Below are 71307 nucleotides of genomic sequence, written 5' to 3'. Positions count from 1 at the left end.
TCCGTCTATCCACCATGCTGACCTCCCACCCACCCCCGTCTGTTTTCCTTGCCATTGTTGTTTTGTTAGTTGCCTGTGGTTCTTGCTTTACTGCACCTGGAACCTATTGCCAGGGCTTTGTACCTGCTAGGCACCTGCCCTCCACTGAGCTACGCCCCCAGCCTCACTCCCATGCTGATTTCAGTTCTTCAAATCAGGTAATTCCTCGATGGCATGATGGTCAAAACCAATTATAGTGCAAGAGAAGGCACGCTGTTGATTTATGCTCATTTTTTCAGCAACTATTACTAAATTCCTCTGCATGTGATATGTTGTCTGATGCAAGACTATAGTTTCAGAGCGTGTCGGAGGGAGTTTCTGTGAAGAAAAAAAATATTAAAAAAAAAAACTCCTCAGGACATAATAGCAAATGAGAGTGAACATGGCCATGGAGCAGAGACTCAAGCCTCTTCCCCAAAAACTTAGGTGGAAAGAAGTGAAACTTGGCAGCTCCTTTATTCCATGTCATGCTACACAAGCAGCTTTTAGGGAGGAAGCCCGGTTACCACCATAACAAAAACAAAAACAAAACAAAACAAAAGCCCTGAGATATTTCCAACCTGCAAAGGGAGAGAAGGTCCTGGACTATGCTGAGTTTTAGGACACGGTGATCTGGCAGAAAGCACGTGCCAAGGACTGCAGAGATGAATGAATGTAAGGTCCGTAGCAATGCGCTCTCTGCTACTCTGTGTTGTTGGTCTCTCTGTCGGTGAGCTTGCAGCCAGAGGACCCTGAGATGCCTGTCTGCATCTCTCACACTATGCTGCATTGCTCACAAAGGCAAGAGTTCAGGGGAATAGAATCAGGGTGCTGGTCTATACCGTCTCCCGGTCAAGCTAGGCTGAGCCATCCTGGGAATGAATGTTGCGGCAGGGGAATCTCCAGCAGCCATGCAGATCCCCAGTGGTCTGAGTTACAGGGACAGGATTCCCCTGAAAACCATGAAAATGATGGCTTGGAGATAGCCCTGGAATACAGTGTCCAGCAAGGGGCCACCAGCCTCATTGGCAGTAAATGGCAAGTGCCAGACTCAGATGACCTAGATCTGACTGACTGAAGGAACAGGCAGGAAGATCATCTGAAGGCAACGGCATAAAGAGATGGGGCTTCCAAAGAGGAAGTAGAGAGTGTGTCTGTGGACCCTGGTGGGGGCTCTGAGGGAGGAGCATTCACCATCCAGAATGCAAAGGGCTGAGACTTGTCATCTGAAACAGCTGTGTGCCTTTCTGCTGACCATGACAAGAACCCAGGGAAGAGGAGAGATGCCTGGTGGTGGATGAAATATCTAGAGACAGTGTGGAAGCAGTAGAGAGGTGCAGTGGCTGGTTTACTTTTGACCTAGAATGCAAGAGGAAAAAAGCCTGGGAGTGTTAATAGAGATCCATGACAGATAGCAATCATACTTTTAGTTAGTAATTATAGCGATCATTACTGGTTATTAAATTCTTCCTCAGCACAATCTCTTCTCTTGCCAAGTCTTCACTATATAGTTTCTCTAAAGAAACTACAACATGCCTACTCGGTACTCACAGTCACAAAATAACTTAACTCAAGCTGTATCGAGTCTCCTTGATGGAACAGGGAGAAAAGCCTGTCACCAGCTCTGTGTACCTGATAGCTGATCTCCTCTCACTGTGTTCCAGTTCATGCAGCATGCAGTTTCCAGAAGTGAAGGGAGTGGCCTTGTGCTGGGCTGCACCTGGACTCTCCTGCATGCAGCTATGTACAGCTTTATTCTTACAAGGTAGAAACTGAGACGCCAAGAGAAAGGAAATGGATTATGGCCAAAATCACATAGATAGAAGATGGCCACGTAGCCACAAGTCTGAACGATTTTTCTAAACTGTCCTTTCCTCCTGCCTGGCCTGTTTCTACCTCCAGCTGGGAATGAGCTTTTTTTTTTTTTTTTTTTTTTTTTGAGACCTGAAGAGAGGGGGTCTGAGCTTGAGTACAATAAGCATGAAGGACACAGCATCCCCCTTCCCCTTTTATAGCAAAATTAACTATGGAGTATCATATTTATCCAGAGGGTGACCCATGCACTGTTTCCACTACTTCCTGGAGACAGTGGAAGAGCAAAGCTAAGGTCAGCCAGCATGCAGAGGAGAGAGAAAGCAAACTTCTAACCAACCTCATGCCACTGTTACCATGAAGACATTATAGTCAAATACCGGTTGCTTAATATATCGGCAAACATTTGGAGCATTATGGAGGCAGAGCCCCAAGGTTAGAGTCAGGTGTGTTAGGGATATCTTGGCCCCTCACATCACCAGACTTATTTTTCCCCACCTCTAAAATACCACATTGTAAAGCATGTGTGTGAAGAGCAGGGCAGCTTATTCACAAGATCTATCTCTTGATATTGTTAAATCATCATAGTGGCTACAGTGCCCAGAATATCCAGAATAAAGGGTGCTGTTCTTTTTTTCTTCATCTGTGCCATGAGTCCTTCAGTATTTCTCAGCCACACCCACTGCAGGCACTAAGAATCTTGAGGGTTTTCCATTCGAGAAGTTTTAGCTCCCCCTTTCTGAATCACTGTCTAAAATCAACCACTACTGGATAACTAGAGAGTTTCCCATCAGCCCAGTGATCACATGTACAGACTCAGAATGAAGACTTTAAAACAACCTACATTGAACCCAAAAATCTACAAGGGAAAAAAAAAATATGACTATTAAGTATCTTTTCTGATGTTGTCCTGATTGTCTCTTCTTGCCCTTGGCTGCGTGTTTTCTCATGAGAGCTAATGCTCATGGCCCTGTGAAACCAGCTGGTCTGTTTCCAGTCGCTAATAGAAAAACCTGGATCTAGGTGGTGGATGGTTCCATTAGTCACAAAGTTGAGCTGGGGTCTGTCAGTGCCTTGTGGTTTTTTTTAAACAAGCTGTTTTCCCTCCCTTTGGACAAACAAACAGAAACAAAACACAGCAGGTCTTTTACTGTAAGAACAAACATTCCAAGGTTTAGACATTATCGTACTTGTGAAGGAGATACCTCAGGGAGCTGAGCCCATGTACAAAGCTCCTGAGGACCTGTAATGTGGGTTAAAATGAGGCCACTTGCCCCCAAAGCTGAGGCTCAAGAACCAGAATGCTTGCTCAGCCTGCAGCTGGAGTGGTCCCGGTCTCAATGGCAGAGCTCGCTACCATAAAATGTCATGCCTGGGGCTGGCCTTGTCAGAGTACAATGTAGTTTCTTGAGGGGGAAGTACATCATTAGAGTTTTATAGCTGGGTCTCACCTGAAAGGCTGACAAAATACTGTAACAAAAGTACCTAAGACTGGGAAACTCATGAACAACAGCCCACTGCTTATTTCTCACAGCTCTGGAAGCCAGAAAGTCCAGGGTCAAGTGACAGCAGATCTGCTTCTCTTGAAAGATATTACCTTTTGCTCTGTTTTCACATAGTGAAAGGGAGGGAAGGGCAAAAAGGCACAACCAGACCTCCATGACCCCTTTGAAAAGACCTCCTGTCATTCATAACGATTGAGCCCTCCTTTCAAGACTCCACCTCTTTATACTAGCTATACTATTGTATCAGGGATTGAATTCATTTGGCTCCTTCTATTCATTGCTGCCCAGATCCTGTGTCCCCACCCACACTTCTCTGTCTGTGCTTTCAACCCTCCTTGGCATCACTAGATCCAGCCTCCCTCTTCTCAGCCATCTTCTTCTTTTGCTCATCACAGTCACACACACTCTTGGCAGTTTTATCACATGCTCATGTACAGTTTGTACAAGGCAAGGCCATATGGAGTTGCCAGGGAAATGGTTCTTGTAGAGAAACAGAAGAAACTGATATTCATCAAGCCTGAATTAATTGCATGCAGACACCAAGTGGTGCCTGCCCTTCATGACATCTCTCTGCAAAGAGATATCTTTATTTCAAAGTCCAGAGTTGAGGGAACTGCATCCATGAGGTCAAATGACATGCCCAGAGAGGGTCAGCTGGCATCACAGTGTAGCAAAACTTTAGAGACATGAGGCCCCTCCTATTGGTTCTCTGAGCTCTCTGGAGAACCCAGGTTTGCTTTGTTTTGAAACTTCCCCTCTGAGGTCAGCCATGGACTTTCCTATGTGGACTCCCCCTCCAGCCCTTTCTGCCTCCAGTCAGAGGTCCAGCTGCCTGAAACTGCTCCTCCAAGCCCCTGCCCATAGGCCCTAGGTTCTCAGTGAACTGTCTTCCCAGGGGTACTCTGATGCCAGCTCAGTGCTCACAGCTCCGGGTGCCCTTTCCTCCCTGAGCCATCCTTCAGGACCATCTTCACACTTTACCCTGAAAGTTTTAACATTACCCAAACACTAAATGAAAGGCTCAGAATAAGGCCATGCCATTGGTATCTCTCTAAAGGTTCTTGGGCATGCTCAGGTGCAACCTGGATTGAGACCCACACCTTGGTGCCCCTCACCCATCAGTCCGCAGCTGCTTTGCTGAGTGAGATATTTTGCAACAGGGAGGGAACGCAGAGTTCCAACCTTTCTGTTTGCTTTTATCAGCCTGGAGTCTTGCTGGCCCTCCTGGCTGATAAGGCTAAGTATTCACAGGGAAGAATGTGGTCGTCACGCCTTTGGTGCAGTGAGTCAGAGGCTTCTGACTCACGAGTTAGCATTTGATAAGCCCGTGCTGCTCCATCAAAATTATCAAACAAGAGGCTAGGTGGCGAAAAGAGAAACCTGCGGTGACTTTTCCGTTTACCTGTCTGCGGAGAAGAGTTTGGGTTCCAGACGGGAGGCTCTTCAGGCTGAGAGGGAAGCTCAGATCGCATTCTTGTCCCTCCATGATCCTTACGGATGGTGCAGCGCTTGTCCGCCCAGGTCCTGGCCCCTGTCTCCATCACAGTTCCCCTTCCCAAAAGAATTTCAAGGGGTTCCCAGGCAGAGAAGACCTTGGTCCATCTGTTCAAGCCCAGGTTCCTAAACCCCAAGTTGGAGATCAATGTTGCATCCTTGCTAACTCCGCCGTAGAAAGAAGGGGGTGGAAGTCAGTGAGAGGTTCTGAAAAATGGGGCTCAGAGACATGCTGGAACCCCTATTCAAAGCAAGCCCTGCCCTCATCAGAGATCGGCAGGTCAAGAAAAAACAAGCAAGAAGGAGGCCTCTGAAAATGTAGGACAAAAGCTGATGTGGCAGACCCCTCAAGGCTCCAACCCCCCAGGGTTCCTAGGCACACCAACAGCCTCTCCTCTCTGCACTTTTGCCTTCTGCCTGCCAGCTTCCCACAAGGCTTCTCATCCCATAATGTCGGAAAAAGCCCCCCTGACACAGTGTGTGGGGGGATATATTCAGGAACATATTATTGAAGTCACCCAATGGAGTCAGGGGCTTCATCCTTGCTGAGGATGGAAAAAAATGTAACTTGTGTAGGATGAGGAAAGATCTCCTTCATCCTATATGGTTGTTTGATCAGTTTGTTGGTGCTCATTTGATTTTGGTTGTTTGATTTTAACCAGATGCCTTGCTAAGTAGTTCTCAAAATGGATAAATTATATATATTTTTTAATCACTTAGGATTTGAAAGAGCAAAACAAGAGTGGTTTTTAAAACCTTTAATAGGTTCCTCGGTAGACTGAAAACTTTAAGAGGTCCATGGGAACAAGATGGCAGAGTGGAGGGTAGGGGGGCTTCTTTTTCTGAAACTTTCAGTTTTCTAACAGTAACATCAAAAAAACAGATCAGCCCCAAAGATATTTATTTACGGAGGGTTCGGGCTATCTCACAATGTCCTCTGAGTCACAGTTCTGAGCCACAAAATTGCTGTGTCATTTAACCATGTGTCTGTGTGTGTGTGTGTGTGTGTGTGTGTGTGTGTGTGTGTAACCACAGACTCACCAGACTCACACCAGTGGGCTACTCTCAGTCAGTTTCTTGGGCATTTAGTCAGCTAGAGCATTCCCAAAGTAAGAAGAAACATAAGGCTCAGGACTATGTAAATATGTAATCTCAGAATGCAAAAACCTAAAGACAGATAATTTCTCTTGAGCGTTTATTCCTCTCAGTGTCTGGGGGGAAGTTTTGCAGAGGATTTGAACTCTAAATACATGATGAAAAGCCAGGCCCCGGTGATGAGCACCTCTAATCTCTTGGCAGGCTGAGGCAGAAGAATTGCCAACCTGGGCTACATATTAGGTACAGGGTATCCTCAGGTACACATTGAAACAAAATAACAACAAAAGAAAAATCTCTAAAGCATGATTGAATGAACAAATTCCTGGCTGAGTATATAGAGGCATTATTCATTCATGTCTACAATAACTCAGAGAATGCCACCTCTAACTACACAAAGACAGAAATGAATATACAAGTAACATGACATACATTTTCATTCGTTAATAAGGAAATGAACAATGTTTGTTTCTGGCACCCTGCAGGGCCAGCAAAGCCACTGGACGTGGCTCTGGATATAAGTATATAGAGCAGCAGAGCCTCCACGTTTTAGGAGTAGACAGGTTTTAGTGCCCCTCCAACCCTTACGGATTCTCTGGGTCTCCCTGGCATCACCAACTCAACTGTGATCTCAAGATGCCCAAATTATTAGTTCTCCCAAGAATGAACAGATTGACAGCTCACACAATGCACCTGCTGGTGAGACCAAGGCTAGTGACACTCCTCTCAGCAGAGAGGCCCAGCTAAAGATCAAACCACAAGCTCCTGAGGGAGATGAGACTCAGGGTAAAGCAGATGGAGATCTGGAGTGCTGACCTAGAGTCTGTGAGATCTCTCCTCAGCCAGTGAAGAGCCGTGGTAAGAAGACAACCAGAAAGCATTTCTGCTGTTCCTTTTCTACTCCCAAATTTGAATTTCACCTGGCCGTTATTCACCGATCTCACGGATGCTAGCCTCCTTCAGGTGACCCTCTCTTCATGAGAATGTTGTAGAGCCTATATACAAGTCTCCGTTTCTAGCTTTCTTCCAAGTTGGTGCCTTCGGTCTAAACATTAGTGTGACCCTCTGTGGGCTTTACTTCCCAGAAAAACTACTCACCAAGATGCTACAGATAGGTATCCCTAAGGAGTGAGGCAAAGACCTTTTGGGAGATTTCTACAAGCTCAGAAAAGTTTATAGTGAGCATTTACCGATTATATAATTAGGAACTAATTTCTGTGGTTTCAAACGGGGGAAAAATTATCTTTTTTATTTTAATAAGATGGGGTTTCTCTGTGTAGCCTTGGCTATCCTGGACTCAATGGACCAAGCTGGCCTCAAACTCACAGAGATCCGCCTGCCTCTATCTCCCTGAGGGCTAGGATTACAGGCCTGTGCCACCATGCCTGGGTGAAAAAATGATCTTTTAATCTGTCCTATGATGCTCCAGTGTGGGATGGGTTGCTGTGGCTGTACCCTCATATAAGAAGCCACTCCCATCAGCAAGGACCATCAGTAATGCTTTGGTCATGCTCTGGAAAATGTCCTTCAACAATTAGGCTTTAAGGAATAACACTGATGAAAATATCTTGCATAGTTTAGTATCACCTGGTTTCAATTAACAGTGTCTCAACATGAATTAGTTTCAAAATTTGTTTTTTTCAATGATGTCAGAATTACTCTTTGATCCCAAGAAAAGAATGTATGTAGCCCCCCCACCCCAAGTAGCTGGAATCCACAGTTCAAACTTCGTCACAACTCTGTCCCTCCCTCGTGACTTTCACTTGTCATTATGTGGCAGATTTTCCACCTGATGAAAGGCTTGGAGTCCCTGGACCACTGATTGATTGCACCCCTTGAGGGAGACTGAGTTGTGTCTAGAGTACAAACATCCCACCTAAGGCTCTCCTCTGCCAGGTTCCAGTCACATGCTGATGCTGGATTTAGTAATTGTGATCAAGAGACAAGTCATTAGCCTGAAAGATCAGGGTTGGCAGATAACTCAACATGGGCCTGTGGATCACTCTGTCCCACAAGCTGTTTGATTTCCATCTCAGCTGAGGAGAGGGGAAAAAAACAATTCGATGCTTTTATAGCAATTTGACAGTTCTCTGACACTCAAACAAGCGATTGATTATTTTGCCAGGACATCAATCTTTAGCCTTTAAAAAAGATTTTTTTTTTTAAAGCACTGATTGATAGGAGACAAGGCAGATCCATCAGGCTTTGTGTGCTGGAGAGAGCAGGGGCTACCCTAGAAGGGTAAAACAATTGGTGGCTGGTGTCTTCTATGTACCAAACATATGGTGCACGTATACATATGATACATAGCTTGGCAGCTGAAGTCCTCCACTGACCCACACTAAGGGACTTGCCCACTAAAAAGCACCAGGTCATCTGTCTTTATAGCTTTCCTTACACTTGCAATGGGCAAACCTGGCTGCATGTCCCCCAACATTTCATGAAGTGTTCACTACTGACATCCCATATCCAGTATGGGGGGGGGGGGGTCTCAGTAAATGACTGTTAAGATGATTCACCAAACTGAAAACTGTGTTGGACATATCTGCAGGTGAGGTCACTATATCAGCAATAGATTCCTAGAAGGGAGACGATATTGATAAACTGTGGTCATGTTGAAAGGCTTAATATTAACATACTGATCATTTAAATCAGAAACCTACAGCGCACTGTAGGTGCGCACGCCTGTAGTCCCAGCTACTCGGGAGGCTGAGACAGGAGGATCGCTTGAGTCCAGGAGTTCTGGGCTGTAGTGCGCTATGCCGATCGGGTGTCCGCACTAAGTTCGGCATCAATATGGTGACCTCCCGGGAGCGGGGGACCACCAGGTTGCCTAAGGAGGGGTGAACCGGCCCAGGTCGGAAACGGAGCAGGTCAAAACTCCCGTGCTGATCAGTAGTGGGATCGCGCCTGTGAATAGCCACTGCACTCCAGCCTGGGCAACATAGCGAGACTCCGAGTGGCAAAGACCCCTCCCTTATATAGGAAACTGTCCTTCGCCTAGGATGTGTCAGTCCCTGATTGGTGGTTGCTCATGACGCCACGGGAGAGGCGGAGCACACAGAGTGGAAAGTCCCTTTGCACATGCGCAGATTACTTGCTTGTAAGTTTAGAACACAGCGCCATCTTGTAACGGCTAAAGTGAGTGCGGCTCCTCACAATCATTTAAATCAGAAACCTACAGCGCACTGTAACCAGACTTCTTGGCTACTCTTCATTGGGTTCCTTAATCTCTTCCTCCCTTCTTTACCCTTCTTTACCACCCTTCCAAGCCCCCAACACTAAGTAGGAGAAAAAGAAGGATAGAGAGGAAAGAGGACATCGTATTGTTTACTACTTCCTGCTGGTTACAAGTGTTGAGTTCCTTGGAGCAAATTTGATCTTTGCCAGTAGGATATTCAACTTCTTCTCGTTTCTTTGTGGACCACCACTTGACAAACCACAACCAAGAACAGAAACCAGCAACAGCAGCAGAAGCAGAAGGAACAGCAGGAGGAGGAGGAGCAACTGCAGCCTCTCTCAGGGCTCTTGAATTTATATGCTCTCTCAAGAGTCCCCAGAATTCCAAATGTCATACATACACTTGCAGAAACTATCTGCAGGTGTAAAGCCCATACCCCTCCCAGCGCACAAGACAAATTATAGTTAGCAGCTGTGGACAATCTGAAGCCGCCCCATATCCCACACCTGGGGATAAAACAAAACAAAAACATATTACATATTTCCATCGCAATTCTGTGTTTTTAAAGAAACCAAAAAATTCTCACTACAGCTTACCGATGACCTTAGCAATTGCTCTTGAAAAAGGACAAAACCAGAGTACTGCTGGTATAGCCTCCATGCCTTGATTTCTTCAGGCCAGACTTAGTGCTGAGTCTCCCTACCTGCTCCATGAAGCTTTCAATCCTGATGATAAGACAAGCAGTTTGATGTTTGGGTTATTTGAGTTTCCTGTCAATGATCACTTTAGACAGACGTTTTGCCTTTCTGGGCCCAGATTATCAAGTTTTGAAAAAAATAATAAATACCCAGAGCTCTCTCAACTGCACCCCTCCATAATCCCTCATTCTATGGACATCTGTGAGCACATTTCTTCATCATTCGGAGGAGTGCAAGTGATGCCTTTTTGCATTTCCCACAATCCCACATTTTTGCACAGCGTCAAAGAAAACAGTTCACGGTCCTGCTAGCCCTCCAAGGCTCGGCTGCTGTGTTTTCCCAACATAAAACTTAATCAATGGTGTTATCTGCTCCCCTTCTCCTACAGCCATGCTGCAAGCAGTCCGAGCCCTCATGATCGTGGGCATTGTCCTGGGGGTCTTTGGCATCCTAGTGTCCATCTTCGCCCTGAAGTGCATCCGCATTGGCAGCATGGATGATTCTGCAAAGGCCAAGATGACGCTGACCTCTGGGATCTTGTTCATAATCTCAGGTAAACACAGGTTCCCACTCCCATGCACCTGCAAATGTTAGAACAAATTATCCTGATAGAAAAAAAGTGATCCCTCTCCCCTACTGAACATAGCCCAGCGTGCTTCACACTTGAATTCAAGATTTGAGTGTGTAGAAGCCAAATTCCACTCCATAGAACTGTAACCAGTTCTAAGGCCCCTCTTAGCTCCTGACACTGCAATGTAAGAGCGTCAGCCCTAAGGCCAGCATGGAACTGGGCCCTTGAAAAGCATTTTCTGGGTGAAAGTCTAGAAAGTAGTTTTAAGGGGAAAGCTCTTGCCAGTAACCAAAGATCACCCCCCCCCAATACTTGGGTTATTTATCCTTGGTCCCAAGGTGTGTGGAAACATCTCTTTCTGTGCACACACACATTAATCCTTCCAGAATTAAATAGAAGAGTACCCTGCCTACTGTCTAGCACACAGCCGGGTTGGTTGGTTGGCCGTTCCATTACAGGAATGGAATAGCCTACAGTTTTATTTTTTTTAATCTGTGCTCATTTCCGCCTCGGAAATGTTGTGGTCCCTAAAACTGGTTCTTGTTCTTTGCTCCCCCAGGAGTCTGTGCGATCATTGGCGTGTCGGTGTTTGCCAACATGCTGGTTACCAACTTCTGGATGTCCACAGCCAACATGTACAGCGGCATGGGCGGGATGGTGCAGACTGTCCAGACCAGGTAACCTCCCGGGTTGCTTCCTGGGGGACCCTGTAAGAGGACGATCAAGCCAGGTGCCTAAGGTGACTGTCGGCGCCCGGAATAACAAGCACTTATCAGAGGCAACCGGGCCGGATCCTAACTCAACGAGGATCTGTAAATTCATAAACTTCATTTCCACGAAATACCCTTGCTGATATGACTAGAGGCGGACCTGGCATTGGCCCTGAAATACAGTGACAGTTCACAATACTTATCTAGCATTCTTACACAGGCCCCATTATGGTGGCAATGTGACAGGCATGGTAACTCAAGCTGTAAATGAGCATCAGCTTAAACCCACAGTCCATAATGGGAAGGTTGGCGTGATCAGGAAAAAAAAAAAAACTTCAATAGAAAGGAACGAGGAGCAGTACAGGTAGGGAAAGTGATTTTTTCCTCCTGGTACTGCTGCCTTTTTCTCTCACTCTTCATTCATTCATGCATTTGGCAAATGTATTGAACACCTGCTGGGGCCCAGGCAGAGATCAGAAAGCAAAAGAATGTCAAACTTCCCCGCTCTTGTAGAGGTCTAGGAGATTGAAAATGAAACCTCACTATAATTTGATACCTGAAGGGGAGCAGGAAAATTTTTTTTCTAATTTTTGAGATTTTATTTCTTTTTATTCTCTATGTATGAGTGTTTGCCTATGTGTATGTTTAAATAGCACATTGTGCAGGACCTGAGGAGGCCAGAAGAAGGTGATATCCCCTGAGACCAGAGTTATAGTTGGTTCTGAATTGCCATGTGGGTGCTGGGAATTGAACTTAGCCCTTAACCACTGAGCCATCTCTCCAGCCCCAGGAAAGAAAAATGTTTAATGGAAAAGCATTATCAATACCTATATTTGTTCAGGATTGTTGTGCAAATCCTCTCTACATAGAAGTACCTGGTATTTCTCAAGCCACCCAATAATAAGAGGCTCAAACAGGATACAAAGATGATACAGCCATCATGATCTGACTCTCTGGAACTCCAGAGAACTCCGGGCCCCATTCATGTTTTCTGCTTTGTTTCAAGACTGAGGAGGAAAGTGATCCCATAAGCTGCCATTGTTATTCTCCACTTCTCTCCCACAGTCTCTTGCTTATAAGGAACAGCCTGGAAGTAGCTAATAAGTCATTCCTGCTTGCCTGAGACTTTCTCAGTTTTAACACTCACGTTCTTTGAAAGCACATCCTCAATGACCTAAAGCTTCCCACAGGTCCCAACTCCTAAAGGTCCAAAGGTACTACCTTTGGACATCAAGCCTTTAATATCTGGGCCCTTAGAGAAGAGTCACCATTGGATGCCACCTGAGAGAAGGTCCACCATGAAAACTCAAACCACCAAAACTCCTTCAGAAACAACTTGAGGCCTCTGGCCAAATGTTGCAGGCTCTCTCTCTTGAAAGAGCAATAAGACAAGGGGGGGACTGAACGGGAAGAACCTGGAGGGCTTAGTCGTCTGTATTCATGACCTCTCCCCTGCCCAGGTACACCTTTGGTGCGGCTCTGTTCGTGGGGTGGGTCGCTGGAGGCCTCACACTAATTGGGGGAGTGATGATGTGCATCGCCTGCCGTGGCCTGACACCGGATGACAGCAAGTGAGTCCTTCCTCCCACCGCAGCTAGCCGTGTACACTTGATGTGTACGTTATAGCCGGAGTAATTGGTCCTCATAATGGAAGAATGAGACTGGCTAAGTGGTCACTGAACTTCCTCTTTCATGGGGAAACCTAAAAAAAAAAAAAAAAAAAAAAATCGAACAGGATTTCACTGGGAGTGTTTGATATAAATACTCTTTAAAAGTGGGGACGGAAGGGTAATCCCTCTAAATTCCTTCTAGCTCCAGTGCTTCCTAACTCTGCAATCCTTCCCTGGAAGAGATTTTATTTTATTTTTTTCGAAACAGGGTTTTTCTGCTGTCCTGGACTCGCTTTGTAGACCAGGTTGGCCTCAACCTCACAGCGATCCGCCTGCCTCTGTCTCTCCGAGTGCTGGGGTTACAGGCATGCTCCACCATGGCCAGCTCCTGGAAGAGAATTTTGCATCACTGTCACTTGCAGAGATTATTTGGCAACATGTGAAAATATGTGATTGCTTGGGTTATGGTAGGAGAAAATAAATCTGGTTTCTAGTGGATATATGCCCAGGGTGGACCTCCGGAAATGCACAGGACCAACCCTCACCACAAAGGACCTGCTGCAAAACACCAGAAGCCCTGCTATCAAAAAACTCTGCCCTTAACTTTGGCAGACGTCCTGGGGTTGGGAGAGCTGGATCGTGCGGTGGTTCTACTGCCTGTAACCACAGCAGGTCATCTCTGCTCTCCCAGCCTCTAACTCTGCGTTAGGGCTCTCATAGCACAGCACCCTACAATGGCTAATTTACAAGCAATAAAAATGTATTTATCATGGCTCTAGCGCTGGGAAGTCCAAGATGAAGACACTGGGATCAGTGTCTGGGAGAGCCCAGTCTCTGCTGCCAAGATGGGACCTTCCTGCCTTCTCTGCAGGGGAGGAGGGCTATTGACAGGGAGAGGCGTGGGAGGGAGGACAAGGGAGAGAGCCTTCAACCTGGAACATTTTACAAAACACAAATCTTTCATGGCTTGATCATGTTTCCAAAGGCTCATTTCTCTTTTTTTGTTTGTTTGTTTTTTTGTTTGTTTGTTTTTGAGACAGGGGTTTTTGTTTTGTTTTGTTTTGTTTTTGTTTTTGTTTGTAGCCCTGGCTTTTTCTGGAACTCAATCTGTAGACCAGGCTGGCCTCGAACTCAGAGAGATGCCTGCCTCTGCAGTGATTAAAGATGTGTGACACCATCACCCCAAAGGCCCCATCCCTTAACACTGTCACACTGGGGGGTTAAATTTTCCTATGACTTTTGGAGGGCACATAGTCACACCAAGTAGCCTCTGATACCTTGTCCATAAAACAAGAAATTAGAAGTTACACATACATACTTTCCAACTGACAGAGTCTGTGATTCTCTGTCAAAACAAAGTCCCACTGGACATTGTCACTTTCATTTCAATTAACAGAAAGAGCTCAGTAGTCAATAACAACCATCTCCTTACAGCTCTAACATGTACATGTATTAGACAGACAGATGGACAAATTTTTTTAGGTTAGAACAAAGAAACAAAAGCCATAGAGGTACACATCTTGTAATGCCAGCACGGATCAACTGGAGGCAGGGGATATCAGGGGTTCAAGGTCATCTTTACCTACATAGCAAGTTAGAGGCCCAACCTGAGTTAAGTGGGATACTGCCTCAAAAGAGAAAGAATGAAAAGGAGAAAGAAAGAAAGAAAGAAAGAAAGAAAGAAAGAAAGAAGAAAGAAAAGAAGGAGGGAGGGAGGAAGGCGGGAAAGGAAAGGAAAAAAGAAAGAAAGAAGCAAATAATCACTTAAGTTTGCATGAAACATAACAGGTTTCATACATGTGTCCGATACTGTCGTTTATTTCATATTTCATATGTTCCCCACCTCCCCTCCCTTCTTGCTGATCCCCTCTTTCCCTCCAATAGTCCCCCCTTCTGCTTTCATGTCACCTGTACTTCACCACCCTCTCTTGGACACTCTTCTCTTTCTTTAAATTTCTCCCTCTCCTCACCAAGTCTCCTCCCTTCGCCGAAGGCCTGATGTAAAAGCAAGAAATTCTGCTCCACCACACACAGCTTACATGTCTAAGAAGATGGAAACTAGGTGTCTTGGTCTGTTCGAGACTGTCATACCTGTTCAAAGCCTGAACTGCTCAGGGCTCAAACGGAGACAATCAAGAGTAAATGGGGAAGCAGGTCTTCCTTCCCCACACACGTGTTCATGGGCTGCTTCTTTCGCTTTCAGCTTCAAAGCTGTGTCCTACCACGCCTCTGGCCAAAATGTTGCCTACAAGCATGGAGGCTTCAAGGCCAGCACTGGCTTCGGGTCCAACACCAGAAACAAGAAGATATACGAGGGGGGCGCCCGCACAGAGGACGATGAACAACCCCATCCTACCAAGTACGACTATGTGTAGTACTCTAAGACCCCGAGCATCCATGTGCAGAAGAAACCCTTCCCCAAGAAGAGCTCACCCCCAAAACAAGGAGGTTCTGCCTTGTTCCCTTATTTGTTTTTGACTGGCAGTTGGAAGGTGGTAAGGCCTTCATTTCATCCATGGTGAGGCCAAAAGTCTTGGCCACATGTCTCTGTCTCTAAATATTCCATCACGAAACAGCTGAGTTATCGTTTATGAGTTAGAGGCCGTAACCCTCTCTCATCCCAAACCTCTGCTCTTTTACCATGGACTTTTTAATCTGGTGATGGGATGCAGTTTGACTCACTGAGTAATACTTTGATGGTTTGGAGAAGCTTTCCTTCCTCGTATTTAATAGAACCTGTTGATGATCTGTTCCCCAACCTGACCTCCAAGAAAAATTTTAAAATGGAAAAAAAAAAAAAAAATAGACTACAAGGCATTATTTCCTGCTCAATTCTGCCTCAACCACCCCCAAGTTGACTAATACTAATAATGAACACTGGTTAAAGAGAAAAAAAAAATGATAGAGGAAAGATAGTTTTCATCTCCCAAGCCTATTAACTGAGTTCCCATACATGGTGATCTAAAACATTATCAGCCCCAGTGATTTTCAGTAGAGGCAAACAAGCCTGTCGGCTTCTCTTGGCATCTGCTAATTCCAACAAGACCATTCCAGAGCTTTCTAATGGAGGCCCTTTTCCTGCCAGAAGTCAGAAATTCTCTCTAGAAAAGTAAGAAGTGGATTTTTTGTAACCTGAGTTCTATGTACAGTTATAATAAATAGCATATTAGCAAAATGGTATCATTTCTCTATGAATTAGCCTAACCCTTACATATAGAAAAATGTGGGGGGGGGGTCATTTCTTGGGTCATTGTCTCTAGTGTACTCTGTAAAGTCCTACGTAAATCCAGACTTCATGAAAAGCTCACTGATCCTAATTGTTTTCTTTTGAGGTCTCCACAGACTAAGTGCGGCCCTTGTTTAAAAAAAAAAAAAAAAAATCAAATCCCGTGTCCTAGAAAGTACGTTAAACCTGTTTTGTTTTGTTTTGTTTTTTAAAAAAAAAAAAAAAGACTGGTGTCTACAGTCACTGCCAGTTGACAGTGGCACTTCCTTGGTCTTGTGGTCAGTTTTGTGGTCCTGACAGCTGTGCCAGTCATTAAATATATATGCAAGCCACACCCTCCTCTGTGCTTGTAGGACTGCCCTTTTGAGATGAAAATGTGAACCCCATCCCAGGGTGCAGCGTGAATAGGCTCCCGAGAGATGGAGATGAGAGCGATCGCTAAAGCCCACCAGAGCCTGGAACAGCAGCAGTGCTTGCTGTACGAGCCTGGGAATGAGGTTGCCATGAAGGAACGGGCAGTCCTTACATTAACAGCGCATATATAAGTACCCTCCAGGAGGTCAGTAAATACTAACTAAGGGGTGGCTCCAGTCTGCACAGAATATCTGTGCCTGGGATAAGGACCAGGTCCTGACCCACCAAACAGTGAGGAACTGTGTTCACCAAGAGCCAACGTAGTTCACAGAGTCCTTCCCACTGGGACACCGGTTGTTTTAGGCTCTCTTGAAGAAGGCCCTTCTGAAACTCATTATCTGAAATGGTATAAAGGATGAATGGATCAAACAATTCAAGAGCAGGAGGGAGAGAAGGAGGTGGAAGTGAGCAATCTAGGGCATGAAGATTATTAAAATTATTTGGGTCTAAATGAAAGGTCATCCCTTTGAGACCATGGACACAATGACACACACACACACACACACACACTGAAACCCCATCTCACCTGCCTACCCACCCACCAAAACTCCCTGGTCAGGTTCCGGGCAGTGAGAGCCAGCTGTGTTTTTGGTTAATAGTTCTCTGTCTAACACATGATTGTTTAAAAGCTCCCCTATAGACGGTGCTTTGTCCGTTTCCTTTTGTTATTGCTCTGTCTAATTATATGCATTAAGTATTAACCTCCGTGTTTTGTTACTTTAAATATTAAAAACACTGTTAACTTCCATCTGAATAGTTCTGCTCTTTTTTCTTTTTTTCTAAGCTTTGAAAAGCAGATATAAGAAGTTTCAATACTCCAAAGCTGCATGCATCTTTCCAGAATTGCTCCTGCTGGCAGAATCTGTGTCTGCCAAGAGCAGAAGCCTGGATGCCAGGAGGCCAGTTAGTTCTGGGCACAGCCTGGTAAATGGTTTCTGAGAATTCAGAAATGTTAATGAAGCAAGGTTCTCAGAACAAGCAGGAGTGAATGGTGGGATCTGAGTACCAGCTTAGCCTGGATGCACCAGCCTAAAGGATCTAACATCACTGGCCTGTCCATAGCCGTGTGACACGAGAGAGCCAGAGCCTGCCCTCTTGACCCAGGGCTGGGATGCAAGCACAATGAGCTGAAGCCACTGAATCTCCCCGGTGATAGAAATGGAATGAGTTGCGAGGTCAGAACAGCCCACCCTTCACATCAGGTCATTCCACTTTCCAGCTGTTAGTCTAAGCAAAGTATCTCACCGTTCTGGGTCTCAGTTCCCTTATCAATAAAGTGAGAATAATAAGGACGCTGGAATAATAAGCATGAGGCTCCCGTAAAGGACCAATACACACCTACATAACTCTAAGGCAAACAGGGTATGAGCTTATATAATTAGGCTAGCTGAAGCCAAGGTTGGCCAGGCATGCTGGGGAACATGAGCAAGAGTCTATCCTGCTCGGTCCTACATATCAATTCTTTTCTTCTCTGCTGCTTTGTTTCCCGAAAAGATCATCTAATGGAGTAGGGAGCACTGATCATATGGCAGGCGGAAAGCCTTTGCCAACACGCACAGGAGATGAAAGCCTGACAAAATCCGTTGGACTAGGAATCATTCCCCATCCCAGAACCACCTCTTAGCTGGAACATTAGCACCTACTTTGGCCAAGTCTGGGATGCCCAGACAAAATGCAGGCTTGCCACGAAGACTGTGTCCTGAGGAGGCGGTTTGCTTCATTTCTTTAAATTTATTTTTATAATTAACATGTGTAATAATAATGGAAAGGTTGTTCTTCAATAGTCCCATACACATATGTGATACATTCTGGCCACACTCATCCCCCACCCTCTCTTGGTCCCCTCCCACCTTCCCTAGTCCCCCTCCTGCCAAGTCCCCATCTCACATTCACATCTTGTTGTTTTTTGACTCACTAGTGTCAACCATAACCACTGGGCTGGCGTGAGTATGGTTGCTTCACTTCTTTCTCCTTAAATTGGATCTGAATTTCCAGGAAAATTTCAGAGGTCAAACTTCTGGAGAGATTCCCCCAGTTCTCAAAGAACACTGACAGATTAAAAACAAAACAATTTAAAAATTTAAACTTTGCCCTGCATCAAAAAGAAAACAGAAAGGATGGGAAATGGAAAGGAGAAGGATTAAAAGGAGGGAACAGAGGGGAAAGAAAGAGGAGGGGGAGAAATAGCTCTCAGGTATATCATTTACTGTCTGCAGGATCAATTGCAAATATATTTTTTTTAATTTTCTTACTTTGTTTGCTTCTTGGATGACAATCTCCAGGTTGTGAGCAGTCTGAGAAGCCTAAAGCCTCTAGACAGTCATTGGGAAATACCCACACAAGCTCACACACTCATACACACACAGCAAGATTTCAGGGTCTTCCTCAAGGACCGTCATTTCTTTGATTTTTCTATTCTTAAGCATTTGCATGCAAGCATGCCTGGGGAATGGTTTTGAACTACTATTTTCCTCCCAGCTTCAGTCAAGCTGATTTTCAACAGCTCGCAAGCCAGAATTAAAAAGGAACAGGGTATTCTATTTGTAATGTCCCAAGCAAATGTGAAATGAGCATGTAGGGAGTCAAGAATTGAAGACAACATTTCAGCCAGGTGTGTGGTACATGCCTATAATCCTAATACTCAGGAGTCAGGAGTGGAAAGGTTGCAAGTTTGATACAAGCCTGGACATCACCCCAAGACAGAAAGATTCAATTTTTTCATTTATTTTTATTTTTATTAATTACAATTTATTCATTTTGTATCCCCCCTCTGGCTCCTCCCCCTCCTCCCCTCCCAACCCCACCCTCCCTTCTCTACCCATGCCCCTCCCCCAGTCCACTGATAGGGGAGGTCCCCCTCTCCTTCCTTCTGATCTTAGTCTATCAGATCTCATCAGGAGTGGCTGCATTGTCTTCCTCTGTGGCCTGGTAAGGCTGCTTCCCCCTCAGGAGGTGATCAAAGAGCAGGCCAATCAGTTCATGTCAGAGACAGTCCCTGTCCCCACTACTATGGAACCCACTTGGACACTGAACTGCCATGGGCTACATCTGTGCAGGAGTTCCAGGCCATCTCCATGAGTGGTCCTTAGCTGGAGTATCAGTCTCAGAAAAGACCCCTGGGCCCAAACTTTTTGGATCTGTTGCACTCTCCTTGTGGAGCTCCTGTCCTCTCCAGGTCTTATTATCTCCCACTTCTTTCATAAGATTCCCCGCGCTTTGCCCAACGTTTGGCTATGAGTCTCAGCATCTGCCTTGATACCCTACAGGGTAGAGCCTTTCAGAGGCCCTCTGTGGTAGACTCCTGTCCTGTTCCCTGTTTTCTCCCTCCTCCAATGTCCATCCTCTTTGCCTTTCTGAATGGGGATTGAGCATCTTAGCCAGGGTCCCCTTTCTTGATTAGCTCCCTTAGGTGTACAGATTTTAATATGTTTATCCTATATTATATGTCTAATATCCATTTATGAGTGAGTATATACCCTGTGTGTCTTTCTATTTCTGGGATACCTCACTCAGGATGAAGAACCAATTTTTTTAAAAATATGTCCTAAGGGAAAAAATGGTGAATGTATAACTAAATGATTGTTCAGTGTAACTGAGTCAACCTTAAATTCTAAGACTTAAAATAACTTTTATATATAAGTAAGCTATGATACAGCTATTAAAATGGGTAAGAATTTCACCAGCGCTAGAAGATGGCACAACAGATGAAGCACTGGCTGCACCAGCATGGGGCACCATGTGGACTTGAGTTCGGATGCCCAGAACCACAACAAGGCCAGGCAATGTGATGGCTGACCTGTAACCTCAGCACCCACAGGACAGAGGTCGGGCGTCTCCCAGACAAGCTGGAATCAGCAAGCTCCAAGTTCTGCAAGAGACCCTGTCCCAGTATGCCACACATACCTAGAAGAAAAAAAAAAATAAATGTTTTAAATATATTTTTAAATTTTTTTCTAATATAGATTATTAGAGAGAACATTGGGGGGGAAAAGCCCTGGAAATATATTCTAAAATATTAATTGGTTGCTTCTAATTAGAGATACAATTTTCTTCTTTATTAAATAAGAGTGAAGTTTTTAACCAGGCATGATATGAATGCCTTAAACCCCAACACTCTGGAGGCTGAGGCAGGCAGATCTCTGTGAGTTCCAGACCAATCTGGTCTACTTAGTTCCAGTCCGGCTAGAACTCTATTGAAGAGCCTATCTCAAAAAAAAAAAAAAAAGTTTCTTTTTAAGTATATCTAGACAAAAACAGAAAGTTGAAAGCAGGTCTTTAAAAACAGAAAATACATTTCAGGAACCTTGGAAGAAGAAATGAAATAATCATGAACCCAGAAACTTTTCTCACACTGTGTGTTCTAATTCTTGTTCCTCCGTGGAGACACGTTGGCACTCATCTCTCCCCTTGATTACCTCCACTCACTGAGATTCACAGCCCTGTGAAGGAAGGAGACCACAAAGAAGATAGGACATGCTCAAGGCTTTTGCTCAAGCAAATGGGAGGTTCCAGAGCAAGAACCAAAGGTTCTAATTAAGCCTCTCGACTTTTCAGAGAGGCCACATAACGCTCACACCTTCTTCCCACTCCTGTCCATTTTCCTACCCAGAAGAGCCAGGCTGTAGGAACAAGGCTGGGATGCGTTCAGGAGGGGGCGCCTGCTATTGGCAGCTGATGGAGGCCAAAACAGTCCAGCTGTGTGGGGAAAGACAGCTCAGGGCCCAAACACGTAACAACTGGAATTCACTAAGCTGAATCTATAAACAAGGAGACCCAGAGGAGCAGTGCAGAGGGAATGTTATCTCTAAGGAAGATTTAGGGTCCTCAGTAAGTCTCACTAGATGTCCAAAGGACCATCTAAGTGTCCATTTCTGTAGAAGCCATTCAAGTTGTTTGGAAGCTGGGGAGAATGGCTATTTAGTAGAGGAAAGCAGCAAAAACAAATATCCTAAGAAAACAGACTCCAGTATGTTGTACAGACAGGAAATTTTTAAAAATTGATATAAAAAATAAATGATAGTGAAAGCTCACTTTGAACTTTCAAAACTGCAGGAAAAAAAATCAATATTAACACTGTGGTCATATTCATTTATTGAGAATGTACCAATCCCTAAACACACTTTTGAGCATTTTTTTTATTAGTAACTGAATACTAAGTTCAAACCTATAGCCAAACCTATCTAGCTCTGGCCCTAACCCTAACCCTAACAATACCTACAGCTTACATTAATCCTAACCCTACTCCTGACACTGACTTTAACCCTAAATCATAACCCTAGCCCTGAACCTGACCCTAGCCATAACCCTACACCTGACACTAACCCTAGCCTTAACCCTAACCCTAGCTTTAGCCTTAGCTTTAACCCTAATCATAACCCTAATCCTTACCTTACTTACCCTGTGAGGTGTTGCCATCTTTGTTTCACAGTTGTTGGAAAAGGTCAATTATTTTTGCCTAAGTAACTGTCCCATCATGCCTGGGACTGTCCTGGGCTCAGCACTGAAGTCCTCCGTTCTGGAAAAATCTCCCAGGAATGAGAAAACTAGACATCAATGCCAAGACTTCCCAGCCAATAATAGGAAAGCCTATATCTCACTCTCTCCCAACTACACAAGAGAGATATCATCAAATGGGAAAAATACATAGACACACATAAAAAGGATGGAAGGGAGAAAAGAGGGGAGGGGAAAATAGATACAAGTGAGGAAGGAAGGAATATGAAACCAAGAAACACAATATTTAAATCAAGTTGCTATAAATTTTAATTCTTGATTTCAAAACTGCTAAATAAGGGTAAGTGCATTATAAGGGCACCCAGTTGCACAATGCAGTGAAGGACATCTTGTTGGCATACTTCTTAAAAACTCTTTTATTGAAATTTCTTTCATATCTTTCTTTCCCTACTCCACCTTAATCCCTTCCAACACCGCAACATCAGGTAGGAGAGAGAAAAGGTTAATGGGAGAGGGGACACAGTTCTCTAAACTTCTTCATTGGACTTCTTGGAGCCAGTCCAATCCTCGTTTCAGGAGGTCTCCAACTTCTTGTCTCACAACAGCAACCAGGAAGCATCAAGGGGGAAGCAGGAGCAGCCTTGTTCTTTCTCTGAGCTTCACACTCTCTGGGCTCTGGCATTTATTCTCTCTCCAGAGTCCTCAGAGTTTAAACTATCTGCAGCTGGCAAAAGGCTTCTCTCTGAGCCCGCACGAAGCAAATAGACTGCTGCTGTGGACTGTCTGAATCAGTCCCACCTCCCACACCTGGGACCAAAACAAAAACATTTTTATATCCACAACAACATCTGGCCAGATTGTCTCTTAGCATGCTCTGTGGTGCACCCCCGAGGGCTTCGAGTTGAAAGAGAACTGTGGTGTGACGCCACTCATAATGGCAGGGAAAGCCCCAGGACTACCCACCCTACCCAACCCCACTCCTCCAAAATGCACTGTATACAGAAGGAACACCCATGCCCTCCAGAGGAGGCCGTTGAAAGCATTGGCATCCCTGAGGCTGGCATCCCGTCTTTGGAGCCCCTTGACTTTGAGGCTTCTCTAATCAAATCTGGAGTCTGAGCCAGCGTCCCCTTGCACTGAGTGCTCTCCCATTCCTTTCTTGTCTCAAGTGCAGTAGAAGTGACCGGCTCATTCTGGTTTCGGGCTTTTGACCAGTCCTAGCCTTTCCTGTTATCAAAGCTGCTGCCTTTAGTCCTTGTTGAAGACAAGATTTTATTTATTTTGTTCAGCTGGCCTATTTGAACTTCCCTTAAAGAATATTTTGAAAGTAAAATATCAAACACATTAAGCATGTAGGACTTGCCACCCTATTTACTGCCCAAAGAGGGGATGTTGCCATGGCAATGCCCCTGCTGAGGAGGATAGAGCTTGGCTGAAGGGTCCATACAATACCATAATGAGGCACAGGCTGCTGAGCCAGCCTGAAAATCTCTATGATACTAGCTAGGAGTGTTTGCTTGAGTCTTAGGAGCTAAGTCATCATTAACAAAAAGTGAGAAAAACAAACATGTCAAAAGGCCAGGGTGTGGTCAGAAGGAGTGGAGGGACTGTTAGTGGATGTGACCATTATTCACCAGGACTTTAGTAGGACCGTCCACAGAGAGGCATAGCCAATGGTAGAATGAACCCCACAGAGAACTGCATGGACTTCACTGACAATAAATGACTTTGATGCCTCTTTGGTCACACACAGCAAAATTCCATCTCCTCATTCCCTTTGACCACATACCCTTCAGGGTTTCTTAGGAATCTGTACAAAGGAATTGTCCTCAACTCCAAAAAGAACCATGGCAGAAAAAATGTCAATGTAGGGTTGTTTTTCATTGTGTAAAATGAGAGAGAGGGAGAAAGTTCTAGCTGCAGGGAAGAAATTAAACCATGGTGTGGTAAAATGCATAGACATAGTTGGGTGTCGTGGCACTCGCCATTAATCCAAGCACTCGGGAGGCAGAGGCAGGCGAATCTCTGAGTTTAAGGCCAGCCCGGTCTACACCGAGAAATCTTGTCTCAAAACAGACAGCCAAAAAAAAAAAAAATGCAAATATGTTAAAGAGAAGGAAGAGGAAAATGAGGAAACCTTAAACAAACAAACAAACAAACAAAACAAAAAAAAACAAAACAACAACAACAAAAAACCTACATACCACTGCTGTAGAGAACTGGGTTCGGCTCCCAGCACTCATGCCTACACCTCCATCTCCAAGGGATCTGAGGCCCCTGCCCTCCCTGGGCACCTACCTTCACATGTGTATATTCATACATGAACACACACAAATAAACAGGTTATAAGAAAAAAAACAAATCTAAGAAAAAATATCCTCAGAGGAATAACACCATTGTCTAAGAACAAATAGGGGTGAGGATGTAGACAAAAGAGACGGCAGACACTTGCTGGTGGGAATGTAAACCAGCCCAGCCAATCTGGAAGTTAATAGCAAAGCTGGGCTGGGATTACTTAGCTCCTAGTACAGCTTTCTGAGTTCCTAGAAGACCCAAGAGTCCCACAAATGCGGTTGTTTTGCTAAAATTCCTGCGGCATTCTCAAATGGCTCAGGCTAAGACCCAGTTTTGTTGGAAACTCAACTGAAGCTTCCTGGGGAAGAAAGGGGACTTTAAAATGCTGGGCGTTAAACAGGCACAAATAGGCTCCTTTTTGGAGCAAGGGGTTGTTGGGTCAGATGGACTCTGCCTGATGATGCACGAAAACCACTCCTGACCAGTTAGCAAGGCCTGTCAGGGACATGGCTGGGGACCAATAAGCTCACTGTGCCACACAAACTCACTCCTGAATCCATCAGCAGCTGGACCTCAGCCAACCACCCCTCCATCACAGCAAGGATGCCTCCTCCTACCACCGGGTGCATGGTTAAGACTCTTTTCTTCTCTATTCTCAAGCAAGGATACACTTACAAGAGTGCTCTCTCTCTCTCTCTCTCTCTCTCTCTCTCTCTCTCTCTCTCTCTCTAACCAGTGCAGTCATTGTCAAACAATCCACCAAGCCCAGGAGCTTGTTCTCGTCCCATTATTGTCCCTTGTGCTTCCGGGATCCTTGACAGTCCTCAAGGGCTGCGGCTTCTCAGAGAACAACAGCTCTCCGCCTGGTGGATGACTTCGGGATTGTCGCGCTGTTGTTATTTTTAGCACTTTTCTTGTCTCTGCCTCGTCCTAAGGATTGTAACTGCGAGGAGCTCTGACATGTTTCAAGACTTCTTTTGTTCTCCCAGGGAGCTTTTGGAGAGGGTCCAACTTCACGGCGCCCTTGTGGAACAAGGCCATGGAGAATTGTTTGAATATCTCCGCAAATATTTCTTGAGTATCTACTTCAGGGCAGGTGCTACAGCAGGTACAAAACTGAATATGGAAGAAAGAGGGAAGTGTCGTTTGTCGATGTTCTGATGTGGGACACAATGCACCAATACCGTGCTGGGACTCTGAAGTGTTCAGCTCATTCCACTCGTACAATAGTCTCTCAGAGCAATCATTATCACAATTACCACAGAGGAAACTGAGGCTGGGGAGCTGACTCCCCTGTCTTCTCATCTAGTGATTAACAAAAACGTGATCGGAATCGCATCTATGTGATTCAAGGTCTGTGATATTTCTATTCACTGTGACTTTTATTCAGCATGCTTTTGTGGTTCACTAGAAAGGGCATGGAAGAGATCTTGGGAAATCAAGGGCCCAGAGGCTTCCTAGAAAGCTATAGGAATGTGAGCCAGTTACTTGCTTCTGAGTGTCAGGAACCCCGTCACCAGGGGCTAACAACCCTCCAAGACTGTCGCAAGGATTGAAGATCTACGCATCGCAACTGTGTGGTGCCCAGTTTTGCAGAATGGCCGCTGTTCTTCAGAGCAACACAAACTACCATTTCCCGAAGAGATAAACACCCTTCACCTACACGTGAAATTCTTGGGACTTGCCATGAGTACGGATTAGAAGATCTAGGAACTAAGCCAACAAGATTTTTTTGCCAGGCAGCGGCTTTGAGAAGGTTGTCCTCAAATTCTCCAGAAAGTCTTCAATAAAAGAAAATCTCACAGTAGACACAAGCTCAAAGGCATCCCTTTCCCTCCTTTGAGATCTTCAGTAGGTGGTGCTGCTGGCCAGGGATGAAGAGAGGACTCTCCTTTGTTTGAGCCTGCTTGTGAATTTTTGTGAAAAGCGATAAACAGCATCACCTGGATATGGCCCACCTGGACCAGCCCTGATAGCTGCACTGGGTGGAAGGCTGTTATCTGTGATGCCTAGAATCCAACCTCAGGCCTCTGCAGAAAGAAACAAAGTCACACGGAATCCAGCCTTTGTCGATCTCCGGCGGAACGCTGACTGTATTTGTCAAAGCCACAAATGTGCACCTGAACGAGGGAACTCACAGGCCTCTACATTGAGACCTGAACAGAAAACCAGCCCCTTCCGGTCTGTTTCTAAGCTGTGTGCTTGGCTGGTTCAGAGATTTCTATGGCTGGGTGGCTCTAGCCGTGTTTCCTCTGGCAATAACCCACCCGGGATAACGAATTTTCAAGTTCTCAGGAGCATGTTCCAAGGGGTGGGAGTGGGAATGACTCAGGAAGAGGATTTAATGGTAACTGAAGACACAGAGCCTCATGTCATGCTTACTGAGTTACATGAGTGACCCTTCAAGTAACAGTTTTTTCCTGCCTCTTTCACATATGGTAAATCTTACTCTGGAGACAGAGTGACAGAGCCAGGCAGCACTTCCTAGATGTTTTAATTAAAAAAAAAAAAAAAAAAACTTTAAATGGGAGTATAGTGAAAAGAATTATATGACATTGTACAGACAACTGAATTCTACACTTTAAAGTGATGAGGTTATGTTACATGAATTATAGCTTCATAACAACAATAATGAACATGTGTTAAATCCCGGCGAACCTCAGCTGCGTTCTCAGGAGGCTCAGACTAATTGAATGGCCCCTAAGCATGAACTCCTGCAGGCTGCATTCTACCCTATTACACCTCGAAATGTGGTTTGTTTTAAAGGCTACAGACATTTGCAAATTAAAATGTTTAAGTTGTGTCCAGATAATCGAAACTGATAGCCCAGGAAGATGCATCTTAGTGTTCTAAAGGATGGGGAACCCCACCCCATGGCAGGCTTAAGAAGCATAAAGGGGCAGATTTACCAGGCGGAGAGCCCGGTGTGTGGATATCTAAAGTGGTGTCAGATGCCGATATGGGGTAACTCCCACCCAGCTTTTTTACATGATAGACTCAGGGATCTGCCATTATCGTGTGTGAACCCAAGCATGCATTCCCAAGTTCCGTTCACAGCATTCATCAGGTCTACAACATCCAATAGCCACGGACAACGTTCACTCTGGACACCCCAGAACAGCCTCCCAACCCCTCACAGGCTCCACACACACATACACTGCAGCCTTCTGGCTTCTTCTCTGAAAGCCTTTGAGACTCAGTGAACGACACAAACAGTCCCTTGCAATCAACACCATCTTGCCTCCAGTCACGGTGATACTGTGCTCTCGTGCTTTCTTTTAATGCCTGGTGGAGAGTGTTTGGACATTCCCCGATCAACGGGCACACCCAGCACCTCTCATTTCAACACCCTGCAGGTGGTTTTGTGTGGAAGAGGTCATTTTGGGGAATGCAAGACCCACAGCCTAAAAGGTTCAGATAATCAGCAGACGTCTCAATCTAGAGTTGTATTCTTTAGTTCTGAGATGTAAATATAGTGGCAACATACAAAGCACAGTTCTCACCTTAAAGGGAACAAGAGATAGTTTATTCTGGAACCATTTGAGTGGCCATAGCCCAGGGGACATAGATTTAGATTACTTTAAATTGCATGTTCCAACGTGGGAGCAGTTTCACAAGGTGTTTACAGTTTTACAGGGGGAAAAAAAAAAGGCATAAATCAAGGCAAGTTTAAAATACATTGGTGGGCACACCAGAGGCAGGTACAACGAGATGGGTGGAGCTATTCTGTAGGCCTGAGATGCTATCTGATGACATTCTTAGCTACTGGATTGGCAGAAACTAGTGTTCTCCTAAGTTAATAGCTTCTAACAGGTTTTTATTTATTATCAAGAGATGTCAGTTCCGATACAGAGCGGGGCAAGTTCCAGAAGGCCAAGACAAGCCCAAGATAAAGTAATTAGCCTCTGAACCTACAGAATTCCAGTCTCTCTGCGGTGCTGGAATTCCAATCAGTCCATCAATCTCCGCAGACACAGACTCCTTCCAAGGAGTTTCTCATTCACCGCCAGACACAGCGTCTTTTCAGGGACGTTCATTCACAAGACCAGAAATTACCCTTCATGTTTTCCCATGCACACTGGATAAAACTGCTATTGGTTCTCATCAGTATTCTCAAGTCTTTGGAATCTCTTATTCACGGCCAAGACAAAGGATTCAAGCCCCTGGGGATGTAACCTGTGAAAGCCACACTAACCCAGATTTATCCTATTGGTCCTAGGTTATAAGGCCCAGTGCCTGCATATGAGCCTGTGCTGTACAGCTTGCCATTGGCCTCCTTGAACACATCTCAGCCATCTCCTCCAGAGTCCTGACTGCCATTTCCTGGCTTCTTCCTGCAATCATCAAACCGGCAACTACACTAGAACCAATCTGCTGTGCAGCACCCACTTACGCCCTCAGTTACCCTTCTCTGTCTCCCAGCACAGGGCTTCTGAGACCCAATTCTGTCCAAGAGCGTACGAAACCTAATCCTCTCATTCCTGAAGGACTTTTTCCAAAAATGATTTTGTTTCTGCTGTATGCCATTAACCACTAAAGAGCTGATTCTCAAGAAGAGAAAGAAGATTGTGAAAAATGGCTCAGAACCATGAAATAAATGCTGATTATAAATATTAGTCTTGAGGCTTCGTGAACTGATGCAGCTCTAATTTTTTTTAAAGAACAAAGAAAAAGCAAGAGAATTTTTTTTAGGACTTTTGACTAGACTAGGACTTTGGACTTTTGACTTTTGACTAGAAAGTCAAAAGGACTTTCAGGTTGCAATTAGTAAATTGACTAGCCTTTTTAAAGGCAAAAAAGCAAAACAAAACAAAAAAACCAACAACAACCTTCTGACGCCAGAAGCATTCCTGGGATGGCAGAATGCTGTCAGTCTAGAGGACTGTCTGGGCCAACCTCTTCACCTCAGAGATGTGCAAATCAAAGGTTGCACAGCTTCCCAAAGGTCATAAGTTTGAGGTTTCCAGGATTCCAATCTAGATCCATCCCCAGGCTTTTTCCACTCATCCCACAGTGGAAGCTGCTTTCGACAGTGGACAGGGATCCCCAGAGAACCTGGGTAACTACGTGGCAGTGTGATTTGAACTCGTTTGCTCCCCAAAGGTCCATGAGCTAGAAGCGTGGTCCTCAGAGATGGTAGTTTATGAGCTGGGGTCTAGTCAGAGATCCTTAGGTCAACTAAAGACCTGCTTTAAGGAAGGATGGCAGGATCCAAGCCTTTCTCTGACTACTTGTCTCTCAATGTGACTGTTTATTCTTGCATGCCTTCTGTCTCTGCCTGGGCCAATAGTTTCCAGGTTCTTGGAATCTCAGGCAAAGAACTAAAGAAGTAAGTGCACACAAATAGCAAAACTGCAAAGAGCCAAGTGGATGTGCAAACCTAGACATGCTGCTGAGAGAGAACAGCGGGCTACCTGAGACAGAGTGCTCTGGAGTAGCCAGCTACTGTTTGAGGCTTTCTTTTGTGGGTCCAAGAGGAGGAGTTGCTGAGGGGCAAGGGATGGATGGTTTCCTGGTTTGATTGAAAGGCTGGAGTTATGCAAGCCCTTATTCCCCTCACATGTCCTTTCCAATGAGGCATCAGGTTTTAATCACGTGCCTGTTCAACCACACACACACACTCCTAGGATGCTAAATAGGGGCTTTCCCCTAAAAGTTTACTCTGAGGACACAGTTTGCCTTGTTTGTATGCATACGCCCAAAACTAGTCCAGACTGGATTGTTCTACTGTTCCTAATTTCTATGTTCCGGGGCATGTCTGACCACAAAGGGGCCAAGAGGGATTTACCAGAGATTACCAGGGAGCTATGGGTGCGAGTGACCATAAGCCTTTGTTCTGCCTCCAGGTGAGAGTCACAGGCTCTTAAAGAGATGTGACTGCACAGCTCAAGTCCAGTGAGGTCCCTGGTTGCTAAGCTGTTCCTACACACCCTTGCCTTTGCAATCTGACATGGAGTGATATATCCAAGGGAGGAATGACTCCAAAGCCTGGAATAAAGCTTTATTCGGGGAGGAGAAAAACAATTCTGACACTCAGCTGCCCCTACCAACCAGAACCCCCAATTAGAAATGGTTAGTACTGAAAGTTTTGTGTGTGCTTTGTCATAGTTAAAGGCAAAGGGCTGTTTAGGGGTTTTCGGTTTTGGTTGACGGGTTTTGATTTTTTTTCAAGACATGGTTTCCCTGTGTAACAGCCTGGCCATCCTAGAACTTGCTCTGAAGACCAGGCTGGCCTCGAACACAAAAGCATCTGCCGGTTTTTGACATACAACACCAGAAGAATTAACAAATCGAATGGTAATTTTATTTTTAGTTTTGTAGTGTATTTCTATTTTTCATTAACATATAATAATGATTTTGCATATTTATAAACTATAGCATACTCTAATACATGTACAAAAAAGGTAATGATAAAATGAGCAATCAGTGTTTGCATCATCACAAACATTTATCATTCTTTTTGTGTTACGTCACCAATGAATGAATGAAGTGGGGTATGTGGACAAAATGGAAACTTTCCTTTAATCTTTTTATTTTCATTTTATTTTATGCGTATGAGTGTTTTGCATGCATGTATGTTTGTATGCCACCTGCATGCTACTTGTATACCTGGTACTTGAGAAGGCCAGAAAAGTGTGTCAGATGCCCTGGGAATTGAATCTGGATCCTCTGGAAGACTAGCAAGTGCTGTTAACTGCTGAGCCATCTCTCCAGCTCCCATCAAATGGAGTATTAATCAACCTAAAAGAGGGGAAATTCGTTTACAGGCTCCAATGTAGACCGACACTGAAGACATTATGCTAAGTGAAAAATGCTAGTCACAAAAGGCCAAATACCGTTTGATTCCATTTATAAGATGCTCCTGATAGTAGTGAAATCATGACTACAGAAACTATGTGGCTGCCAAGGGTTGAAGAGAGTAGGGAAAGTAGGGAATACAGTTTCAGTTAAGGATGATGAAAACCTTCAATAGTGATGATGATGATGATAACGATGACTGGGGAGCAATGTGAATGTACTTAGTGTCCAAGAACCATTCCTTTCTCTTCAATCTGTGAAGTACCCTGCTGGCTCATGTTTCGAGTGCTTGATCCCCGGTTTTGACGGCTGCAGATCCTTTAGAAGGAAGGGCCTGGCTGGCAGAAGTAGGTCGCTAAGGGCCAGATTTCCAAGGTTATACCTTCCAGCCTGAGCTCTCTATTACCTGTCCAGTAACCATATGAAAAATTTCCACTACATACAGCAGCCACAAACTCAGCCACCCCTTCACAGCTTACCGGAGTGATGGATTACGATCTCTCTGAAACCGGGAACCAGACAAATCTTTTCTCCTATGAATGGTTTCTCTCAGGTATTTCAATCACCTCAGTATTGAAAAATAATGGAGACAACTTTACATTTAAAAATTGTTAAAGTGGTCATTTTGTGTGTTGGATTGTATTATTTTTATGACAATAAAAATTAGGGAGGGAAGACTAGTGTCATGCCAGCCCCAGGAAAGAAAAATAAAAAAGGCATCTGTAGGTTAAAAGACTTGCATTTAAAAAATAAAGGAATTCAGAATACTAAATGTTCTATGATATTTAAAAGATCTTTGCTGGATTTTGGGTATGGCATATTGTTGTTGTTTTTTGGTTTTTTGGTTTTTTTTTTTTTTGGAAAAGGGAGTGCCTTTCAGAAATTAAATATTTGCAGATATGATTACTCAGATAGGTAATGAGAGAAATACAAGAAGAATCTTCATGTGCTGGTAACTGTAAAGCTGAGTAGTAGGCACATCAAGCTCATTATCCCATTTGCTCTATTATTTTTATAGGTAAAGTATAATTGCCATTTTCCACAGTAAAGATGAAAACAGCAACAAGGAGTTAACTACACCAACTTTTGTCAAGAGGCTTCTGAATTCAGAAATTTAATGGAAGTTTTCAAAATGGTTTTATTCTTTCAAAATAAAGAAGAATCTAACTTTAGGAAAAAAATGCATTTTCCCAATGGATCACAATGTTAAAACGTTTATTAACAGCAGCCATGGTAGCAAAAGGAAGCAATGGGAATTTTCTTGCCATTGGCCTCTGAGAGATGCACCTGCCAGATTCACAGGCCCTTGGCCTTAGACTGGCAGCTGCCCTCTGGGGTCCCCTGGTTCTCATGCCTGAGCTCTTACACTGAGCCACCCCATTATCTTCCAGGAGTCTGCAGCTTTCACGTGTCCCCGTCACAAGATTTCTCAGCCCCCACCATCGTGTGAGTCAACTCCCCTCAGAAATCTCCTCTCTATCTCTCTCCATCTAACAGGTTTTTCCCCGCAGGCACCAGTTCTCTTGCACTTCTAGTTGCCCCTACAAACAGACTAAGCAGCAGTCCACCAGAGCAGACAAAATCCAGAGGCAAAGGGTGCACGCGCCAGGGAGGATGGCAACAGAAGTGGGCTGCTTGGGTCAGGTTCTGTGATGTCAGGGTATGATGGAGACTGGGATGAGATGCTGTGAGCATCACTTTAGTAAAACAGAGTAAATGTTGGCAGAATCTAAGAGAGCGTCCACCATTCTTGACATACCTATCCTTCTGCCTCATCACACAGCTACTGGGATAACCATCAACCGTCAATGGTATGAGATACTCAAAGGGAATTAACCTGTAAGAGGCTCAGCTTAAAGAAAACACTGGAGGGACCAGGCTTGTCAAACACCCAGACCTATTTTCTTCAAAGGAAGAAAATAAATGGTGCCTGGTGACCTGAGTGCTGGAATGAATGTGTTCAAACAATAGTGATCTTTTGCTATTCTATTAGAAGCCAGCCTTCACCTGAATTTCCCCCAATCCTGAAAGCTGTTGAGGCCCTAATCCTGGGTTTTATCTCTCAGTGAACAAAATTAATCTCTATGAAAGATGCCACATGTACTTTGACTCCTCCACGGATGGAATCTACCCTTTTGCTTATCACAGACCCTTCCTCCCTAGGCCCTAGCCCTGAGTTCGGTTATCAGCCAATAGAACTCCTTCTTTTTGTAAAGGTCACAGGTGCTTTGGTACTTTGCCAGGGAGTTTCTACCAAGGTATGCCTAGAGCTTTGTTGTGGTAACTGCTAATGGAAAACCTTTTCACAAAGTTTTACTATGCTTATATGCATTAAGAATAAACTACGAGGTCAAACTCTGGAAGTTCTGACCCAGTGCCTTGCACAGATAGTCTCCCAGCAGGCCTTGAGGTTTGAGGGGTCTCTGACAGTTACCTACCTGCACAACTATGTCCCAGGGTCCATAAAGAGTTCTTCACTCTGACTTCACCAAACTGTTTCCTTTAAATCAACATGGCCTCAGCTCCCACACACTCACCCACCACATCCCTTTGCTTTCTAGTGCTTTCCTTCCTACGCTCTCCCTGTGTTCTTCCTATAAGAACGCCAGCACCTAGCCCAAGTTTCAGGACCACTCAGAGGTCAAAAGAAGTCTGAATAGAATGATGGTTGGCAATCAGTAGAACAATACTGGCAATGAGTTGAGTTGATAATGGCCAGAGCCCAGGGATGAGAACATGGACTCATCATAATGTTCCCTTCATTTGTACATGTGTGAAATTGTCCATAAAGAAGAGTGTCAAACCTCTTTTTGTGGCAAACACAAAGGTGTTTAAAATGGCTGCTTTTCTCTTAGGGTGATAAAACTGCTATTCAAATACAAAGAATGAAATTGGCTGAGTGTAGTTCAACTACACTCAGCTCAGGTTTCATGTAGCTCCAGGATGCTCCAGCCAATGACAAAACAGTGCAGTTATAAAGGCTTGGGGACTCCACAGTAGCAGTCCTGGCTCTGAAGCGCCTCTGTGAGGGGCCTGCATTGCTGTCCGGGTCCTCCTGTTTTCTGCCTGTGGTGATAAGAATGGCTCCCATAGGTTCACAGATTTGAAGCCTTGGTCGCCAGGGAGTGGCACTATTTGAAAGGATTAGGAGGTATGGCCTTACTGGAGGAGGTGTGGCCTTGTGGGAGGAAGTGTGTCACTAGGGATGGACTTTGAAGTTTCAGAAGCCCAAGTCAGGCCCAGTAAATCTCTCTCTTCCTGCTGCCTGCACCATGTCTGCCTGCATGCTCATGCTTCCCACCATGATGACAATGGACTAAACCCCTGTAACTGTTAAGCCACCCCCAGTTAAATGCCTTCCTTTATAAGAGTTGCCATGGACACAGTGGCTCTTCACGGCAACAGAAAACTGACTAAAACATGCATCGTACTTTTTCCACTTTCTAGTGCATTCTGTAACCTTCTGCTAGATCTCATTTTTTTTGCCACCTTTACCTTACCCGGGTAAAGTGCCTCAGTAAAACTGGCTGTGTTATTACAGCGTGGTAACTGCATCCCAAAGGCCCCAAACCAGCACTGAGTGGGAGCTCCCCCCTCACCACCTTCAATTTCCACAAAGCTTGACAAAATAATAAAGAACAGAGAGGTGTATACATCCGTCTGTATTTAAACGTTTACTATAATAAATAAATGTTTTCGCACTTAAAAAAAAAAATACAATCTAAGCCGTACGCCACCATGTGCACCTTTAATCCCTGAACTTGGGAGGTAGAGGCAGGAAGATCTCTTGAGTTTGGAGCCATCCTGGTCTATAGACAGAGTTCAAAGATAGCCACGGCTACACAGTGAAACCCTGTCTCAAAAAAAAAAAAAAAAAAAAATTTCCAACCCCTCTCCCTGCAAAATTACAGTCAACGTATAAAAAACTCGGTGTCAGAAATGGTTTCAAAAATTAAATTCTTGATCCTATGAGGATAAGAGGCTTCATCCAAATTCCTCTTTCTTCTTGACCATGAACAAGCTCCACCAGGGATCACAATTCTGAGAACTTCTCCAAGGTCATCCTGGGCTGGGTTGAATGGTGTCCTGGTTGGTTTTCAATATCAATTTGTCACAACTGAGAACTGTCCAAGAGGAGAGCCTCAGTAGAAGAAGTGCTTTGAGGGTGATGTCTATGAGGGATTGTCCTGACTGTTCACAGCAACAGAAATGAACTACGACAGGCAGCCTCTCCCATGCTCCCATGACACTCTATTACGACACAAACACTCCATTACTATGCCTGGCCCTCTATACCTCCTCCCTCTGTCTGCACCCCACCTCAGTAGTGAGAAGCTAGACACTCCACCACAGAGGAGGATAACTGAGAACTGACTCAGGACCCATCTCCATGGTGACCTGCAGATTACAAAAGACTCAGAAACAGCAACTCCTTTCAGTCTGGGCTAGACATAGGGATCATGGAAGAAACACTTGGAGGTACTGTTACAACTCTTCTCACATTTACACAAGGAATCGCACCAGGACCCAGCCTTTTCTTTTGGGTAGCCACAGGACCCTATTCCTCTGACATTGCAGTCCTTACAGGGAATGAGTAGAGGTCCTGCCCATCTCCTGTTATGCTTCTCTTTAAGAGAAAAACTTCTTGGCTGTTGGTGAGAGCAAGAGGCCTAACAGACTCTTCCATTGGGATGAACCCAGCCAGGCAACTAGGCTAAGCCCTCTGGCAAACATAGGCAGAATCACCAGCCAGGAATCCTGGGTCGTGATCCAGAACTCCAAGGAGTAGCATCAACCTTTTCTGGGAGCTTTGAGAAGGGCAAAGGCTTTGGCTTTCCTCTCTTGTCCAGGTCCTGAGAAAGATCTTCCAAAGACGAGATCTCTAAGTCACTCTCATCCTCAGAAAGCTGCAGAGATAGAAGAGAAGACGAAATGGATTTTAATAAATGCAGGAAGGTGGCAGAGAGCTCAGCAGCACCCATGGGAGAAATGGGGGAAAGTGTTGATTCAGAGGAAAGCAACCAGGAGAGGTGACTCCTCATCCTGCCTTCCAAGCTCCCTGCCTGTGAAAGCCTGCTCCAGAGACTCAGGGCCACAGTGATGGGAACAGCTCTGGCATCCTACTAATGAGCCCAAGGCAAACACCTTGGAGAGGTTCATGTGTAGATAAGGTTGCTCATGCTGGCATTTAAACTCCGGCAGCATTCATGCTCACAGTATCAACTACCTGTGTTAGACTATTCATGTTTATTCACAACAGAGAAAGAGGGAGAGCCTGAAGAATCTTTACATGGCACCGTGATGAAACCAACACAGCATGTAATAAAAAGGTTGATACGGGTAATATTACAAGCAGGTTTTTAGCGCCTCACAAGGCTCTGGAATCCCACAGCCTTGAACTTCTGAAGCTCTTGAACTTCTGAGTTCTTAGCCAAAAGGACCCTTCCTCACAGACTAATGCTCAGAGCAGCCTGGTAAACACTGAACTTGAGAGGAGATGGGGAGTAACAGGGCAGCCTGGAATGGATCTGGGCTGCAGCTGATGGGAAAACTAAAGCCTGCTGGGGGACCAGGCTACATCCAGATCACAGAAACAGCCCAGGCCAGGAGTTTCCATCCATGGTTCTCTGCGCTTCTGCTGGATGCCTGGGCCTTGGCTTTGACATGTGACACTCCATGGATTTCATCCTGGCACGTAAGAAGATACCATCTAGGGCCTAGACAGCACCTCTGTCTGTTTTGGACTGTTGGTGCTCTTTCTCAATAGAGAACAGGAGAATTTGGGGCTCTTTACATAAATTCTAAGATAAGCCAAGCACATTGTGTGATTAAAAAAAAAAAAAAAAAAAGTAGGTGGATGGTCTGACTATAAAAAAGTGAGGGACTACAGGTCAAGTAGCTTAATGACAGGGCCTGCTTAGCAGGTGAGAAGTGCTCACATGAGCGCTGAGTCTACAAATCCCATGGCAGCTACAGCATGAGGGAGGCCAGGCCATCAAGATATGTAGGGATTAGGCACCCCCCACCTTGAGTACTTGGAACGTAGGTGTACATTTCCCTGTGCTGTGTGGCACCACTCTGATGCCCACCCCAGGTGGACAGTGCTTACATCCAGCCCTCTGTTGGGGTCTTCGGGCAAGTAAAGGCTGGGGAGAGGCCCAACTATGGAAGACCCAGCACAAGAAGACAGCAGCCACCACAGGAGGCTCTTGAAGGTGGGAGACTAGGAACTACACCTCCTCAGAAAGTGCTTATATCATGAACCCAAAGGCTTTTTAAACACTAACATGGGCACAGAAAAAATTTTCCAGTGGTCATCTTTCTACACATACAGGAATGAAGGAAACATTACATGCAATGTCCTTGACAGGACATGTCAAAGCTGATTCCTCCTCAGCCTTTCCCTAACCTTTTCACCCCCAGGGCCCTCAGATTTGAAGCTGGCTCTCTATGGAATGGCGGCCCATCTTCAAGCATCCTACCTGAGACTTCCTTGCTGGTGTGGAAGCCGGCTGAAGGGCAGCGTTGGGCCTTAAAAACACACTGACCCCTCCAGAGGGCTTCTTCACTGGAGTTTCAAGCTGCTTCTCGAGGTTTTTGACCATTGACTGCACCAGTGTTCCTGGAAAGGGGACAAGTAGCCATGTCAGTGGAACAAGCCTGGAGAATGACTGCTTTGTCCCTTTGGACCATACCTAGGCTCCAGTGTGGACAGATGGAGTAGAGAGAGAGCCAGAAGAAAGGATTAGCACCACCCCTCCTCCAAAGAGGGAAAAGGAGGCAGAGAAGGTCCAGATTAATACTATAGCCTGGTTTCAAGAATGCCTTGATAGATTCATTCCGGGGTGACATTTTGCAGGTGTGGTGAAAGACAGAAGGGGGGACCTCACTGGAAGAAGTAGGTTACTGTGGGCATGTCCTGGCCTTTCCCTGTGCTCCTTTATCTAGTTCCTGTCTGGCAGGATGTGTTAGGCTCCAGAGATCCCCTACAAAGATGGATGGGCTGGCATCTGAGAAACCATGCACCAAAATAAAGAATTCCTCTTTTCAAGTTTTTCTTGGGTATTTTAGTCACAGTAATGTGTCTTCCTTCAACACCTCTACCCACAGACAAACAGAGATCAAATATTATTATCACAGGAACAATTTCCTGTTAATTCCATGCAGGAAACAGGAGTTAGCCAGTAACTCAGATCATCAATGGACCCCAATTCATGGTAAACCAAGACAAGCAGAAGCAAAGCATGAATGTCACACAGCTCTTTGGATTCAAATGCTCAGAGTGTCTGCAGATTTTTAGAGCTATAATAGCCGTTGGATTATGGATCTGGGCTCAGTGGTTAACAGTGTCTCATCTGCAGAGGACCTGAGTTTGGTTACCATCAGTCGGCTCACACGCACCTGTAACTCCAGCTTCAAGGGCTCCAACCCCCTCTTGTGGCCTCCACGGGTTATCTGCACTCACTTGCACACATACCCACTTAACACATAATTAAAATTAAAATGAGTCTTTAAAAGACAGAAATGTTTATTACATTCCTAATATGTGCCAAACACTGTGTTCTTTGACCTCTTATTAATTGTCTTGTTAAAATAGGTCATCTTGCAACAAAGAAACCAGTTACACAAGGACAGGCAGGGAGTAACAGGGTCAGAACTGTATCAGAAGACTTTTAACTCCCAGCCCCATCATCTCGCCTGCCCATCATCCCACCTGTGGCGGCATCAAGCCTCCAGCTAGTCCTGACGGGTTGGCAGGCTTGGACTGGGCTGCAGGCATGAAGAAGCATCGCAGAGTCTGTTAAGACAAGCGCTCACAAGACTGCAAACCCCTGAGCTCTCTCCTTCTGCCTCTCCTTTGCAAAATCAAACCTATAAGTTCCACATTCTCCTGCTCAGCCTGGGCTGAGAAACACAACCTAAGCCAGAGGCCTCGCTTCTGTCGGTAGCTTTATAAAGGGACCTCGAAAGACTGGGAGCAGATGCCGTTACTCTGGGAAGAGAAATGCTCAATGCCTCACTGAAATGACGTACTACGTACAGCACAATAAGTTCAGAGAATAATTCACTCTAACTACCAGCACCCTTAGCTTAGGTCTCTGTAAAGTCCTTTTCAACAGCAAGTTGCATCCCTGCCTATCTCTAAAGAGAATGTCAAAGAACAGGTTCTTTCCCACAGATAAAATGCTGCTGTGGCCAAACCAACACCAAAAGGCTGCCTGATTCTCCCAAACAGCCCCAAAAGGCAGCTATACCTTAGATGGCCCTGTCTACTGACAAGAACATGGAAGACAAAAGGGGTGAGGGAGCTCCCCGAAACCCCCAATATTTAGAAAACTCAGTGACAAAACCCCCACCCAAATAACCCCCACCCAAGTCTAACTTCCTCCTGGCATTTCTGAGACAATGAAGAAGTGCCAGTCAGAAACCCTGTTCCAGGACACAGAGAATCTAGGGCTGGAGAAGGACTCACCTGAGGAAGCCAGCCCACCTGAGTCCTTGCCAGAGGGCTGGGCACTCTCCTCTGAGGTCTCAGAATCAGACCAGCCCCAGTTGTCCTCCGGCTTGGGTGTCGACCTGGAAGGAACTTTCGGGGGCTGAAGAGACACGCGTTGCACAATGTCTCCCTCTGGCTCCTCCTCAGAACTGAAAGGGGGGGTGCTGCTGCAAGATGAAATGAAGGGAACAGGGGTCCGAAAGAAACATTTTAAAAGCCAGACTTAGCCCAGAGCCACCCCCGCTCCTCTCTCAGGCAAATCGTAAAGCTCAGAAGGCCTGAGGTCCCACTTTCCACTGCAGCTATGGGCTGGAGGGAGAGATGGGAAGTGGGGGGGGGGGGTCTGCCTTGACCAGGACTGAAGGATTCCCAGGCTCTTCTCAGAAGCTCATGTTGAACGCTACTTGTCTGTCCCCATCCCTCCCCCGCAACGCAGAGAGCTCTGAGGCCAGAGGGCACCAATCAGACCCTACAAGAGGCCAAAATCTAGAGCTCACTCACCTCAGCCCGGGCCCAGGGGAAATGGGCGTACTGGAAGGTCCATGTGCTCTGGGACGTGGAATGGGGGTGGACACCTGGGTGAGGCCAGGGCCAGGGCTGCTCTGGCTCTGAAGGGCTGGCGCAGAAGGTTCTGCTGGCTTGGACGGCAGTGCCACATTCAGGCTCCTGGTCTTTGGCCGGGCTTCCCTTGCAGCCAGTGTGATCCTCAGGCTTTTGACTGAGACACAGAAAGGAATGATTTGCAGAACATGCCAGTGCTGGCTGGGCCTGTGGCCGTGAAATACTGTAGAAGAAAGTCTCACACCAGAGAGGATCGAGTCACAAGACACTGACAATTGCCCAACACCGTGAGTCCCTCGGCCAGGACCAGGCTCCAGTTTTCTCAGAGAATGGGAGAGTCAGGGTCACGCCTTACAGAAGACCAGAGAGGTCAGCCAGACTGAGGATCCAGGCCGACTTTGCTTACAACCTGCACTACTCAAAGCCTTAATTGCAAGAGGCCCTGCAGGAAGACTCTGCTGCCACCAGAGGTCGCTGCAGGACTACAGGACTACCAACAGCTGCCAGGCCCTTTCGACTCACAGGCCAAGATACCACCCGTGTTTTCCACATGGCATCGCGACCCATGAGCAGACAGGGAGCCCAGGGATGCTTATTCTTGGAGAGAAAGCGCATCCCAGGCAGCCAGAGTAAGTGCTTTCCATGAAACTTACATGTATGCACTGAGTTCACAGAGAAGTGTTTTTTACTGCTGTAGCTCAAGAGCAAAAATGTCTGTGGACAGGAACTAACGGCTTAACAGCTACTGTGTCCCGGACACTAAGCGAAGCTCTTGGCACATCTTTGTGATACCCACAGATCTTCAGGCTTTACAGAGACTGAAGGAACTGGCCCTCATCTCCATAGAATGAATAGACAGGTGCAAATCCGGTCGCCCATCCTTCGCTGCCTCCACTACAATCTCCCAAGCAAGAGGCGTGGTCTAAGCCAGTGGTTCTCAACCTTCCTAATGCTACAACCCTTTAATACAGTTCATGATATGGTGACCCCCAACCATGAAATTATTTCATTGCTACTTCATTGTAATTTTGCTACTGTTAGGAATCATGATGTAAATATCTGATATTCAGGATATGTGACACACGGCCCCTGCGGAAGGGTCGTTCAACTCCCCCACCAAAGGGGTCACGACCCACATGTTGAGAACTTCCTAGACTTTATGTAGATAGAGGAGAGCACTGACACAGGGCTTGTGGGAAATGTGAGGGTAAGTGGACTCGGCGCAGGAAGGAAGGGTCTTCAAAGTGTCGTAAAAATACATCTCTTATCTTACTTGAACCCCAAAGCTAGGGAAGGGGCAGCTGGGAAAGGTAAGGCCCTCTCCTGGCTTTCTGAGGACAGCAACTGGGGAAAGAAGAAAGAAAAGACAGCCTTCCTTTCTCCTGAAAACCACAGCTCCGGGGACACTTCCATTCTTCCTACCCTCCCTCTCCTGACTGTCTAGCATCCCTGTGTCTGGCTGACTCACACCTCCCAGTGCTCGCTGCTTTCTCATGGGACAGGGCAGGTCTTGGTAGAAAGTGAGGCAAACCAGATACTGAGCTAAGCATACAGACATTTGGGCAAATGAGCAAAGGAATCTAATGTCAGATACAATTGGAGAAAGCCACCTGTTTGTCAGTGATGTCTGAAAGATATGTCCTTTCTTTAGAAACTTCAAAGTCAGAAAGCTGAGTGAGGACGGAGCTTCTCAGAGAATCACATAATTTTTTTTTTACCATATTCTTATACTACCTTCCTGCTATCTCTTTAACATGATATGTTAACACTTTTTAACATAAAATACCTGCTTTATATCTACACAGGAAATAATTCTATTACCTCACATGATTGCTAGGCTAGGAATTTTTTTTTTCCCAATCCATGTGAAGAAAAAAAAGATGTTAAACAGTTGGTCTGTGTACCAACTAAAACCATCTCTAATGTCCCTAGAGTGACAAAGGCTGCACTTGGCAAACTTTATTTGCCCAAAAGGCTCAGCTTTGTGCCCAAGGCAGGATTGGCACCCTCCTGGTCATGTGTGTCCATGACAGAGGAAATGACATGAAGGAACCTGGGCATTCTTTACTTCTCCACCAAAATCTCAACCCAACCCCACCTCTGACTCTGTTTCCCCCATAGAGGACCTCAGACTCATTCACCCTTGAGGATTCACAAGCTCAGTTCATCAGAAAAGTATCCCAGCGGAAGGAGCTCCCCCCACCTCAGCCTGAGTGGAGTCCTCGCCTAGGGTCAGGTCGTGGTCTCAAAGCTAGGCCTGCCGTCGGCTCACCTGGAGGCTGGCCATCTGGCTGGGACACCACAGCTGTACTCTCCCATCTCTTCTTCACCCGGCTGCTCACTTCCGTATTGAGTTTCTCCCTCAGCCTCAGAAATTCCCGGAAGCTTCGGGCTGTCTGCTCCCGTTGGGTTTGCAGCAGGGACTCCAGGTGTCGGAGAGTCTGAGCTGAAATTCCTTTCGTGTCCTGGAGGAGACAAGAGTTCACCCTTGCCTACACAGGCTCCCACCTCCTCTCCCTAGAGCTGCTGATACAGAGGCACCGGCATGTTGGAGGGGTGAGGTGGGAACAGAAAAGGTGAGCCTCAGCCACTACAAAAAGTGTGAGAGTGAGTCCCGGGTTTGGAAGCTCTATCACAATGCACAACACAGGCTTAGGCAAAGGGCCGAATCCCAATTCAAGCCACATCACACAGATGGGGCATTCTTTCCCAGCATTCAATTGAATCCCAGGGTGAGAGCATGGCCTGCTTCATTTTGCACCTCCTGGCACAGCCGTGTTCTACCTGCTTAACGGCGTTTTGGAAAACCGGAATGCTAAGACCAGTGTGCACTACTAGAGGTTTGGTGGGTTTTTGCCACCCATCCAGAGTCCAAGAGAGAGCTTGGAGACATCCAAACCCCGGGTGAAGATTTAGCAAAATCAGACATTTTTAATCAAGACTGAACAGGGCAGAGAGTGGATTAAGCAGGCCAGTCTCAGACAGCATCTTTACAAAACTAAACCTAGCTGTCTGGGTTTGTTTTGCTTGCTTTTCTAATCTTCCTCACTGAGATGCAAATTGTATGTTCAACGCTGCGAAGGGTGGCAACTCTGATAACATGGTGGGCCTCTATTTACTAACAGACGTCTCTGATGCCCATAACAGCAACAGCCAGGCTCTACCCACGCATGTATGGGAATAGCCACGTGATCCATACATAAACAGTGGACTCAGAAATAGACACTTATGCAAACGGGACTGCCATAAACCAGACTGGGCCAACCGCATGCCCTCTATCAGAGATGTGGCTAGAGACAAGGGGAAAAGTAACCAATTAGCAGAGAACATGGTAGGGATGAGGACTTGGAGGAGAGAGGCGAGAAGTCTCCACTGCTAAGAGGTGACAAAAGCTGTCCCCTGACATCAACGAGCACAGGAACAACTGACTCTGCAAGAACAATACATCACCTCTCTAGGGGAGAACACTTCCTGTCTTCATTGTAAGTCTCAGCCCTTAAAACAGTACCTACTACTGTAGTGTCATTGATTCCAGCACCCTGAAAGCTGAGGCAGGAAGGCTTTAGTGAGTTCAAGGCCAGCCTGAGATGCATACCAAGACCCCCATCTTTAAGCACATGATTAAATGGCTAACTCAACAGTGGCCCAGGAACTGACCCTCCTTATCCCCATGCCTTCCAGCTTCTCTTCCAGGGTGTCCTCCAGGATGGGCCGGAACTGCTTCAGCCAAGTAGGGTTGTTCCTCAGAGCTGCTAGCACCTTCCGCTGCTCATCACGGGAGCCCTCCAGCTCTGCAGCAGGAGACAGTAAGCAAGGTCAGTACTCCCTCCTGAGACCACCATCCCGAGAGCCCTGCTGTCCCCGCCAGTGACCCCCAGGCCCCAGAATGAGTTCAGAGCAGACCACTCCTTCATGTCCACCCCTGAGCCAGAAGATGAGACGTGGGTGTCACCATCTCAGAGTCACCACCCACCTTCTACATTCCCATCTCCTGCCAGTCTGGACCTCCCAGGACGGGGTTCAGTCAGTCTCGAGACAGGTCAACTGGAATTAACTTGTCCCCTGGACGCCACTCTGGTCTCTGATTACCTCAGCCCGACCTCCACCTCTTCTGCCACTGAACTCTCCTACCACTCAATCTGGTTCCATTCTAAGCCGGATTAAAGGGCAGCCATGATCAACCCTTCAAGTTTCCTAAGTCAGTCTTCCCTCCTACTGCGTAGTATATTGGAATTACTTGAGCTACAAATGCAAGGACCTGAACCCTCCCAAGTCAATCCCACCCACATGTCTCGGAGGGGTCCTGGAATCTATTTTTTTCCTGTGCACTGATGATTCTGACAGAGGTGAGTCCTATACTGCACTCTAAGGAATAGGAAAACAAGTAGTTATAATAAAATGTGCTAACTGCTACAGAGGGCCGGTCCAAGGCAAAAGAAGCTGTCCCAGGCGCATTCCTCATGACCTGTAGGGCAGTGCTTCCCAAGCTTCCTAATACTGTCATGCTTTAATACAGTTATTTCCTCGTGTTGTGGTGAGCCCCAACCACAAAATTATTCCATTGCTACTTTGTAACTGTGATTTTACTACTGTTATAAACTGCAATGTAAGTATCTGATAGGCAGGCTATCTGATATGTGGCCCTGTGGAAGGGTCATTCAGCCCCACCCCCAGGGGTCAAGACCCACAGATGGAGAACCATTGAGCTAATGGTTTAATTAAGGCAAAACCTACAGGAGGATGGGCAACGGACAGCAGCTACACCACCGAAGACAGATTCCCTCCTCCCAGCTACTGCTAACCACTTAGAGATCTCCAGCGAGGGGCAGGGTCTCTCAGAGTTAACTCTCAGGCTCTCTGTGGAGGTCTCATGTGGATAACTGCAGCCGCGGAGCGTGCAGGAGGCCATGTTGTGCCTAGAGGACAGCGCTCCACAGTAAGTGTGGGCAGAACGGCGCTGGATGCGGATGACATAGAGAAACTCATCCCGTCTCCTCCAAGGAACTTATGGGCCATCACGGTGACCCCAAAGCCGGCTACACGCTAAAGCCACCCAAGCTAATTATGTCAAAATTAGCGAGAAGGAGTCAGAGAGCTTAGCTTTTATTTCAAACCCCCTCAGCTGTGCTTCCAAACCTCATCACCCCATAATCCGTAAGGTTTGGCAACTCTGAGTTTCCTCTCCAAACCTACCGTGTCAGCAATTCTGCAGGTGAGGCCCTGTAATCTGTGTTCGGACACACTGACCAAGACACCCTCCTCGGGTAACTCTAAATAAATATACGCTGAGGCCCGCACCTCAACCAGGGCTACCACACTGAAACTGCCTGAGAAGGGTTAAATGCCACTAGCATGGTCCGCCACACAGCTGCAAGCTCCCTAGGTGGGTCTTAAAGCACAGAAAGTTTCACAGCCGGTTTGGACAAGAATCAAAATGCACAGAAAAGTGCATGAAAAGAAGCGGCTGGGTTCCGGCCCCCAAAATTCTACTTGCATTTGTCTGAGATGTGGTCAGAGAATTTGCAAAATCGCGTTTCTAATGGGTTTCCAAGCCATGCTGCTACCTGCTGGCCTGGGACATGAAGAGACACAGCGCAGCGTAGCAAGCGACAGGTCCACCATAGCTGTGGGGACTCACTCAGTCCTCTTGACCTCTTTCTGTCTAGAATGTGGAGAATTTGGTTCAGGCCATGTTGACACTCTTGTTATTTCAGGTCTTCCATGATCTACCTACAGCTCAATCACATGGAGAACATGGCAGCGGAGACCATTTGAAATCCAGTGCAACGAGTTCTCCTCCACTGTACTAGGTTGGGCACAAGGGACAGGACCTGAGTCCGAAGCCCTGCAGCCTTGTGACTTGGTGACCATGAAGATGAAACGTGAGTACCTTTAACCAGGATACCTGGTATATACAAGGAACTTGAGAAATATTTAACTTGTGTCCTTCATTCCTTCCACCACAGCTTCAGAGGTCTAGGTTATAGTTAAAGAGAAACTAAAAAAATGAGCAGAGCTGCCAATCTGCTTTCTGCACTGAAAGAGTTAAAGAGAGAGACAGACAGACAGACCCACCTTCCTCAGAAGAGTCCTCCTCTGTGTCCACAGCCTTTGGCACCTCTTGAACTTCTGAGAAGACAAGGACAATTAGTGGCACCAGAACCCTGCAGCCCACCCCTGACAAAGAAAGGTGTGGTTGAGGACCCCAGGTGACTGCAGGATGGTAAGGAACAGCCCTCCACAGACTCATCTTTACCAGAGGGGCAGGATGAAAAAAGATCACAAACACAGGCATTGGAGGCAGGAAGGTCAGGGTCACATCCCAGCTCTGTCCCCAATAGCTGTGCATGAGCTGACAAGCCCCTGAACCTGAGTCGGTGTCAGTTTTCTTATGTAGAAAGCAGAATAATAATATCCACCCCCCATTAAATCACAACGTAATGAAATGATGAACCTGAAGAACCTGGCATGGCACACAGTTGTTATTAATGGCATGTCACAAACGCAGTGAGTCAGAAAGACTGCTTACGGGCCCAGCTCCATCAATGCCATGCCCAAGACCCCTTACCTCCCACTAAAGAAAAACCCAACCAGCGTGAAATCTGCTGGCAGAAAACCTGAAGCAGAAATACCCTCTCTCCCATAAGCCCTCTTCTTTGCCCAGTTCAACAGCTGACACCACACTGCATGTCTCATGGACAGCTGTCACCAGTCTTCTACCCATAAATCACCTGGGTGATGGAAGGGAAGGAACCCAGAACAACCCCCAAGACTGATACTAACCATCCACTACAGACTTACCCTCCACCTTCCTGAGGGACAAGGTCTGGATCTGCAGAAGGATAAGACAGAGCGGGTTACCGGCAGCAGAGGACATTGTAGGGACTCTGCTCTGAGCACACCTGCCCAGACCAGGAAAGAAAGGGCAGTCATCATTGTCATCCACCCACTAAGGGCTTGCTACCTGGCCCCATGCACACCTCATCTCCCACAGTGCACATAAGGAAAGACACTAAACCGAGAAAGAATAGCAGCTAGCAGTCTGGATGACAGCCTGCTCAGCCTTCTCGGGGATGGGAGACCAGAACAACTGTCTTCTGGGGACTATTTCTTCAGGGCAGAAGCCCATGGAAGCAGAGTGGGACAGGGGTATAATTGGTATGGAGATAAAATTGTAAGATAGGCAGGAAGGGACAGAAAGTCTAGCCAGTGGTGAAAGACACCTGAGCTAAGGGCTCATGGGAGCACGGAGGTCAGACAACATCCTTGCCTGGAGGCCTGACCCAGCACTGGCTAATCTACTCAGCACACTTTTCCCAACAAGAGCCCTTTCCTTCCTCTTCCACAGCATTGAGACAGGAGATTCTCAGAACAAGGGGGATTGCAGAAATTAGCATTTGAATCACACAATAACCTTATGCCTACATCCCTGGGCTTCCAAAGGGAAGCTGAGTATAAGCAGGGAGTCGGGGAGAATTAAGAAGAACAGATGAGGAGCCACAGCACTGAGCTTTACCAGGCACTCAGAGAGCCAGCAACTTCTTTCTCACTGGCTTATTAGAAAACGTCATCAGAAGCCATTCCTGGGGTGGTTAATTATTACATCTGAATACACTATAAGGAACACAGCTCCGTGTTCCACTAGCAAGAATCCAATGTCACCGTCCCTTATAGAAAACCCTGTGCAGATTTGAACAAGCCTGCTTCATCGTGCCTTAATTCAACAGTTCTCAACCTGTGGGTCGCAACCGGTATGTGGGTCACATAGCCCATATCCTACATATAGCCAGGTACATTACGATCCAGAACAGTAGCAAAGTTACAGTTACTAAGTAGCAATGAGAATTTTATGGTTGGGGGGGGGGGTCACCACAGCACGAGGAACTATATTAAAGGGTCGAGCATTAGGAAGGGAGGGAAGCACTGCATTAAACATAGGTGGGGAGAAAGTGGTGCCTGTCTTGAAGGGCAGTTTGGGGTTTAAATGAGGTAATGTGTAACGTGCCAGCCTGGAACCCGGCATCTCGTGTGGTCTCTGGTGGTAGAATGCGCTATATCTCCCCCTCGGAGTACATACTGCTCCAGCCGAGAGGGAGGTGGATGAAGCCTTTTAACTTCATAACCCTCTTCTCTCCCCTTCAGGAGCCTTATGACACCATCGGCATGAACCCAGGATCCAAGGCCATCCTCACAGAAAACTGGTCTGGAAGCCTTGGGCCCTGACGAGGGAAAGGACAGACCTACCGTCTCCTCCTGGGACTCGATAAGCCTGGCTTGTTCTTGAAGCTGGGCACGGAGGGCGTCGATGAGACGCCGAGACTGTGCAGCTGCCTTCTTCTGATCCTGCGACAGGGTGGCATGGAGCCGCTCATTCTCCTCCTGAAGCTGGTGGGCACAGGAAGGTTGGTCAGTGAGATGTCCCTCAGGGACCCAAGAACCCCAAGAGAGCAGGGCAGTCCCTACAGCCAAATGCTCCTGGCGGGCCTCACCTGAGGCAAGACCAGAATTTTAACCGGTGCAGGTGGCTTCCTGACAATTCTACCTGCCTTTCAGTTTGGGTACATTTTTGAGCTGTGCCAGGGAAGAAATGAAAAGAGAAAATGGAATGCAGGCCTCTAGGATCATCAGGAAGGTTCCCCGTCGGTGGTCGTGGACACACACACACACACACACACACACACACACACACACACCCGTCACCGCCCCGCTTCGGCAGCCATCTTGCCAGCACCAGGCCCCTGAGGGGCGGCTTGTAGGGCCAGGAAGGGCTGTGTGGCGGGGCAGCGGCAGCCCCACCTCCTCAGGATTTCATGTGTCTGAGGTTGACTCTGAACTCTTGATCTACTGACCTCCACCTCCCAAATGCCAGAATCACAGGTTTACACCATCGCACCTAGCTCACAGTAACACTTTTGAACTGCGCTGAGGGACATAGCAAGAATCTCCAGACATGTTTAAGAAGCTTCCTATATTTGTGAGAATCTAGTGAATGGACCTGACTGGACTTTTTGAGCTCATTAATAAGCACGATAATTTTGTGGGCACCACACCAGGTTGATAGATTTGTTGTATGTGACTCAGAACTGAGCCTTTATCATGTGGGATCAGCCGTGAATTCAGAACTCGGAGCAGGATCATTACATTTATCTGAAGACTCTGCAGCTACATTACCATCAATAAATTCGGATACACCCTGAAAAAATAAATAACGAAGGTTCCCCATCCTCAACCACTTGAGGACATTCAGGTTAAAAAAAAAAAAAAAAAACAACACCCAAAAATCATCAAATTCCTATTCAGATTAAAAACAAGTGAAGAAAATGTATTCCCATGCCAACTCTGATGTAAGAGCAGAGGTAAAATGGGGCTATTTATTAATACTTTCGTAAAGACTCTCTAGAGGATATAAATGAGGCAAAACCAGCCCACAAGGACTGGGTCACCCCCCCCCCCAAAGCAAAGAGAGCTAGTGGGGAAGCTCCATGGGTCATGGCATCTTCTTGGCCAGGGGCCGGCAGAACCTGAGAAAGCTAACCAACTTCCTCCTTAACTGGCATCTTCCTCGGGGGCATGTACACAGAAGTGTAGTCTTTGTCCTGAGGACTGCTGCTCTCTGTGCTCGGGACTCAGTTACACAAGCCCTTCACTGACGCCCTCGGAACTATCGCTGAGATCTGAGCTACCTGGTTCCCCCTGGAGGTGGAGGTTTCCAAAGAGTCCACACATGATGTGACCAGTAACTCACCTGAGGCTTCTAGGGCAAGCGGGCCTGAAGCAGGTACCACTTAGTGAAGGGTGCATGGGGTTCAGAACATGGCTAGGGGCCCCTGCTCCTGGCTACGGAATCCTCAGGATAGGCAGATGACCCCATTCGTAAATTAAAGGGGACTGGCAGCCAGGAAGAGTATCAGCGATAAAACACCTGATAACTGGTTCTAGGTAGAGAATGGGAGGGGAAGGGGGGAAGCTGGATAGGGAGAGGTCGCCCAAAACCAAACTCCCTCACTGCCAAACAAGAACTACCTCTCTCCTCTCAGCTGCCCGCTCTTCGTGCAGCGCCTTCATTTTCCTCTTCCACTCTGTTTTCTGAAAAAGAAGAAAAGCTTGTCAAATGGAGCCCTCTAGGTAGCCATAAATATAAACTATAAAACTATGAAGAGTAAAAAGTACCAGCTCCTGGTTAGACAGAAAGACGAGTGGAACAGAACAGAGAACCTGAACCAATTTGGGAGAAAATAGAAACTTAGTGTGAAAAAGGAGGGTATGGATTATTGACTACTGGTGTTTGAACAAATGGCTAACTGACCAGGAAAAAACAAAACAAACAAACAAAAAAAAAAAAACTTGGATGCCTGTTTTAAACCAAAACCAACTATAGACAGGTCAGATAATTACACATAAAAACAAGACAGTATGATCATGATGAAGATGGCCATAGAATCACTCAAAGAAAACAAAGGAATGTTTTCTCTTTAAATCTCAGAGTGGGTACAACAATAAAGAACAGCTTGAGAGATGTCCGGCAGTCAAGAGAGCTTGTTAGTCTTGGAGAGGACCTGAGTTCAATTCCCAGCACCTATATCAGGTGGTTCAAAACTGCCTTAATTCCAGGTCTAGCTTCTGCAGAAACCCTCACACATGTTCACATAACACAGAGACACAAACATACACATAAATAAAAACTGACTCTTTTAAAAGGCTGACTGTTAAACAACTTTTACCACAGAAGCTTTACTTTTTGTATGGCCAGACAACAATAAAGTAGAAGACTGGAAAAAAATAGCCACAAACAACTAGAATAACAAAAGGCTAGATTAATTTCCACATGTTATACAAATTAAAGCTGGGTAAAGAAAACATCAATAATAGAAGTAAAAGCAAAAAGCCAAGTGGCTCACAGCTGTAACTCCAGCAATCAAAAGCTAGAAGCAGGAAGGTCAGGAGTTCACGGTTAAGATCCTTCTCAGACACACAGCAAGTAGAAGCCAGCCTAGGCTACATGAGACCCTGTCTCAAAAAGTGAATAAAGGGGGAGGGAGGGCCAAAAAGAAAAAAGAAAGAGTACAGAATATGAACAGCGTGCAAGTTTATGGAAAAAAGAAAGGCTGTATGTGTGTGTGTGTACATGCTTGCATGTGTGTGGAAGCCACTCTCCATTTCATTTCTGGACAGGGTCTCTCGATAAACCAATTAGCTAGACTGACTGAGCAGTGAGTCCTGGGAACCTGCCTGTCTCTGTCCCCCTGGCTCTGAGGCTCTAGCTGTATGCTGCTCTTGGCTTTTATGTGGGCACTGGGGATCTTTAGATTAATTTCTTTGCAAGCACGTTACTGACCAAGCCGTCTCCCCAAGACAATGATGTTTTTATGATGTAAAATCTATGAACCATCTGTGTTGATTACATTTTTGGAGGGTTTTTTTGTTTTGTTTTGATTTTTGTTTTTGGTCTTGGTTTTGTCTGTTTCTCTACTTAACACAAGCTGGAGTCATTTGAGAAGAGGGAACCTCAATAAGAAAATGTTCCTACCAGACTGGCCTACTGTAGGCAAGCCTGGGGGGCATTTTCTTAATTGCTGATTGATGGGGAAGGGCATCTGTGGGCAGTGTCATCCCTCGGCTGGCCTAGAGCAAGCCTTGAGGAAAGCAAGCTAGTAGGCAGTGTTCTTCCATGGCTGCCACTGCGGTTCCTGCCTCCAGGTTCCTGCCTCCAGGTTCCTGCCTCAGCTTCCGTTGAAGATGAACTCTAACATAAAAGTGTAAGCCAAATACACTTTCTTCCCCAGGATGCTCTTGGCCATGGTGTTTAAACAGCAATAAAAAGCAAACTGAGACACCATGCAGCCAGCATCAGCACCTTTCTGCAGACAGATTTCCCGCTCTTTCTCAGCTACCTTGAAGAGCAGGCGCAGAAGCTCATGGCTGACGGTCCCTGCTGTGGCCCTGCTAAATGATCACCTCCTCTGCCTGGACTTGAGTAAGGTTCTCCCAGTGGTAGCCACAGTAGACTGGGTACAAATCTCCCCAGCTATACTCAGTGACCTCATAGTGATGGCCTGAGAGCCTTCACACCACAGAAACTGGCAGGTGTTTTTTATTTTGTTTTTCTTTTAGCTCCGAGCTGAGAGCTAAGCATTTACTACCACACCACACATATGTCACAAATACCTTCAAATTCCCAGGACACTGTCACACTTTCTGAATTGTTTTCAACTGTGTTAGAATAACAGTTGGGATTAAGATATGAAAGGACCCACCGGTGTTTGCCTCTATTTGTACATAGCAGGTGAATATTAGGATTAAACACATCACCAGCCTTGCCTGAGAACCTTACTCTGTGCCTTCATATTGAACAAGACATGAAAATACAGAGCTCTGATGTCTCTCAACTTCACCGAATCCACAAGGCAAAACGGAATCCTCAGTGGGGACGGCTGGATTCTTGGCTTGATCTGGAGAGACAGGCAAGGAGCGAGCATCAGCTCACCTGAACTTCCATCTTCTCTCGCAGGGCCTGGAGCTCCTGGGCGTGCTTGAGTCGCTCCTCTGACTCCTCATCCCGCAGAGTCCCAAGGTGGGACTCCGTCATACTGCAGGACTGCAGTGCCTTCAGCTTCTGGAAGAGCCAAGAACCGTTTCATTGGATGATGTCCGGCGCATGACACTGGCTTTCGACCTTACCCCAAATACAGAAGCAGAAGAGTGAAACTCACCCCAATCAAGAGCCTCCCCGGTTTGCCCTCACTACCACTATGTGCTTGCAAACACCCACACAAACCAGCAGTCCCCTCCCTTGGGCTCTCCAGAGGTTCAGCCCCTGTTTTTCTTCCAGGGGTGCTTGCAGTAAACACAAGCACCCCTGGAAGAAAAACAGACTCGAGTGTTACTTCACTTCCACCGAAATTCTGCTATCCCAAACCCGAGCTTGCCCAGCTCCTGGCCAGTTTCTTCCCAGGTCTGGAATAAACTGAAGAGAGGCACATGTAGGGCCCATGTGATAAACTCTGGCTCCCTAAGCCATGCCCTGAGGATTCTTGCCTCTTACACACACACACACACACACACACATACACACACACACACACACAAACTGGCTGTCACCAGAACAGCTGTTTTTGCAGTGTTCAAAGCTGTATCACTTATACCTAGTGATTCTTGAACTACTGTGTGCAGAGAAGAAGGCAGAAATGTATCAAAGACTGACTCCCTCTCTACCTACCCATGTGATGCTAACAAAGCCCATGTCTCTTCCTGCACATAACAGATAAACCTTGTTACAGCTTTCGGGATCTTCGAGGCTGACTTTAAATTGGTGCTCTTCTTGATAAGTTTTCTCATCCACTGCTTGAGCAATAGCGGGACCAAATGTTAATCATGTCCCAGCTAGAGTACTTTTGCTGGCAAATGCTTTAGCAGAGGCCTGAACAACCGGGGACTTCCGAAGAGTCACCTCTGTCACTGCTGTAACACATCACATAGCTGCCTCTTTGTGCTCCAGGCCTCCGTGGCCTGTTTTTCCCGGCAAACCCGCTAGCGGCTTCATCTAATCCATGTATCCTAACATGCACTCTGCAGTCAGGCAGCAGGGCCAAAGCAAGTGCTCAGACCTCTGAACCAGGCCAGCCCGAAGGAGAGATGCTTTCAAAGTGTACGTAGGTCTCAGTGGCCCTCCTCATATCCGGATGTTGTCTCTAGTTTTGAAGACTGTCTCACAGTACTTTCCAGTCATTCTGAATAGACCCTTACCTTCCCCCGACCCTCGAGAATTTAAAAAAGAACAAGTTGACAAAACAGTTACTGAATGGTACAGAGAATCTTGTATCTAACTTGGTCCCCATACTTTAATAAAACATTGAAAGGACTTAGGAGACATAAAAACACAACAGACAAACAATGAATAAAAACAATCACAGACTATTCCTGAGTCGGGACAGGAGCCATGGCTGGTGAAGGAAGGGTCGTGCCCTTGTTTTCTGAAACTCAGATTTTCTAACCAAAAGTAATGTTTTCATCCTTGATGAGGTGGTTCCTAAGCAATGACTTCTGATTCGAATCAACAGTTATTACCAGTACCTACTCAGCAAGCAACATGTTGGGACATTTAAAATCAGGAAGAATAGCTGGGCCAGGGGGAGCATGCCTGTAATCCCAGCACTCTGGAAGGCAGAGGCAGGTGGACCTCTGTGAGTTCAAGGCCAGCTTGGTCTAAGCGAGTCCAGGACAGCTAAGGCTACACAGAGAAACCCTGTCTCGAAGAAAAAGAAAGCGAGAAAGAGAGAGAGAGAAGGAAGGAAGGAAGGAAGGAAGGAAGGAAGGAAAGAAGGAAGGAAGGAAGAGAAAGGAAGGAAGAAGGAAAGAAAGAGAAAGGAAGGAAGGAAGGAAGGAAGGAAGGAAGGAAGGAAGGAAGGAAGGAAGGAGAGAGAAAGAAAGAAAGAAAGAAAGAAAGAAAGAAAGAAAGAAAGAAAGAAAGAAAAAGAGGCAGGCAGGAAGGAAAGAAAAACAGAAAAGAAAAAAGAAAAGAAATGAAAAGAGAAAAGAAATGAAAAGAAAAAAGAAAAGAAAAGAAAAGAAAAGAAAAGAAAAGAAAAGAAAAGAAAAGAAAAGAAAAGAAAAGAAAAGAAAAGAAAAACCAGAAACAATGGGTATGAAGTTGTGATGAGCACAGAGGACCACACCATGGAGGAGCAGCTTGCTTCCACAGAACTTCCCTAATCCAGCAGAGCAGACTGGGCTGGGAGGGCTTGAATGATTACAGATAAATCATACACAGAGGAAGAGAGAGAGAGAGAGAGAGAGTGTGTGTGTATTCATACCTTTGTGTGGGTGCCTGTGGAAGTCAAGAGGGCATCAGTGTCCCTGGAACTGGAGTTAGAGGCTATTGTAAGCTGCTTCCTGTGGATGTTGGGAACTGAATTTGGGTCCTCTGTAATAGCAGCAAGTTCTCTTACCGGCTGAGCCATCTTTCCAGACCTCCCACCTTAGGTTGTTATTTATTTATTTGTTTGTTTTTTTTTGATACAGGGTCTCTCTACCTAGCTCTGGCTGTCCCAGAACTCAGTATGCAGACCAGGCTGTCCTCAGAGATTAACCTCCACTCCCTTTCTCAAATAAAAATAAGTCTAACACACAACTAAGATACAGAAAGAGTGGTAGAAGACATCTTATGTCCACCGCTGGTCCCTACATACGTGTACCCGGGCAAGCTCATTTGCACATGCACGCACACACACAAAATTAATTTTTAAGAACAAATAAGCAGGTTTTCCACAAAATGATTTCGAAAAGCTTTTGGTGTTGGGTACCTCTTCCAATGTAGAGTTCTGGTTGGCAACGGTTTTAAACTCATCCCAAAATAACTGTTTCAGTTTGTCTATTTCCCCATAAAGCTTGCTCCGTTCTTTTTCTTTCCATTCATCAAACTTTTTTTTGGCTTCTATTTCCCTCTGACGAGTCATCTCTAATTCCTACCAAAAAAAAAAAAAAAAAATACAAAATAAAAGGCAACATATTCATTACTGCCGTTTGTAGCAAACATTTGCTGAGGCCCTGCCAGGCCCTTAACACATTTAACACTCTGAGGATCCAAAGAACACCCCACCCTCTGGCCCTGTGGTTTAGACCTGGAGTGGTCCACTGCTAGACATGACTTATCTAAACTATAGACCCCTTGAGGTTAAGACTCCCCTTTCTCTTTCTTTACATTCCTCGCAACGCTTGGCTGGTGCTCAGTAAATGCCTGCTAACCCAGTAAATGATGAGTGAACACATGGAGGCATGGGGAAGGCTAGTGTTTTTAGTCTGTCATTATTTATAGCACACTCCCTCCAGCCTAGAATTCTGGAGCTTTCAAAAGCAGACCCCGTCTTTGTCCTCAGAGAGCCAACCGACAGTGTGGCACAAAACATGACGTTCAAGTTCAGACACCTTCGGCATCGCTATGCACGAGACCATGACTGTCTGCTGCACTTCCGGCCACACAAGTCTGGCAAAATAAATTAACCGTCCTTTCTAGACAAAGAATAATCATGTTCCACGTCGGAAAAGGTGGCCTCTCTCTGACTTCCGGCTTGGAGAAAGCAGTGAGAATCTGGGCCCTGTGGGAGTCTTGCGCACGGCTGGGCACAACACCCCGCATCTCCCCAGCCATTCTCCTGCACACTTACCTGGACCTGCCGCTGCCGCTCCGCCTCCCTCTGGGCTTCCAGCTCTCCTTGGGTCCACCTGAGCTTGGCCTGAAGCTCTTCCAGCGCCTCCTTCAGTGGCTGCTCCTGCTTCTGCTTTCCTGGGGTCCACACAAGGATAGATGGAAAGGCAACAGTGGGGCAATGCTCCCTCTGCAACCATACCTCAGTCTGAGAAGCTTCCCCACAGAGCTCACTGGCTGGGGACGAAGAGCGTATCTCCCACCTCCCTCTCCCTCTGGTTCCCCAAACTGGAAAAAACAAACAAAACAGGAACAGACTAGCACTGAGCTAGGGAAGATGTGGTGTGAGAATGAAACATGACAACACCAAGCACTTAGCACAGTGCCTGGCATGACAGGTTCCATTAAGTTTCCATATCAAGGACATATTTTAACAAGAAAATAAGAAACCAGCATTTAAGACATAGACTGTTTTTTCCTTAATAATCCCCAACATAGAACTATAAAGAGATACATAATCAGTACATACCTAAATGATACAACTCCAAGCTCTATGTGCATGCGGGCGTGCGTGTGTGTGCGTGCGTGCGTCTGTCTGTCTGTGTGTTTGTCTGCCTGTCTGTCTAAGGACTGAATCCAGAATTTTATTGCATACAAGCAAGTCCTATACTACTGAGCTACATTCTCAACTCCAAAAATCTTATTTTTTAAGAAACTGCAATGATGGAAAATCATGTTTTCCTTAATAAAATGTTTGCATTTCTATTATGTGGCTATCTTATTGTACAGATATTTCTGTCAAACTCAAAAAGTACATATAACTTTATAAGGATAGGGCAAAGCCTTACTACTCATTTTGGAATTTAGAATGGTAAAATTAAATAAAGTGATTAAGTCATGATAAGCTATAGTACAGCACAGCCCAAGAACTGGTCTGACTACTCCTTTGCCCCATTTATGCTCACAGCCAGCCGTGGAGAGCTGCAGATAAGGCAGGGAGGCTAAAGGTACGTCAGAGCCTCTGCCTGTTCCACGCACAGGGAAGGCTACAAAACGTCAGAGGCAAAGTGCTGACTACTGTCATATCACGGGAAGGAACGAGTACAACTAAACCTTCCTGTCTCATCCCTCTTGTTCCGCACACAGACAAGACTGCACAGGGCTCCAGCTGGGATGTCTGAGAGACCTTAAGAGCGGGTTCATGTGCATGTGCCCCACTCACCAAATCCTAGCCCAGCAGTTCCCAGATGCTGCCCGGACTCACCGACTTCCGCCATGCCTGCGTGCCTGCGCTGGATGTGGCCCCGGAGAAAGGTGGCATTCATGAACGTCTTGTCACACAAATGGCACTACACAGAGGGGAAGCAGTGAGAAGGGCTGGATTAGATTTCCTCAGACAGCATGGAAATTTCCTGTATCGAAACTCTGCCTCCACGGGGCCCATGGGCTGCTTCAGAAATAAAGACTTTGAAGAGTTGAGAGTGTGTGAGGCCCTAGGTTCAACTCCCAAACCACAGAAATAAAGAACAGTGGGAGTGGGAAGGGGAAAAAAATAGGAATCCTAGTGCTTAGTAGAATCTGAGGCCAGTGAGAATAACCACCCTATATCACAGCCCCTCTTACAAGCCAATGTAACCATGTCACTAGATTCTAGTCACTATCTATAAGCAGAAATGGTACATGACATTTCTAGGAGATGAATTTGTTTAAAAGTCCTGGTGGCATATACCTAAAGTACTGGAGTACTCAGGAGGCAGAGACAGGCAGATCTCTGCGAGTTTAAGGGCAGTCTGGTCTACATAACAAGTTCCAGGCCAGCCTGGGCTACATCATGAGACCCTGTCTTAACAACAACAACAAAGTGCTGTCAGAAGATGTAGCTCAGTGTTAGAACAACTTGTTTAACATGCACAAAGCCCTGGGCTTGCTCCTCAGCGCTACAAAACACAAAATAAGGTTTAAAAAGCTTTACTACCAGTTCCTACTGAATAGGATGAGGGGCTCAAAGGATGGAACCAGGCAGCCATCTTAGACCCGGACACACATAATAAGCATTCCGTACCAGCCCCGGGTGGCTTACGCCCAGCTTCTACATGAGCTTTCCCATCAGCTGCAGCACAATCACTGTGCAGCGCCTGCACTGACAGAGCCTGCCCACCGGAGACTTGACATGACAGAAATAAACCTCTAGCTGCCAGAGGAATGTACGCTGGGGGGAGCGGGGGATATTCTTCAAGTCACCTTACCGTCCTGCCCCACACTAACGGCCTTGCAACAAACTACGACTCTCCTGCAAACCTAAACTAGCGTGAACTGAAGCTGCATTCCAGAGCGCGGTCCGCAGCCGGCTACTTTTCTGCTGCAGTGGGCTCAAATGCTCCAGTGCTGCCGTGGTCTCCCGTCTGAATTATGAAATCCTTTTTCTAAGATGAGCCTCGCTGCATCGTGCCTTCGCACACACATACATCCATGCACATCTATGCCCTTACGCAGCACAGCGCGCATACATGCGGACTCTCCATCCTCATACACGTACAAACACGTATACCTTCCATACATGCTCACATCCTTAGACACACACACTCCATATCCTTCATCCATTCACGTGTACATCATTACACACAGTCTCCGTATGTACAGACGTTCAGCTGTGCCCACTGGGGTAAGCCAGGGCTGGCACACATTATACAGCACATACTCTACAGGCACAGATACCAGAAAACGCTTCCAGCATCTGCGTTTACACGTTTACCACACCCACATGCACAGATACAAACCCCATAGAGCCCCACCTTCACACGCTACACACGCAGCCCCTCCATGCAAAGGAGCGCTTGTGCACATGCCCTATACATTCACCCTCGCACACACCCATTCCACACTCGCAGAGCCAACAAGAATCCTCAGACTCTCAGAATGTCCTCCCTTAACACCTGCTCGCAAGCGGTGAGAACCCAGGCCCCCCTCAGCAAAGAATCCTCACCGTGTGGTAGCTGTGGGCGCCCGTCTGCAGGAGCAGCTGCTGCAGGGTGCTGATCATCTTCCGCCGACGCCGGCTCTCCTCCCGAACGCCCTTGAGCTCATCGGCCTGGCGACCCAGCTCCTGCTGGCCACGCTGCTGCTGGCCCAGGCTGGCCTGCAGCCGTGTTTCCAGCTGCGCCACGCTGGCACTCAGGCAGTCCTGGCAGTGCAGCAGGTACTCAATGATGAGCTGTGCCAGGCGCAGCACCTTGAGGAGCACCGGGTCCACAGGCTGCCTACAGTGGTGGCACACCTCTCCGTCCAAGTTACAGAAGGTGACCCCAGCAATGTTCTCCTGCAGGGTGGCCACGTCCAGCTCCCGAGCCACGCGGTCCACGTCCACGGCGCTGATGCGTCTCCAGTCTATGCTCTCACGGCGAGGCTGGAACTTGAAGGTGGGGAGTGAGTAGGCCCCGGAAAGAGGGCCACTAAGGCCCTCAACAGTGGCTGCTGGGTACTGCATGGGCAGGAGAGGTTCCGGGCTGACCACAGGGGTAGAGTGCCGCCAAGGCCACTGGCCGAGGAGCTGGAAGAGGACCTGGGAAATGGAATAACACGTTAGACAGAATTCAAATGTTTGGACCTTCCACGTACCTGCTTAAAGTTAGGTACAGCGAGGCGTTTGTATAGCAGCCGCTCGGCATGATGCCCTGGCTCTGTCAACGTGGCTGCAGTGTGGGAAGCAAAGCTGAGCCTTCCATTGCACAGAAATGTATCTGAAGCCTCTGCCTTGGGCAAGTCTGTACTCTTAAACCTTCTGTGTCTGTGGGGGAACAGGAAACCTACCTGGAAGGACTGTGGTAATGAAGAGGCCCGTGTTGCGCACAGCCTAGTGCCTGGCACAGGGTGGGTCCTCAGGAACCCCCTAGAGAACCACTGTGGTAGTGACTGGCAAAAATTTTGTTAAATGTACAAGTGGGTTTTGTTTTCTTTTGTTTTTGTTTTTGTTTTTTTGCAGCCCTACAGTTACCTGGGATAAAATTCGACAACTCTACAGGAACGCAGAGCCACCAGCGACCACCAGAGTGCCTTCAGTTAGACACCATTCTAAGAGAACATGTGTGGACTACATTTCCCAGCTTCTCCCTGCAGCAAAGTGTGATCATGTAACTAAGTTTTTTTCTGGTGGGTTGTAACTGAAATCATGTCCAGCTCAGCCAATGGGGCTTAAGAAAGCTGCTGTGTCTCTGCACAAATTGTACTCAGTCTACAATGGGCCTGTTTGTTTATCTGTTTTTTTGTTTTGTTTTGTTTTCCTGCATTGTGGATTACATACAGGGCCTTAGGCATGCTAAGCAAACACTCTAATGCGGAGCCTCACTCCAAGGCCATTAACAGATTAGAGCCGCAGTTCTCAACTTGTGGGTCACAATCCCCTTAGGGGTCACCTATCAGATATCCTGCATATCAGATATTTACATTACAAATCATAACAGCAAAATTACAGAAATAACTTTATGGTTGGGGCGTCACTATGACATGAGGAACTGGATTAAATGGTCACAGCATTAGGAAGGTTGAGAACCACTGGACTAGAGAAAAAAAACTTTGGTTTGTTTTGCCAAAGGACTCAGATTCTGTTTTATGTACTCCTGGTGGGTACGCTTGCTAGCTTTTTGTCAAATGGCCACAAACTAGAATCATCTGAGAGTAAGGAACCGTGATTGGGAAAATGTCTCCATCAATTCAGACTGCAGGCATTCCTCCACAGCGTCTGCTCCAGTTCCTGCTCTGCGGTTCCTGCCTTGAGTTCCCGTCCTGACTTCATTCAGTGACTCCCTTTGACGGCATGAGACCTGAGAGATGTAAGCAGAAATAAACCCTTCTCTCCCCAAGTTGTTTTTGATCATGGTGTGCAACTACTGGCAATAACCCAGACTAAGACAGTAGGCACATAAATTTTTGTCTATGAGCAGTAATTTGAAAATATCAAAGGGAATTTAAAATTAATATACTACTACTACAAATTATAACTGTGGCTGGAATGCAGTTCAGTAGTGATTGCCTAGCATTCATAAGACACTGTATATCTCCAGCACTGAAGAGAAAATTTGAATTTTTTGGAAAAAAAAAAAAACAGGCCTGGTGCATGAAGACATATATATACATATATACATGAAAGCAAAGTACAATATGGGATACAAATGGCATTTCTATACAATGATATACTCTGTGGCTACTCATAAAGGCAAGACAGTTTTTATGTACTGATGGAGAATAATGACTTCGAATGAACACACATATACACATATATGTATATACCATTATTTCTCATTCAATATTAATATAATCACATTTAGTAATAACTCAAAAAATTATGTAGATATAGATCTCATTGGGGTGTCTGTCTGTGAGAGACAGAAATGAGACCATGAAGTGAGGATAAATAAATGGATAGATAGATTACAAACAGGTTTATTAATCAGGTGGTTCGATAGATGAGCCCTCCCGTGTTCATTTGAGTGACTCATACCTGTTCTGATTATGTAAAATATGCACAGTTGTTATTCACATGACTCATTTACATGCCTGATTTCATAAGTGCAGACTTTCTAAAGAACAGACGTTCTAAAACAGCCAAAAGCTATTGGCATTGACTATCTGTAGGAAATGAACGTGGCTATTAGATTTTTACTTTTTAGTTTCCACCTCTCTATGCTATTCAAAGTTCCTCCCATCATCACCTATTACTTTTACTATTTTTTTAATTAAAAAGAAATAGTTTTTTCCCTTGCAGACTGAGAGCCTGAGATGAGAAAAAGTACACACGTCCTCATTTATCCAGTTCTTTACAGCCTGTGTAATCCTGCCATTTAAATGCAATCCAGAGGCAGTGAAGGAAAGCGTCTTTGTTGATCTTCCTTATCAACTTGACCGGGTTTGGAGTCACCTAGGAGACACACCTCTCAGCTTGTCTATGAGGGTGTTTCCAGAGGGGATTATCCAAGAAGGGAAGCCCCACCCAGATGTGGGTCCACTCCACGGCCTGAAGTCCCAGGCTGAGGAAGCAGCGGTTAGCCACCTCACAGCCCTTCCACCATGACCCGCCCCCCAACCCATCCCCCACCCATCCCCCGCCCAATACTGGACTGTATTCCTTTCAATCATAACCCAAAAGACACCCTTGCTTTATTCAGTTTCTTTTATCAGGCATTCGTTACAAAAATGAGAAAAGCAACAACATAAAAAGGTCACAAAAACCCAAGAAAGAAAAAAGCCTTGAAGAAACAGTGGGGCCAGATGGGCAGAGAAGGGAAAAAGGAAAGATTCTGTCCCCTCTGAACTGCCTTCCCCAGGAAAAGACAGTGCAATGGCCAGGCCAGCTCTACCTGCTCCCTAAGACTATGAGAAGCAGCGGTGGGCAGGGGAAAGGCTCAGAGGTAACACCAGCATGCCTCATGCAATCTCTAGGTATGAATTTACAAACAGATGCTGTACCTGGCTTATGCCAGTTGCACAAGCCAAACTGGGGTCTTGGTGGAGTGTACCAGAGCTTAGCCGTGGCTACGTATGCACCTGCTTCCAAAGACTATGGACCTGAACTATTCAACTGTGGGAAGGCTCTCCTCCTGAGTTTTACTTTGAGAGATGCTCACCCCTTTTCCCTTAAGCCTCTAATTCATTCATTCATGAAGTCTCCTCTTGCTTGCTGTTTATCTGTTTGGGCTTAACCCCACTGTTGGTATTGAGGGGACTATGTGTTGTATTAACTACACCCATGCTCCCCACCTTGGGGCTAAGTGTGGCTCCTTGCTGCCGCGGTGGTGACAGCAGACCTCTTTCGATGCTCCTCAGAATGTTCCACAGGATACCCTGAGCCTAGCTTTTTCAGTGTCAGCCCCTCCCCTTCCTTTCTCAGATATTCTTCCCAAAACAGCACCATCCAGCATAAGCATCTGCATGGTCACAAGAAGACTAGTATATTTCTACCCCGTTCAACATGTCAAGTAACAAACGAAACAGTTGGCTGACATGGTACTCACCATGCTGAGCTCCAAGCTGCAGCCTCACCGCCGGGGCCTCAGAGACAATCGCCTACAACAAGCCTTGCCTCTGAGCAACAGCAGGTAACCAGGCATGCTGTTCACAAGGGTAACAGGACACCCACTTCCTGGCCTCACAGCCTGAGAACTTCACTCTTTAACTATTTAAGCTTCGGCCTCCAGTGTTTGCTAACAGCCCTCTCTAACGATAAGGACACAGCTCTCCATCACCAGCTCGCTCCACTTCCCACTCTCCCTCTGCGCACTTCTGCCAGCCTCCTCGTTCAGCAATGACTATTCTTTCACCTTTTTTTTAAGGTAGAGGTGCAGGTACCCCTACCCTTTATTTGCTATTCACTTATGGCCCATTTCTCACTGCATTCTTCTGAGGATGAGTTCAGACACCCACTGCTTTAGCTACTCTGGGCCTGCTCCTTGCTAAGCCTTCACTACCCCCAAATTTCTTTGCTCGAGTCCTTTCTGCCTCTTGAGACTTCTGGATCCAACTCTCCAAAATTGCTTATATTTCAAACCCAAGTTCCAACCGTGCCAGGAAAGTAGCATGAATTACAGGGAATGCCAGGTGGAACAGAACCCTCAGCATGTCCTTGATAACAAACTGATTCTCTGCCTTGGTGTCCAGGACTTAGTAAAACCATGGTTCTCAGAGTCCTCAGCTCCCTGGGCCAGCAACAGCAGCATCGCTGAAAACATGTTAGAATCCATAACTGGGGCTGGAAGACAGCAGTTGGGAAGGTGCCTGCCCCCGGAAGCACAAAGGCCTGCATTCGCATTCCCCAGAATCCACAGAAAACTCAAGTACAATGGTATGTGCATGTAACCCTAGCAATAGGTAAGGAACAAACACAGGCAGATCCCTGGACTTCAGTGGCCAGCCAATCTAGCCAATCAGTGAGCTCTGGGGTCTGTAAGAACCCCTATCCCCAATAGCCAAGGTAGAGAGGCCACAAGACCATTCATCGAGTAAATGATAATTACCACATAATTCTGATGACCTGAGTTAGATCCCTGAGACCTAAATACAGGTGGGAGGAGAGAACTGACTTGACAAAGTTTTCCTCTGACCTCCACATGCATGCCATACCCCCTCTTCTACATCATACACACACACACACACACACACACACACACACACACACACACACCAAGGTAGAGACCGGTAGAGAAAAACACCCCTTGCAGTAGAATGCTGAAGACTATGGCAATGTGGAGACTGTTTCCTAAAACCATTCCTAAAGAGTTGCCATCACATTCTGAGTCACAGAGAAGTAAAGATGTTTGCCCAAGGTCCGGAAGCTGGATTCAGACCCAAGCAGCTCAGTGTGGATCTGGGCTCCAGCCACAGTCTCCGCTGGCTCTCAGTATAAATGACCCTCTGCCACCTCCTTCTGCTCAGGATGGGCACATGCTTCAAGGCTCTGCTCTTCACTGTCACCAGAAATCACTTCTAGGTCCAGAGTCCTTATTTCACGGCTCCTCTCTGGGACCCCAGAGCACTGAGTACTCTGGTCCATGTCAGCAAATTGCTCTTAAGTCTTTGCAAAGAGCTAGGCACCACAGCCAGCATACAGTATAGATAGGACCCCATGCAATGGTTCCTGCTGTTATGAAGGACTGGGAAGTGGAAAAGGAGGAAGAAAAAAAAATGAAAGGAAAAAAAGCTAACATCTCTGAACTCCATACACAGCTCTAAGATTGTACATGCGTTGTCCCATCTAATTCTCACGGCGACCCATTGCACAGATGAAGAAACTGGAAGAGTGAATCAGGAAAGGAACGACTGTCTCCCAATCACCTATTCACAGTGTCTGGCTCCAGAGTTCACTCTCCGAAAAGACAGAAAAATATGCAGAGCTTACCCTCGAGAGCGGTAAGCACCAGGGTAGAATCCAAGGAGGAGTCCACACCAAGACATTGCTGCGCCCTTCTTTCCCCTCTGTTCCCCCCTGTCTGAGGTTCTTAGGGGCTGCACATTGCCTTATTCCAGTCTATCACATCTCACTCCCTGACCTGTTTCCTGGTGGCTATTAGACTGAACACAACTGCCAAAATCTTAGACCATTTGCCTCAAAATTTTGTGTTCTTGGAGTTCTGGAGCAACGAGGCTAGGACCACCAAGGGTTAGAATCAACAGGAGTTGGTCGCCTTTCATGGGGACTCATGCAGTCACAGAAAATGTCTGATGTGATGGCCATCAGCAGCCACACATTAACCCCAGTGGCTCCTAACGAAAGCTCTTGGGAGTGGGCTCCTGCACATCAGAGAGCCCTTCGTGGCTGTCAAGATATGGCCTCACAGCTTGCTCTCCTAGTGTCGGCACACCTTTCTTTTTCACTCCCTCAGCAGACTTCATCAACACTGTGAAGGGAGTCCCCACTCTCCTTACACAGAACTCTACAGTACAGTTCTCAGTTCACGAGTTTTACTGCACCCCCCAAAAGTATCACTCCCACCCTCTATGACTTTAGAGGTCTGGTTCCTAGAAGTGTGGGGGTTCTGTCTTCAAAAGGTAGACTAGCAGTGTGGGAATTCATGTAGATGGTGATCCGATGATAGCAGCACCTACATGCCCTGCACAGTACTAAAGGTGCTATTTCTGCTGACATCCCAAGTCTGAATCACACCAACCGACCTCCCAGGAACAACGGCATTGGTGACATTCGAATGACACGGCAGACTGTTCTTCGTCGTGGAAATACAGTACCTGAGATTTCTTGAGCAGAACGGAAGGGCTGCCAGGGTTCACAGCAAATCATGACAGGGTCGGTGCTGGAGACCTTAAATCCTCACTGCGCCGCCGCTACAAAGTTTGCTTCCTGGTAAGGATGGGAGGCAGAAGACAAAGCCACATGAGCGTGTTCCTGGTTACCAAGACACCACACACCCAAGGGGCAGGGACGCGGGCCTTCTCCAGACTGAGTTATCGGCAGACTGTTTTCCCACATGTGGGAATAGAGACACAAGGCAGAGATGACTCACCGTCATTAGGAAAGCCGAGGCTCCCTTACCTGCCTCTACAGGTTTTGATAGGGTCCCCGGAAATTCCCCAGGCCTGCTTGACTCTCATGAGTTAAGTGATTCAAATGGAGCTTTGTGCTAGTATTTCAGGCTGGCTTCCACTGGGAGAACGTGCATTTCCCCCTGTAGCAATTCCACACTCAACATTAAAAAAAAAAAAAAAAAGTGTGACAGTGTTTACTACCTCCAGAGTCACTGGTTCCATTGGGAAAACAAATCCTTGAAGCTCTATGGCTCTTCTGCCTACCTGGATTCTGCCAAAGGTAATATTCACAAAACTGTCTGAACATCTGTTTTGCTTTGTTTTGTCATTTAAATTGCATCTCTACATCTTACTGTCTCTTTTGCTTCCTCAGAAACGAAACCAAGAGGAACGTTCAGAAGATGCCAGGCTTGTAAGGGGCTGTGGGCAATCATTTACAAGCTTGCCCTGGCTTCCAAGCTAACTTCACAGTGCCTGCCCTGGGGAACTCTGGGCTTGTCATTAGAGCTAATTGTCATGGCTGCCAAGGAAACCTTCCCACAGTTTGCAAACACGCTCACCACACGGCAGAGGCCAGGGAGCGCTGCTGGAACCCCTAATGGAAACGAGAGACCAGGGACTTTCCAGAACGCCACTTTTACAGACCCTGCTCTCCATCTTAGGCCTTCGTATTTTGGTGTTTTTTAAAAATTAAAAAGGAGGCCCCATTTCTACCCTTCACTGTCTAGTCTAGGACCTGCATCCACTTTCAGAACTTCCAAGCAGCGAGAGAGAGATTCACTCCTGGAGGCACAAAGCTCTCCCTTGTTGCTGGACCTCTGTGCCCAGCAACCTTAAACTGGTTTCCTCTTCACTGCTTTGTGGGTGTGAGTGTGTCGGTGGAGAGCTAACGCAGGGCCTCACACATGCTACGTTTGAGCCCTACCACTGAGCTCCAACTCCAGATCCGAGAGGGTATTTTTAAAAGACTGTACTAGAAGAGCATTTACGCGACCCCGGCAAGTCAACCATACTCCAGAGCAAGCCCTACACACAGGAGTAGGACAGCTGGGCAGTGGAGGCACTAGCCTTTAATCCCAGCAGAAGCAGGAGGAGCTCTCTGAGTTCAAGGCCAGCCAGGTCTACATACTGTGTGAATTCCAGGACAGGCAGGGCTGCACAGAGAAGGCCTGTCCTGGAGAAACAAACAAACAAGGAAAAAAAGAATAGTGGGACAACACAAACTGGACACGGGGTGGGGGAATCCTCAAAATTGGGAGGTAGGGAAGTGAGTGTGGGAGAGTATGATCAGAATACGTGTAAGAAATTCTCAAATAATTTAAAAAAAAAAGATTATAAAAGCTTATTGTGAATGTTTGTCACAGAAAGATTTTCTTTAAAACAACAATGCAGGTGGCGCTTTGACTGATGGCTCTTGGGAGTACCTTGGAGAATAAGGCCTAGCATGAGCTACTATCCCAGGCTCAGGAGTGTCAAAAACAAACCAAAGCTGCTTCATGCAGGAGAGAGAGCTGACAGACTGCACCAGTGTTTCCTGACTATTAAAGCGTTGTTGCTTCCTAACAGGAGCTTCTCCATCTTCATCTTGGGCCAGACCCCTCGCTAGAGTCACCAGGCCCGGTGAGAGGCAGGTTATTGGTCAGCCTTGCTGCAGAGTGGTCAGTGGGCATTCAGAACTGCCTACCAAGCGCCCCCCCCCTTCTCCACGTGCTGTTTGGAGTAGCACAAGTGACCCTCTGACAAAAGTTCGGCCCCCAGGACAGAACCGGAAGCCCAGCCGCACTAGAAAGTTCTGCTCCCGACCTGAGGCATGCATCCAAAGCAGTGGTTCTCAACCTGTGGGTCGCGATCCTCTCGGGGTCACACGTCATATTTCCCGTGTATCACACCTTTACATCATGCCTCATAACAGTAACAAAATTGCGGTTATGAAGGAGCAGCGAAATAATTTCATGGTTGGGGGTCTCAGCATGAAAAAGTTCGAGAACCATTGCTCTAAATCCATTTCCACAAACGGAAGATGTCTCCAGACCCTTGGTGCTGGCACACAGTCAGGCAACCTTCTCTGAGCAGGGCTGTTCTCGCTTGTCAGATCACACCTTGGGGGAGGAAGCAGGAGGTACTGGCCATCCTGCTGAACACTCAACTCTCAGGGGATGGTGGAGCAGGGTTAGAACACCTCACACTCACTAGGCCTCTCCCAATCCTGTTAGAAATCAATTTCTGGAGACACCGGCCCGGGGCCCTTCAGGATCTCTTGTGAAGCCAATTCTACGCGGGCCCTGTCCTCTGCTCCTGACTCGTACCCTCTCGCCTGTACGTACCCAGTCTCCCGTGGACTTGTAATCGCATCCACCCCTAATGCTGTGCTCGGGGTAAACTTCAGCCCGGGACCGGAAGCGGAGGAACTAGTAAACGGCAATGTTAGTTTAAAAATCATCTTGTTAGTAACCGATCCCTACCTCCCTAGAGAACTCAGATCTTCAGCCCCTTAGATCGCTTTACTGTTTGCAAGAACTGCATTCCCAAGACCACCCTCCTGGAGAAGCTGCGGGTTGGGTGTCAGGCGTCCCCCGTTCTGCGCGTCCGAGTTCTTCCCCCGCGGGGTACCTCAGTCCAGAACAGCCCCAGGCCGCTGGGATGGAGGCGCAGGGAACGGGACCTCGTGAGGCGCCCTCGGCCACGCAGCTCGGTTCCTGGCCGGGTGACCGCAGCCGCTAATGTTTAACCTGCGCGCGCAGCGGCCGAGTAGCTCCGCCTGGAACCGCGCTCCCTCCCGCGGCTCCCGGCTGGATTCCAGGCATAGTTTTCCTGGGAGGCCTGGATCACCCTGGGGGTCACCCGAAGCATGGGGGTAGTGACTGAAGGTCTCGGGGAGAACGGCGCGTCCCCACTCACCCCATTCTCCGGTCCAGACTCACTCCATCTTCTGCGGTGCAGCCGAGGATGCCGCCAGCCACGCGGACGCTACAACCGAGCCCGGGCACCCAGCACGCTCAAGGCCCGGGGTCTGCAGCGCCTCAGACTCCCACCCCTAACCCCCACCCCCAACCACAGCAGAGGCGGAGCCTCTCCCCAGCGCCCGGGAACAGCTATTTTTAGCGCTTAAGGGATGGGGGAAGGAGGGGATGCCGCTTTGAATCTGTTTAAAAAAAAAAAAAAATCCAGCATCCAAGTTTTCAGGCCTTGACGGTGATCAGCCGGACAGACTCCCTTGTCGCCATCCCTTCGCTCCCACATCTCGCCCATGATGCAGCCACTGTCCTAAGGTAAACTAGGACAGCTGCTGCCGCCCCTCACCCTCTGCAGCCACCTCTGCAAGCCCACAAAACTAAACGGTGTGACCTGGGCCCACTTCAGGAGACCTATCAGGTGTGCTCTGGTTTGATCAGCTGGCAATCACCTTCTAGATCCATTAACTTTGTCCAGAAAGCTGGGACAAGAGTTGGCGGAATTACTTTTCCTCTCCTGGTTATGGGTCCCTGCTCCATTCTCGTTGGGTCTCATTACTGAGTTCTGGGAGGTGTTGTATCTTAGGGCCTTCCCCTCACCACCGCGTCAATATGCCAAGCTCATCATCTTGGGACAGCAAGAACGAAAGTAGTGGAACAGCTTGAGAGCGCTCCTGGTGACCCACCAGACCTTGATAGTAAGACTCAATTGCTGAAAACACCACAGATGCTCATAGGGCATAGGAAATCAAGTGGTACTGACCTGTAAGTACCCTGCCTTCCCTTCGTCATAGTGCCAGAAGACTACTGGGGGAGAAAAGCCATCAATAGACTTACCCAGCTGTGAGCCCTACGAGCTACAATAAGGACCAGCCTGGCAAGATATGCCCATTGGTGCAACATTGGCATAAATGTTATAGAAGTAGCCAACAACTTTTCAGTTGAACTTAGGCTGCTTTAGGTACACTCCAGAGGAGCGCATTCATGCTGGGCACAGCAAACTTAGCTAAGAAGTAATGACCTACTAATATTTTGCTAAAGGGTCATAGACTCAAACTGTCTTTTAAGTAAATATTTAATTTTTTTTTTTTTTTTTGAAGACACCTAAATTTTTATGTAACCCTGGATGGCCCGAAACTCACTATGTAGACTAGGCAGGCTTTTCTCCAACCCCACAGAGAACCCCCTACATCTGCCTCCTGGATGCTAGGATTAAAGGCAGGCACTACCATGACCCAACTCAAATACTCATTCTTATATCCGTGGAACCTCATCAGATAAATTTCTTGTGAAGATGGCAGTTAATAGAGAGACTCAACACTGGTCAAAATACAGAGAATCAGTGACTGCTGGATGCTCAGTTCCTAACTGTGGCATACATATCACAGAAGAGGAGATGGAACGATTTTAAGAGCCAGAGGCCAGGGAAAATTGCCATGAACTAATGTCTTCTAGACATGACAGGGTCAAAGCACTCATAAGTTTACAGGAGCTGAGGTTGCTGGTCCAAGATCAACCCCGTCAACATTCCAGCAGAAGAAGGGAGGGACTCATGAGGCCCCTACTTTACCTGAGGAGCTATTTTCAGATGGGGATTCTGGGATGGAGAGAATCGGTTTTCTTCAACTGTATATGGTCTGTGGCAGGTTGCTGATGTTTCAGCGGATGGTTCCCTAAAGCCACATACATACAAGCAGCACTAATTGGGCAAAGGAGGAAGAGGAGGAAGACATGAGTTAGAGGGGAACAACAGAAGGTAGATATAATCTAAATACATTGTCTTCGTATGTAAAATTACCAAAGAATTTTTTTTTAATTTAAATAGTAAAATCAAAAAAGAACAGACCAAAAAAAAAAAAACAAAAAAAAAAACAAAAAAAAACCACATTGCATTAAAGTATTACTGTTCTTAACATACAGAGTGGTTACAAATGAAGAAAAGCAGAAAAATACTGCAACATTATTAAAAAGCTATTGCAGGCTATTGCATACTGTAGAGAACTTTTTTTAAAATGTATATCCAGTTAAACACGAGTAACAAGCAACCTTTCCAAAATGAACAGGGAAACTGCATAGCTCAGCTTTCCCCAGAACCACCACTACAGTATTTTAAATTCACTCCTTTCTATCATACAAATGGTGCTCATTTCAAAAGTTATTAGTTTATTTTCCACACTTATTAAATCAAAAACTCATTTTGCTGCAAAGCAAAGGACTCTCTAAACATCAAATTATTGCTACCACCTCAAA

At 46.5% G+C, this 71307-nt stretch overlaps 2 protein-coding genes across 5 annotated transcripts in view; one reads left to right on the top strand and one right to left on the bottom strand.

Annotated features, from left to right (window-relative positions):
- Nucleotides 1-15116, top strand: part of Cldn18 (claudin 18) — a 24390-nt gene extending 9274 nt beyond the window's left edge. For both annotated transcript variants that reach the window (XM_055629702.1, XM_055629703.1), the window contains exons 2-5: nt 10192-10356; nt 10934-11051; nt 12545-12655; nt 14898-15116. In XM_055629702.1, the coding sequence (XP_055485677.1) occupies nt 10192-10356; nt 10934-11051; nt 12545-12655; nt 14898-15069 (566 nt within the window). In that variant the 3' untranslated portion in view covers nt 15070-15116. The remainder of the gene's footprint in view (nt 1-10191; nt 10357-10933; nt 11052-12544; nt 12656-14897) is intronic.
- A 19431-nt stretch (nt 15117-34547) lies between these two features.
- Nucleotides 34548-69074, bottom strand: Dzip1l (DAZ interacting zinc finger protein 1 like). Of its 3 annotated transcripts, XM_055629687.1 has the most exons (17): nt 69005-69074; nt 65810-65921; nt 59064-59639; nt 57345-57429; nt 56100-56218; nt 55239-55400; nt 52424-52552; nt 49963-50025; nt 48184-48324; nt 46741-46771; nt 46015-46068; nt 43597-43730; nt 42212-42404; nt 39880-40096; nt 39355-39545; nt 37364-37503; nt 34548-35788 (listed from the first exon to the last, which is right to left on the bottom strand). In XM_055629687.1, the coding sequence occupies exons 3-17, from the start codon at nt 59562-59564 to the stop codon at nt 35624-35626; spliced, it is 2325 nt and encodes a 774-aa protein (XP_055485662.1). In that variant the 5' UTR covers nt 59565-59639; nt 65810-65921; nt 69005-69074; the 3' UTR covers nt 34548-35623. The 3 variants fall into 3 exon arrangements, with proteins under 3 accessions (XP_055485662.1, XP_055485660.1, XP_055485661.1); XM_055629685.1 differs by lacking the exons at nt 65810-65921; nt 69005-69074 and adding an exon at nt 63085-63108; XM_055629686.1 differs by lacking the exons at nt 65810-65921; nt 69005-69074 and adding an exon at nt 63085-63108 and having other exon boundaries at nt 39355-39542.
- Nucleotides 69075-71307: the final 2233 nt, after the last annotated feature.

This window comes from Psammomys obesus, unplaced genomic scaffold (assembly GCF_907164565.1).
Source record: "Psammomys obesus unplaced genomic scaffold, mPsaObe1.curated_primary_1811, whole genome shotgun sequence".
NCBI lineage: Eukaryota > Metazoa > Chordata > Mammalia > Rodentia > Muridae > Psammomys > Psammomys obesus.
Note: the sequence above shows the minus strand (reverse complement) of the source record. Positions and strands in the feature narration are given on the sequence as shown.

Excerpts from the sequence above, each read along its gene's own strand:
- Dzip1l (XM_055629685.1), bottom strand. Across the intron at positions 57,430-59,063 it reads GCGCCCACAGCTACCACACG|TGCCATTTGTGTGACAAGAC; the intron begins GTGAGGATTCTT and ends CCCTCTGTGTAG. Across the intron at positions 35,789-37,363 it reads CACCAGCAAGGAAGTCTCAG|CTTTCTGAGGATGAGAGTGA; the intron begins GTAGGATGCTTG and ends CTATCTCTGCAG.